The sequence below is a fragment of the Catharus ustulatus genome, chromosome Z (genome assembly GCF_009819885.2).
Source record: "Catharus ustulatus isolate bCatUst1 chromosome Z, bCatUst1.pri.v2, whole genome shotgun sequence".
In the NCBI taxonomy this organism is placed as follows: Eukaryota; Metazoa; Chordata; class Aves; order Passeriformes; family Turdidae; genus Catharus; species Catharus ustulatus.
Genome location: NC_046262.2, coordinates 7,779,794 through 7,851,060, shown reverse-complemented (window position 1 = coordinate 7,851,060; position 71,267 = coordinate 7,779,794). Strand labels below are relative to the sequence as shown.

The 71,267-nt window shown below is 44.4% G+C and overlaps 3 protein-coding genes across 4 annotated transcripts; 1 reads left to right on the top strand and 2 right to left on the bottom strand.

Moving 5' to 3' along the window:
* Positions 1-273: 273 nt before the first annotated feature.
* On the bottom strand, positions 274-1,635 carry LOC117010850 (interferon-like). The gene has a single exon (XM_033085879.1). The coding sequence runs from the start codon at positions 1,207-1,209 to the stop codon at positions 625-627; it is 585 nt and encodes a 194-aa protein (XP_032941770.1). The 5' UTR covers positions 1,210-1,635; the 3' UTR covers positions 274-624.
* Positions 1,636-4,222: 2,587 nt separating this feature from the next.
* On the top strand, positions 4,223-11,917 carry LOC117010849 (ubiquitin-associated protein 2-like). Of its 2 annotated transcripts, XM_033085877.1 has the most exons (8): positions 4,223-4,334; positions 4,815-4,877; positions 5,369-5,583; positions 7,419-7,518; positions 7,606-7,713; positions 9,025-9,092; positions 10,065-10,256; positions 11,738-11,917. In XM_033085877.1, the coding sequence occupies exons 1-8, from the start codon at positions 4,238-4,240 to the stop codon at positions 11,831-11,833; spliced, it is 939 nt and encodes a 312-aa protein (XP_032941768.1). In that variant the 5' UTR covers positions 4,223-4,237; the 3' UTR covers positions 11,834-11,917. The 2 variants fall into 2 exon arrangements, with proteins under 2 accessions (XP_032941768.1, XP_032941769.1); XM_033085878.1 differs by lacking the exon at positions 4,815-4,877.
* Positions 11,918-15,052: 3,135 nt separating this feature from the next.
* Positions 15,053-69,828, bottom strand: UBE2R2 (ubiquitin conjugating enzyme E2 R2). The gene is made up of 5 exons (XM_033086016.1): positions 69,501-69,828; positions 29,289-29,375; positions 25,783-25,880; positions 19,292-19,426; positions 15,053-18,003 (listed from the first exon to the last, which is right to left on the bottom strand). Exons 1-5 carry the CDS (start codon positions 69,675-69,677, stop codon positions 17,784-17,786), a joined length of 717 nt encoding a protein of 238 aa, XP_032941907.1. The 5' UTR covers positions 69,678-69,828; the 3' UTR covers positions 15,053-17,783.
* Positions 69,829-71,267: the final 1,439 nt, after the last annotated feature.

Genomic DNA, 71,267 nt, shown 5'->3' with positions numbered 1-71,267 from the left:
CCCAGGCAGGAGGTATTGGCAAGATGGGCTGCAGGAGGGAGACTCATTCCTGCTTGCCTGAAGGAACTGTGTCTTTGCCTGTCAGGTATAAGCGTGAAGCACAATGACCACGACTTTACTTTTTCATTCTTTTTTGTTTATACAAAAAGTCTTTATTTCTGACAAAAGAATAAATAAATAAATAAATAAATGCATGGCCGGCCACATAAATAAACAAGTAATTAATTAAGTAAACAAAAGGTCTGTGATAAATAGTGATTGGCATAGCTGTCCTACAGTAGTTCCTCAGTGTCCGTAATCCCCTTCCCATTCATCACGTGAGGCTGCAAGTCTGGATGAATGCAGTAATTCCGCGGGTAATAAGTACCATCCATATCCCCAATACCTCCCATCTGTACATGAATGTGTAGCGCAGAAATTTCCTCTTCCTTCCTCTCCAGTGACTGTGGCTGGAGTGCCACAGAATGACCCCAGTGTCACCACAGTCATACCCCTTTCCCCATCAGCTCACCATTCTGGTCAGAAGAGATCTGACTGGTACTGAGTGATCCCAGCCTGGGCTGCTCACCACTCAATCCATGGCCACTGGTGCTGGCTGGGGATGGGTGTTTGCTGTCCATGGGTTTAGTCGGAGTCCAGAGCAGCTTGGTGCTTCATTTGCCGTATGAGTCTGTCCACGTGTTGGAAGCAGGTAAGAGCTTCGAGGCGGACGTGGTCCCAGGCGCAGGCGCTGTGGTTGTGGGCATGGAGGAAGAGCTGGATGTCCCTGAAGTACTTGTTGATGGTGAGCAGCGGGTTGCGTGGTCCTTTGAAGAGTGCAGCATTTTTGGGGAGGCATTGTTCAAGGTGGTGGATGTGGTGCTGGAGTTTGTTGAGGAGGTCGTTGCGAGGCTGTGCAGGCCAGTGCTGGCTGCTGCTGCTTCTGCTGAGGGTGTGGAAGAGGTGCTGGAGGATGCGTAGGGCGGTGGCGGCAGCTTGGCGCGGGTGGAGGTTGTTGTGCGGGAGGGTGTCAGGGAAGAAGGGCCGCTCTTGGAGATCACAGGGCTGTGTCGTACTTGGAGCCATGTCCTGGAGAAGCTGCAGGGCATCCCCTAGATCGTGGGTCCGCAGGTGATGACATGGGAGGCTGGTGGCATGAGCCACGATGAGGAGCAGGAGTGCCAGGGTGCTGTGCCGCAGGCAGGGCTGTGCGCATCCAGGTAGAGCCATGGCAGAACTTCGGGCGCTGTGCAGGAGCCTTGTCTGGCTCGGTAGTGGTGGTTGATGTGCTTGAGGTGCTGCTGGGTTTGCACTTTTATATGCCCATTCCCTGGCTTTCCTTTCATCACCATCTTGTAGAGTATTTCCTTTTTCTGTTTTCACTTTTGTTTTTTTTGTTTGCTTTCTTCTGAGGGCTTTTTTGGTGCTTGTCACTGACCAGGAGTGGGCGCTGCTATGAGAATGGGAGCTGATGCTTTCTCAGGGCTGCTACCAGGGGGAAGCCTGGATACTGTGCTATGACAGAAGATGAAAGTGTGGCAGAAGTTTTCCGGTGGCTGTGCTAGGGATGTGTTTCAGGATTGTCTTTTCATCTGTTTTGTGTGTTGCCTTTTTTGGGGTCTTATTTTAAAGTTTCTTTACCTTATAGCATCTATTTTTTTTCTTATTTTATGCTCCAATATTATTTGTGTATAATGTTAATTTGTGTTTTCTTATATTTGTTGCTGAATTGTTAGTCTCTCAGTCCTTTTAAATTCTATTTATATGTGTTTGTGTATATACATATATATAAATATTTATTTTAATACTTTTTATTTTTTCTGTGGCACCTACAACTTTGCTAGTGCAAGTTTTTCTTCTCTCTGCAAAATCTTGCAGAATATTTTTGGAGCCATTTCTCATACCCCTGTATCCAGAGTTAATTACCCTTGGTATCTTGATAGTTAGAAATAAATGTGCAGATGTCACAAAGGATTTTTCATCAACTATTCATGCAGTGTTTGTCCTTTCTAGATTTTGGGTTTTATTTTCTATTGTGTTGTGAATTTTTTTGTGCAAATGTGATAGTTCTAGGTGGTCTGGGGGTGGAAGCAGGCAGGAATATTTCTATTTCATGTGCCAGTCCACTTACATGTGAAAAGTGAAAGTGGGCAAAGTTCCAGTGAGAGTCGTCACTGCTTCCTGTGTAAATTCCAGCAATAAGAGATTCCCATGTTTGCTGGTAAAGCAAGAATGGGATTTTCTCCTGAGGTTTTTTTTTTTAAATTTAACTCAAGTAATGTGCATATTGTTGCTGGTTTTTTTGTTGTTTGGGTCCTTTTGGTGCATGTTACATTCGGATATGCTGTCTTGTCTGTTTATCTGTTGCAGAGCTCTTACAAATGCGTCAGCAGATTGTGTGGTACCCAGTGAGCTGCTGGGTGGAACTTAAATCTATTATGTCTCATCACTTGCCCTTTTTTCATCCTTTGCTGCCTCACTTTTTGAGCCTATTTCTGATATTTTACTTTTGCCTTTAGTCAGCTTCTTTTTTTGTAGGTTAGGAGATATCTGTGACATTTGAAGAGCAGTGTCTTCCCTGATACTTTCCTCTTGGCAGACATGAATGGTAGACATAACTGCCTTGCACCCATATTTTCTAATGAGTTTTTAGTTTGAATGTGTGTATGCACAAGTAGGATACAGATATTCAGTACTGATGTGGTTTTCCCCTGCCTGAGATGCAGTGGGAATAATTGCAACCCTTACACCCTCTTCTCATGCAGATTTAATTATATTTTGTCCAGTTTGTATAGGGGGGAAATGTTAGTATGTCCATTCATACCTGCTGAATTGTGTTCATATCTCTTCTCCAGATCTTCTTTTTGTGGCATTTTCATCAGAAGGTTAAAAGAGTGCTGCTTTTGAATAACCTGCTAAGACTTTAAAACTTTTAATGTGAATTTAGTTGTGTTTTGCCGAGTGATTCGTGTTGGAGTTCCTAAGGGGAAATTGCCAGGGAAGGAAAGGTTAATGATATAATGGCACCATTACAAGTTACAGAAAGCACCTATAATACTAAAACTTCGGCACATTATTTCATGTTCAGTAATGGAGCATTGGGTGTAGGAGGCAGGGAAGTGCTGCATGGAAGTGGAGCAAGGTGGAGGATGCTGTCAACTCTGAGAAAACATTGAGATTGCAGTATGATAAAGGAGGAGACTTCTCCAGTGTTTGAAAATGCGTGGAAATGGATACATTACTACTTAAAGCAGTATCTCTTTCTGGATTTGAGGCAGTAGAATGTGAAAATTAGGAGGCAAAAAAACGATTACCAGACCCACAGGGGGAGTTCACACAGAGAGAGAAGTGCAAACTTCTTGCCTTTTCTCCCAAACTGAGGTTAAAATACTGCCTTGCTTTTGCTAGCATGTCCTGTCATTTCAGAGTGCAAGCTTTCTAGTATTGCTTACCTTCTTGTAGAAGACCTAGAAAAATTATCTGAGGCAGTGGTTTCCACCTTTTTTATGCGCCCTATCAGCAAAAAAATTGTGAGCACTTACCTTCAGTATATTTTTATTTCTGAATTATATTCATATATGCCTGTACTAACATATATGTTATAAAATATACACAAAAATCTTAAAAAAGGAGAGGAAGGTTAAACAAACACTTCTAAAATTCTCTTAAGTTTCATTATCAAAGTTGCATTTACCAAATCCATTTTCTTCCTGCACTCCTATGAGTTATGATACACGCTCCACTTTGGAGACTATGACCTGTAAAATAGTTTAAATAAATTTTCCAGTCATCAGATTTTTCTCTGTCTTTTAATGTTTTTGCTGTTTTCGTCACTGACATTTCCACTTTTAGAAAACAGGGCATGGTACAAGGTCAAAACCCTTAGACTTACATCCATGTTGTGATTACAGTCCTGGCCTGACCCAAGGCCTTTTTTGACCCACAATGCTCAGTTCTCTTTCAGGCAGTCTCACTGGAAGATAACAATTCAGAACTGCGAGCTGTGTGGGAAATCACTTAGTTATTGCCTTTAACTTACCATTAAGAGATGAAATATTGGTGTTTAACACAAAAAGTGTCTATCAAGTAAGTTTATTTTTAGCTTGAGGATCTAAGTAAATTTTCAGTTCTGCTGCACAATATAAGGTCAGTTTCCACCCAAACCTCCTGCAGTTCTTGCTTTTAGGATTTTCTTCTGTCTAACACGCAGTTCGTAAGATCTGTCCACCTGTGTTACGGTTTCAACTATTAATAAACAATGTTGTCTCTTTCCAAGGATTACTATGGAATTACATTCCCTGCTCCTGCAACCTTGACAGGCAGAGATGGGAGCCTTGCTAACAACCCGTACTCAGGTGAGTGCTAGTTAAAGATGAGAATAGCAAGTGAGATATGCTGGTTTCTCAGTGCAGGTCATCCTGCTGTTGCTCCAACAGGAGTTGCTTTCCCTTCTGTGGTTGGAGAAGCCCTCCCTTATTCCTGCTCTTGTTCTTTAGCTGTCATTGTGCAAAGACGATATTAACACCATCCAGGATTTCAGCCAGTGGTTTTCATCCACTGCCAGTTGATTACATCTTAGAACTGTAGCCATAGGCATTGTAGTTCCTATAATGATGGTATTAAGTCCTGTCATACTTCCAAAAGTAAAAAAAAGTAATACTTGGGAGTGAGGTAGAAGGGATTGATGTTCACCTCCTTGGTAAACATGTGAACATGCTGCTCTGTAGGCTGCCAGAAAGTACAAGTGTTTGTGAATTTTCTGCTTCATGATCACTTCTCTTGGGAGGCTGTTTTTGGGTTAATAACTGAATTTCCCTTCCTACTTCTTCAATAAGGTGGCCCACGATGCAAGCCTTGCTTTCCTGGCCTTCAGCTACTGTCTTCAGAACTTTGGTGGTGTGAGGAACTGGACATCTTAACTAGTCATGCTTGACAAATAAACAGACATTGGCAAAAATATGCCTATCACTGCCTGTAAATCCTAACCTGCTTTTAGCCCATGAAGCTTAGCTAAACAGGTTAACCTCCAGGAGAATCACACTTTAACCCAACAACCATTGGCTCTCTGGCTATTTACCATGCTTCTGCTTTTAGCATGTTTTATTCCAGTGATCTAATAGTAATGAGTCTGCTCAGACCATGTGAGATAGGTGAGTACTGGCATCTCTCTTTATCAATGGAGTAGCCATGGCATGGAGTTCTGTGCCATGAACAGGCAATATCCCTGTGGCTGTGGTGAGGGCTTCCCATGGAAAACCGCAGGCTTTCAGGTGTAGGATGTGTCCTGTTCTATAGTTGTCTGCTTGTATTCAGAGGATTTAAATCCATTGAATTCTCCACCTTTTGAGGTATCTTTGATAGCTTTTCTGATCAGTTCTTCCTTTCACAGGTGATGTAACAAAATTTGGCCGTGGGGATTCTGCCTCTCCTGCTCCTGCAACCACACTGGCCCAGCCGCAGCAGAACCAGACACAGACTCACCACACGACTCAGCAGCCCTTCCTGAACCCAGCCCTGCCCCCAGGGTACAGCTACACTGGGCTCCCTTACTATGCTGGAATGCCCGGTGTTCCCAGTGCATTCCAGTATGGGCCAACCATGTTTGTAAGTGTGACAGCCTTAACTGTAACCCTCCTTGAGCGCCTCTGCAGTTTTGTTTTCTCCAGCCCAAACACTTTACATCTTGGAATTGTAGGAAGGTTTGGGTTGGAAAGTATCATCAAAAACCATCTTGTTCCCATCCCCCTGCCATGGGCAGGGACACCTTCCACTAGATTGGGTTGCTCAGAACCCTATCCAACCTGACCTTGAGCACTTCCAGGGATGGGCCTTTCTTAGCTTCTCAGGGCAACTTGTGCCTGTGCCTCACCACCTTCATAGTGATGAGTATTTTCCTTATATCTAATCAAAATTTACCATCTTTCAGTTTAAAATTGTTGCCCTTCGTCCTTGTCACTACAGGGCCTGGTAAAATGTTTTTCCCATCTTTCCTACAAGCTTCCTTTAAGACAGTAAGGTCTCCCTAGAGCCTTTCTCCAGGATGAACGGCCCCAGCTCTCAGCCTGTCCTCATAGGAGAGAGGAGCTCATCCCCATGATCATCTTTGTGACCTCCTTTGGATCTGTCCCAGCAGGCCCACAGGTTCCTCATACTGAGGATCCCAGAGCTGGAGTCAGTATTCAGGTGGATTCTCATTAGAACAGAATAGAGTCCACTTCCCTAGCCTGCAGGAATTCTCCAAACACATGCAACGTGAGAAAATAGCTGCAATCTCACCCAGTAGAAAACAAAAATTTGAAAGGACAGAACTTATGGACCCCTTTGCAAGTTTCTGTAAATAGCTGACAGCTATATTTTGTGGGCTTGCTGTTCCTGGAAGCTCTTACTAGTCCCTGGAGAGTCAAGGGGAGACCTAAAGCTGAGTCATTGAAGTGAGAGAGCCTGAATGGATGGAGAGCAGGGCTGGAAGTCTCAGGAGGAAGAAGTTTATTGCTGCCCCAGGCAGAAGGGTAGAGGAGGCTATTTAGGGCCCTGCAGGACAGTATTTTATGAACAGCCTCAGGCAGGAATTGATGTTTACTTTGATTCTGTGGTTGTTCTTAGGTTTGTGGGTAAAAATTTGCTGTTTACATTCAGCATATGAAAGAAATACACAGCCTATTCTGAGGGAGGGCTGCGTTGCAATTACAGGGACAGCTCTAGGAGAAATCCTGGGACACAATTCCACTGAAGCAAGTTACTGCTGTAAGCAGTAACTTAAGTACAATAATTTCACAATTGTAAGTCGCACCATTTTGACTAAAATTTTGCTCCTAACCCGGAAGCGCATCTTACAGTCAGGAGCGGCCGATATATGAATACATTTCGGAAATTTCTGAACCCGGAAGTCCAAGCCTGCAGCAGCCCCGAGCCGAGCCAGAGCCCACCTGGCCCCAGGGGGCGGGGCAGCAGTGGCGCAGCAGCGGCGCTGCCCAGCACTGGGGAGCACGGTGGCGGCACTGCCTGGTCCTGGGAAGCGTGGTGGGGGCAGCGGCCGGGCACGCCGCACCCCCACTTCCCAGCAGCAGCAGCGAGCAGGGCCAGGGCTGCTCCCTGGCAGCCGCCCCAAGTAGGGCCAAGCCAGTAAACTCCGCGATTCTGTTACTAATTGGCAACTTTGTGAAAGTTACAAGCAGATCCTCGCTGTGAATGAAAGTGCGGCTTACAAGCCGGTGCAGCTTATTTATGGACAAAGACCTAAATGTTGCCGACACCTGGAGCTGCGGCTTATAATCAGGTGTGGCTTATAATCGTGAAATTACTGTAACTTACATACCATCCCAGTCCTCCCAACTCCAGACTGAATTCCCGACGTGAGGTCGAAGGTGCCTTCCCCACTAGATGGCAGAGGGAACCTGTGTTCCAGCTGATGGCACCTTTTCTTCCTGTCCTTTGTCCAGGTACCTCCAGCATCTGCTAAACAGCATGGAGTCAACCTGAACACGGCATCGACTCCCTTCCAGCAGGCGAGTGGCTACGGCCAGCATGGCTACGGTGCAGGTAAACCCCCAGCCCCTCTCCCCCTGAGCACCCGCCGCGCTGCTCACACACCCTAATATCTGTCTTGTGTCTTGTGCACGCCGGCAGGATACGATGACTTAACGCAGGGAACTGCAGGTGGGGATTACAGCAAAGGAGGCTACAGTGGGTCATCTCAAGCACAAAACAAATCTGCTGGCTCTGGACCTGGGAAAGGTAACACTTTGAGACTGCAGGTTCCTCTGAAGTGGGATTTAGTGGAGCAAACTCTCAGTGCTGTGCAGTCAACACAGCAGTCAGCTCTTAACAGGGTCATGTTCCAAGCTGTTTCTCCATCTCCCATGTACAAAATGCTTTTTTAATGGCCCAGTTGTTCCTTCTAAACCTCATGGCTGAACTTTGCATAAAGATTTGTGTGGCTGATGCACAGCTTGGGTCCAATTACACATGGGAAAAATGGTTAGCTGTTACCTAAGCCAAAGCTTTCTTTGCTGAAGAATATCCTTCAACAGTGCTGCAATTTTGAAACTTGAGCAGTTCAGTGTTGTTGCTGAAATAATCCTCTGCCAAATTATAGCTAGATTTTAAGTTTTGTAGGCATCTGAGACACCCATGTGGTAGAGAGGAGCAGGGCACTTACACATCTCTGGGCTGTCTAGCTGCTGCCTGTACACACTCATAATGTTCTTTATGCCTGGAAATGTTTCCTTTGTGACTATAAAAGCTGAAGAATTTATGCAGCTCATACAAAAGCTTTATTCGGCACATGCTGGTTAGATCTGAGAAGTGTATACTGGGCTGCTTACTACTAACTGTTTCATCCTCATGCTGGAGCAAATACCAAGCATTTGCTGTGCATTTGAAACACCATGTGATCACACTGTATTCAGTGGAGAAGCAGTCCAGGAAGGAGCAGTGTCCAGGGAAGGTTACACAAACTTAGAGCAGTATCCTTGAGCCCAGTTGTCTGATTCAAAGCAATCATTGGCTTTTTCTGATTCAAGTGGTATGATCAGAGCCACCCTTTTATAAAACTGTGAGTAAGTGTCTCTGAGCCAGTGATGCTGATTTTGTCAGGACAGAGGAGCACTGCAGACTTCACTCTACTGTAGGATGTGGAGGGACAGGGGCTCAGATGTGTAGGAGATGCCAAGTCTCATCACTCAAGGCAGTACTGGAAAGCTTTTGAATGCTGCAATGGAGCCGAATGTACCTCTGATCCTAAGGGAAAGCTGGCTTTTTGTGGGCTTCAGTGAGTGGTCAGTACAGCCACCTGCTGCCTGGTGAAGGGCATTGGAATCTGCGTGTTAATGACTCGGAGTGGACTTGGGTAATTTCTTGCAATGGGCACGTGCAGTGGGCACAAGCAGCTGAGCCCTTTTTTCTGTTCCCATGTGGGGTGCTGGGGTCTGAGGTCATGGAGACCCAGCAGGGCAGTGCATCCTGGAGATGCCAGGAGCAAAGCTTGGGATGGGTGCTGGCTGGTGGGGTGACATTCTCACTGTTGGTGGCATTTCTGTTTTCCAGGTGTTTCTGTGACCTCAAGTAACACGGGTGTGCCTGATATCAGTGGCTCAGTCTATAACAAGACTCAGGTGAGGAGTGTTGGACCCTCATCCCTCAGGGCCCAAGGCTGATGACTCCTACTCCCAGGCTGGCCAGTCTCAGGGTCAGCAGGCCACAGCATCTCTAATGCTGGCTCTGTTTGCTGCTGGAGTGAAGTCTCATCCTCTCTCCCAGTGTTTCTGTGGTGTCAGCTCCTGACAGCAGCTGCTGACAGAGGCTCAGTGCTCCCTGTACTGCACACTGCCCAGGCTACACCATGCCAGCAGTGTCCTGGGTGAAAATGAAGTTACAGGTGTTAGCATTTTTAGTCCAAATAGCCCCCGAAGCACGTGAGTTGAGAGGCTGTTTGCTTTTCGTCAGAGGGACAGGCAGTAGTTACCAATTCTAACACCCAGGGTTCCCTGTTCCAAACTCCCCTTTGGGAATTTGCTCAGTGTGCAGCTACCCAGGCAAAGCAGAAAGTGCTTTGACTGGCTGTACTGTGCATTGGGCTTATGTCCAGCTCCTGTTTGCTCTTCCCTGCACCCTTGGTGGGGGAAATCAGCGTCTGGCTGCAATCCATGCTTACAGGTAGAAAACCAGCTGTCAGCTCTGTGCTTAGGGGTCAAGCTTTGGTCAGCAGGAGGAGAATATTAGTGCAAATTCCTGTCTTTTTGTTGGGCTGCCCTGGATAGGCTGAACAATTCTAGGCTGAGCCCACTCACTGGGGGGAAGGGACTGATTAGGCAGCATCTGCAATACCACATCCCTCTGAATGGAAAGAGGTCAGGGAAAAAAACCCTGTGAAAATGAAAGTTTCAAGAGCCATTAGTGCAGAAATACAGATGAGAACAGGAGCTGAAACTCATCCTCTGGTGTGCTTGCAGGTATTCAATGTGTCTTGGCTTCCTCATGGGGTAGGTGAAAGGTTCAGGTGACATGTGTTTGGGCCACTTTTGTTCTGGTCTGGCTGAGGGTACTCACACCAATCTCTGACACTGTGCCCATTGCCCCCTGTACAGACGTTTGACAAGCAGGGATTCCACGCTGGCACTCCGCCTCCCTTCAGTCTGCCTTCTGCTCTTGGATCGACTGGGCCCCTGAACCCTGGTGCTGCCCCGGGTTATGCTCCAGCCCCATTTCTCCACATCCTCCCTGCACATCAGCAGCCTCATTCCCAGATGCTGCATCACCACCTGCAGCAGGATGGGCAGGTGAGTCAGCCCCTTCTGCCTCTACAGCATCCCCAAGAGCACATTGCTCCCCCTTCCCAGCAGTCTTGGGGTGGTTGTTCCGTTCTGTTGTTATCTTTGCTCACTGGGAGAGGGCCTTGGCAGCAGGGAAGGGAACCTCATGAAGTTCAGCAAGGGGAAATGCCACATCCTGTCCTTGGGGAGAAAACAGCCCTATGCACCAGTCTTTGTCAGGGACCACCTGCTGGAAAGCAGCTCAGCAGGAAAGGCCCTGGGGGGCCTGGTGAGCACAAGCTGACCATGAGCCGCCAATGTGCCCTTGCAGCAAAAAGGGACGATGGGATCCTGTGCTGCACCAGGCACAGCACTGCCAGCAGGTCAGGGGAACTGATCCCTGCCCTCTGCTCAGCCCTGGTGAGGCCACAGCTGCAGCTTCGTGTCCGGTGCTTGGCTCCCCACTGTGGGAGAGACACGGATGTGTTGGAGAGTGTCCAGTGAAGGACTGATGAAGGGGCTGGATCCTGTCTCCTGTGAGGGAAGGCTGGGGCAGCTGGGGCAGTTCAGCCTGGAGACCACTGAGAGGGGATCTGATCAATGCACAGAAAAGGAAGATGAAAAGGGGGTGGAGCCGGGTTCTTTCCAGCTGTGTTCAGGAACAATGACAAAGTGAACAGTGGACACAAACTGGAACACAAGAGGTTCCCTCTGAATATCAGAGAAAATATTTTTGGTGGGATGGTGACCCAGAAATGCCCAGGAAGGTGGTGGAGTGTTCATCATTGAAGTTGTCTGGAATGGTGCTGGGCAGGTGGCTCTTAAGTGATCCTGCTTGAGCAAAGGGTTTGGACAAGATACCTCCAGAGATCCCTGCCAGCCTCAGCCAGGGTGTGATTGTGTGAAGAGCCCATCCTGCTGTGGGCTGGAGAGGGATGGTTTGTGGGGTGTGAAGCTGAGGCAGGTGCTGCTGTCTCCTGTCAGGAGGGCAGGATGTGACCACTTATGCTGTGATTCTCAGGAAAAATCAAGCATCCCCTGCAGGTTGCACGTCACCTTCAATTCAGCTTCACTTGCACATGTGTTTACTTTCCTGACACTAAATACTCCCTGAAAAAAACAGTGTTCAGCCTAAGAATCCAGTAATAGGACATGATTTTGCACTCCAAATGTGTGACATCCTTGTCTGGTGCACCACCTCGGCTCACCTTGGGAAAGTTCCTCTGGTGTGCCTGGCCCTGCTCCTCAGTTACCTTGTACTTGAGCCTGTTGTTCTTGGGAGGCAGTGGGATGGTGCATCCCCGAGCTCCTGCTTGGTGTGTCCATGGTTGCTTGGCCTGAACTGTGGGGAGATAGTGCAGGGCAGAAACAGATCTGTTCAGGGGTGAGCATTGCTGTACTGCTGGGTGTCAGGGCTGTCCCTGGTGATGTTGGAGTGAGCTTGTCTTCCTGGGAACGCTGATGCTGTGGCAGTTGATGGTCCTTTCTCCTTTGTTTCCCTTTTCTAGGGTGGATCTGGCCAACGCAACCAACCCAGCACCATGCAGCAAAAGTCTCAGGCTACCAAAACCGCCTATGGCACTTCTCCATACTGGACAAACTAAATCCGAAACTGGGGAGGGGGGAGAGAGTGAAAGGAGAGGAGGAAGAAGGAAAAAAAAAGAAAACAAAAGAAAAGAGAAAAAAGAAAATAAAAGCTGAAGCCCATTCTTGGAATTATTAGGAAAAGTAACTGCTCAGCCAAACATCTGTGGGGGGAGAACTGCAGCCAGCCAGCCATCCTCTGTGTGACTCGTCTGCTTCCTCTTTGAGTTGCTGTTATATGTAATATATTTATGTATGTATTTGTAAATGTAATAGAGCCTAAATGTGGTTTTCTGCATCTTGAACCTGTTTTATTTTCTTTGTAGGAAAGCTAATTATTCATTTTCCATCTGCACCAGGGCATCCTTCTTTGTTTTGTATTTTAAGTTCTATGGGTTTTGTAACTCTGTCAAAGACAAACTGCACCTTTTTTTTTTGGAGCTGGAGCCCATTTATTTAATGCAGTTCTAAATTCAGACAAATAAGGAGACCTTCCCTTCCAAAAACCTAAATCAAGATGTGTCCTGTTTGTTTGATTTTACCCCCCGACCCCCAATATAGCTGTTATTTGAGAGGGGGAAAACAAAAGAAAGAAAAAACAAGTTTTGTGGGCCTTCCCCTTTTCTTTCATTTCCTCCCTCCCTCCTGCCCTTTTGCTGTGGAAGACAAGCTTTTGTGGGCAGTTTCATCACTGTGGCCTTGAGCTGCAGTCTCAACTTCTAATTTTTCAATTTTTTAATAATAATAATAATAAAAAAGGACAGGGTTCTATTTTTTGTTTCTGCGGGGGTTTTTTGTTGGTGATTTTCTCTATCAAGAGACTTGGGATCGCTCAGTGTGTCCCGGAACCTCCTTCTCATCATTAGAGGCAAAAACAATGTAGCGGTTTCTTAAATAAAAGTATAAGCTGTGTCTTGTACCTCTTTTTGCCCTGAGCCATCTTCCGAGGAAAGCCAGAGTTACTGAATGGAAACCACATCCGTTCCTCCCTACTTTTTTTAAAACAAAGACCTTGGAGGCGACTCCTGGTCCTTCTTGTCCTGCACCAGTGTGCTGAATGTTCTACGAATTTCATTTCTTTATAAGCCCTTCCTCCACCTAATAAAGATCTGAGCATATATACCCACTGACGTTTGTCTGTATTTTCAAAGGCTCCAACAGCAGTTTTACAGCCTTTTACCTGCTCCTGCGTCAGCAGCTAAGCTGCTAAGAGCAGCAGGTGTGTTTGACAACAGTGAGTTCACCTGTGTGCTGAGAGCTCTCAGGCATCCACAGCAGAGATGGGGCCCAGGGCTGCACCCTCCCTCCTGCAACGAGGAGGCTGTTCTGCTCTTCGTGTCTCCTGGGGTGGTGCTCTGAGTCCCTGTGAGCAGCTGGGATTGGTAAGGACAGAGCACAGCTGCAGCTCTGCCCTCTCTGGCTTTGCCCACGAGGTCCATGGGCTCCGCTGGGATGAAGGGCAGGGGTATGAGGGGCTCCTGAGGGAAGTATTCTATCCTAGACATACTCTTCAGATTATCCTGTCCCTGTGCAGCAGAGAAGGTGGGTAAATGTGAAGCACACAACAGGCAACGGGCTTTATTTTTTCAGCATCCACAAAGAAAAAAAGAGATCTTCTACCCTGAGAACCATTTTTCTTTTTCTGTTACCAGCTCTGGCCCCTGCGAGACCCAATAGTTACCCCGGCCTCCCCCAGCCTCTGAGCAGCACAAGAACTGCACTGGCATTCCTCTGCACTGGCTCAGGTTTTGACACTGGTTGAGCTCCAACAGCTGCTGCAAGCCCTTGGCAGCTGCTGCCCCACTGTCACCGCTTTGGGGATTGAATGTCAAGGAGGGCAAAAATGTTTCTGCAGGCTGGGGCCCATCAGCTTGTGCAAGACTGCACCAGCAGCTGAGCCCTCGCAGCAGCAGCACCTCATTTACCCGCTTCCCAACAGACTCCCCAGAGCTGCCTTCATTCTCTTGAGGTCTTGTTTAGAGACACCAGTGCTGCCCCACAGGTGTAACCCAGTTCTTGTGTGTCAAGTCCAGAAGCAGCTGGAGCTGGGGAAAGGCAACAGGGGAGAGATGGTGCCAGCCCCCAGCCGCCCTTGAGCCTCAGGTCCCACCCCTTCCCAGCTGCTCTGGGGTCCTGCCTGCAGGCAGAGCGTTGCCTTCAGCCACAGGCAGGCTCCTTTCTTTGTGAGAATCAACAAAATGTTTCTCCCTTCCTCTGTCACTTCCGCAGGACTTGCCTGCAGCAATTTCCTCTCAAAGCCCTGTTCCACCGATGACAGAGGCAAGGTTGCCCAGCACCACTTGGCCATCAAGGAAAGAAGGGAAAAAATCCCTTTTGCAGCTCCCCGGGCTTACCCAGTGCAGGGTGGGCTGGAGCCCTTGTCCCACCTTTGGTCTCACACTGCTGCTGGAGGAAGCAGCTGCTGGCAGTTCTGGGCAGCCCAGTGCTGTAGGGTCAAGCAGGAGACACAAGCAGGCTAGATCCCAGACAGCCCCATCCCTCCCGGGCCTTTCCATAGTATGGAGACTGCTTTGGGCGGGCAGTTCCAAAACGCCATCACCCTTCCTCCAGCTCAGCTGTGCAGCAGAAGCACTTGGGCCCCAGCCACATTTGACTCAGCAGTTGCTGTGCTGCCATCAATACCAAGTGCAGCCAGTGCAACTCCCAGACACTTGTCCCGCTAATTTTAGCTCGACTGCAGCAGCCAGGGCACCACAAACACCCTGCTCCCCTCCTGAGCCTGCAGGGAACAGCGCGGCACAGGCAGGGCTGGCACCCGGGAGGGCTGGCAGCCATGACCTCAATTTCTCTGCCAAAGCTGCTCCCCGGCCCAGCGGTCAAACTCCTCCCCCACCCTGTCCGAGCCTTCCAGGAGCACTGGGCTCCTGCCCTGCCAGGGCACCGACCACCAGCAGCTCTGGCCCGAGTCCTGCGTCCCTGCTCCAGCCACATGAATCCACGAACCACCTTCTCACTGGTCTCCCCGTTCCCGACTTAGGCAGACTAAATGTAACAGCAAATACCTGGCCTTTTGCCGAAGTCTTTCTCTAAATCAGTTTGTTCTTTAGTCCTAGATTGTGGCAGCTGTCAAACAGCAGCTTTATTTTGCAATACTTACAGATATTTGTGTATAAATATATCTATTGACACCAGAGCCGCAATGAACTCATGAACAGCTGTTATTCAAAGCTCTGAGTAACCCATGCAACCAGCTCAAACATGGAAGTAACAGCACAGAGATATTTTCATTTCACATTTTTATTAGTAGACAGATGTGCAGAAAAGACAAAATATAACTACTGAAGGAGAAGACAACACAAAAATGCATCAGTTAATTCTTTCTGGTAAATTATACTGAAGAAAAAAAGGAAAAGATCTGGGAGTTCAGCTAAGAAAACTACTAAGAAATCTACTGTACCCTGCTGGTTTCAGAATGGTTGAAAACTGCATTTGAAGGGACATGTAGTTGCAAATGTAAACGCTAATATTGACTGAAACAAGAGAAAAGGGGGTTAAGAAAAACCCAGAATACACAGAGCAGGTAAACATTTTTCTGCAATCTCTTAAATAGTTTCAAAAAAAATCCCCTCATACTTCAGTTGTATGTCAAAAAAAGGAAACCAGCAAGTCAACAAGCAATGACACTGCACAGGACAGTGGGGGAGAGAAATTAGTCTGGTTAATGTCGGAGCTCTCAAAAGAGGTTGCTTTTTTGTCATTAAAAAAGGGTAACAGAAGAGTCATAATAATGCATCTTACAACACCAAGCTTGGAAATACAAGTCACTGGAGAGTATACAGTGAAGACGGTCAAAAGTACAAGGGAAATGCTGAAAGATGCAGTATCCTCATTTCCAACCAAGTCATCAGCAAAGCCAGTGTTGCCACACTCTGCTCCCCCACCCCCGACAGCCGCCTGAAAGCTGCAGATTGGTGTCCCTGCCCTGGCATGGCCCCGAGTGCAGTCCTGCAGCCGGAGCATCGGGGCCCATTTGTCAACCCTGGCGCTGTCCTCGCAGGGCTGGTGTGAAGCTGGGGGTGCCCCCACACTGTCATCAGATGCAGGGGAGCCCCACTGCAGCCGGGGCTGAGTCAGTCCTTGCTGGAAAAAAGCTGACACCTTGGGACAGTGCAGCTGCCTTCCGAGGTAACATGCAAGCAGAAGGGCAGGCGGCCGAGGGATGCACCGCTGAGCAGGGCTGTCCCTGCAAACCCCAGCCAGGAAACATTTTGGAAACTGATCTGCCTCGCTCACTTCACGCCGAGCCCCGAGGGCCTTCCTCTCATTTCCTCTCCTCTCCTTTCCTTTCCTCTCCTCTCCTCTCCGTCCGTGCAGCGCACTCGGAGCTTTTGCTCAGTGTTGCCTGTTCCCACCGAAGCATCCCCGAGGGACCCCCAGCTGGTGTCGTACCATGGAATACTCCGGGATACACGGAGGGAAGGCGCAGGCTCTGGTGATGCCTCTGTACCTGTGGGGACCGAGGGTCTCGCCCGAGCAGAACCAGCATCTCCGATCTGCTCCCGGGGCTGCCAGGCCCAGCTGTGATCCAGGGATCATGCCAAAGGGAACTCGGGGCATGGCCCCAAGCCAAACACGAGCACGCTGCAAAGAGGGGAGGGTCGGGAGGGAGGAAGAGGGTTCTGAGACAGGAACATGCAGGATCCCCCTCCCCGCTACGGAGCACTCTAAGCTCTAACAAGGGCTCCCAAAAATACGCGGGAGGCTGAGCTCGGGGCACCAGCTGAAGCACCCTGCCGAAGAGCCTGTGAAAACCTGCTCTGCTGTGGGGCTGCACACAGCACTGTGCCCCAAGGAGCCGGGCAGCGAGAGCCCAGCACTGCCCACCCCTGCCCGCAGCACACACAGCCCGGACACCCCCGGGCACCAAAGTGAGCTCCAGGCAGGGCTGCAGCAGAGCCACACCGGCCCATAGGTGACCTACACAAGTGACAGAAGGCAGCTCCAGATGCACAGGGATGGGGCTGCAGGGAGCAAGGGCTGCCAGCCAGCACAGGGCAGGAGGCTGCTGGTCTGTCCAACTGCCAAAAATAATCCAGCACAAATGGCAGACCACTGGGCAGCAGGATGCACATCTGCTCTTCTCCCTCCAGAAAGGGGCAGCTGGCAGTAGATCTCAGCAGAACAGCTCGACTGAACTTTGCCAACCCTATTCTAGCCTGAAGAAAAAAAAAATAGCAACCCAGGGCTCAGTTGTAAAGATGTGAAGTGTTAAGTATTTATTTTAGGGTTCATATCACAAGCCTTTTCCAGAGACAAAGCTGATTATGCCCTCTGGGGCTCCAGGGGCCAGCTATTTCCTAACTTAGCAGGCTGAAAAGGAATACTGTACCTTTCAGTGACATCCCATCAAGCTCAACACACAGTAGCTTCACACTCTCCGCCCCACACCTTATAAAGGAAAAGCCACCACCACAAGGCTAAACGAATGTACACACGCTATTATTGTAAATGGAGCAGCTAAACCTTGGCAATTTGCTTTGTGGGGATTTTTTTTTTCTTCCCAGTAAATGCAGCACTTTGAGCTCCCAAAAACCCGACTTCCAATGGGTTTCTTCCAGCTTTAAATACATTAAACATCTTAATGCAAGACTGTATTTCATTCAAGAATCTAAACACGAGCAAACCTGTTTTGCTGTGAGCATTTCATAGAGAAGTGAAAAGGGGAGTTTCTTTTTTAAAAAGAAATTGTAATACAGTGATGAAAGGGTTAAAAATGCAAGAATTCAGACATTCTGTGGAGGGTCTCTAAGAGGTCCATAAAAAAGGAGCGAACAGATCCATACAACAGGAGACAGCAGGAGACAAAGTTTTGTGTTGGGTTTTTTTTTGTTTTTCTTTTTTTTTTTGACACCCCCCCACCCCCACTTTTTTGCTGGACTGCTGCTAGGTTACCGCTGCTCCCTTCTGGCCTGAGTCGGCAGGGCAGTACAGGGGCATAGAGGGAGCAGGTCACGACTCCTCGTTGCCAGAATCATCATCATCGTAACAGTCGGCATCCTCTTCCTCCTCGTCTTCATCATCAATGTCGTCATCGTACAAGTCGTCATAAAGCAAATCTGAACTGTTGTCATTGGAAGGCACTTTAGTTTTGATGCAGTACTCTGCCAGTGTAGTGGGGACCTTCACGCCATCCTTCTCTGCCTCAGCTTTGGTAGCCAAAACCTGTTTCCTGTGGGGAGAAGGACACAGCAGGAATGTGAGCAGGGCCTGTGCCAGTGGCTCAGCTCCCCCACCCTTCCCCCCAGGTCCTGCCCAGCCCTCCTGGCAGCTCAGGGGGAGAGGAGCTGAGGTTTGCAGGAAGCACCACGAGCAGCACTGGAAACAGATGTGGTTCCTGCAGCAGCAGGCTTGGAAGCACAACAAGGGTGTTTGCAGCACTCACACTCTCAGCAACACATGAAATCAGTTATTGCACAGGCTCTCCACTAGAGATCTGCCAGAGGCCAAAGCAAATTCCATTTGCTACCATAGGGATGGTCAGGGATTTCCTAGGATGATTTATTGACTCTGCTGCTAACAACTCTCCCACAGAATGCTCAAAACTGCAATTCTCACAAGCCTTTGGCAGCTTTCAACTCCCAGTGGAGGGTCAGAGCAGCTGGGACACATGGCAGCACCCCAGGACACAGCCTGGGGCACACAGAAGCCAAGTGTTTCTCATCACCCCAGGGCAGGCTGGCTGCTGCATCCCAGCAGGGAGCAGCAGATGGCAACCTGTACCCTCACCCACCCACTGTCCATCAGTCCGCCATTCCCCACGTGGAATGAGGGAGCTGGAGGATTCTCTGCACAGACTGAGCCCTGCTGGCCCCACCGAGGGCCACACCCTGCCTGTCCAGCTGGCAGAGACAATGCAGATGTGGCCTCGAGCCAGCAGTCCTGCTCCAGGCTAGGTTGTCCCTCCACAGCGGCCCTGGCCACACTCACATCATCCCCCTGCAGCTCCTGACTAGCCATGGACTTCTCCAAGGCCAGCACTGAGCAGTGCCTCCAGCTCATCCAACCCAGCTCTGCAAGCCCTTGACAAATCCTGCTGATGCTCCTTTGAATTGGAGGGACAAGATTATGATTCATGCATGCATTAAGCACAGAAATTAGTAGGATGCAGTCAGTTTGCATCACATCACAAGCAATGCAGGGCTTAAAGACAAGCAGGGACTGACTGGGATTTACTAGTAGCCAAGAGGTTTTGTAGAGCATCATGACAGATTAGTCTGAAACAAGAACAATGCAAAGACAAATCAGCCCAGTCCTCCTGCCCCAGAAGTTTGCACTGCTTCTGTGTGCTGAAAATTCTGGAGGGATCTGAAGCAAGGACTTTGAATAAGACACTGAAATTAATTTCCAAATTAAATTCTGCTGTGAGAAGCTGGTTTCAGCAAATTCTGGAAGCAGGCCGTTTGATAGGATTCAAAGCAGAAGGCTGGTTGCCCAGCATCACAAGTGGCAAAGCTTACCTTATGATTTCGGCGTACTCCTTGTCTTTTCCTTTACTGTCCCTCCATTTCCTGAACATGACTGATGCATCCACATTGGCTGGGGAGAATGTGTTGGGCTCATTAAGCAAAGAGATTACACTCAGTAAGATAGTCCTGAAAAAGGTAACCACAACAACAGAGTCAGAGCTAATGCATTTACGGATTCTGGATGTCCCCAACTTCCTTATGTGTTGCACCATAAACTTGTTTGAAGTCAAGTCTTAAGCCAAGGACAATGTTTCTTAAGTGAGAGCAGGTATTTATGAACATCAGACCCTGGACATTGATGTAGGGCAGGTGATACAACACAAACCTCATGTGACTACAGACCACTGTGTCTGTGCACATGCTTAGAACAGGGCAGCAGGCAAAGCTATGATCAGACTAGAATTCAGCTTGTCTGCACTATCCACAGATGGTGTGGGGCTGGAAATCTGCTCTGTGAGCTGTTCCTGGTGCCTTGCAGCCTCCAGAAGGAAGTCAGGCTGTTTGCCTGCCCTGCACAGGCAGAAGGACCCCTATGGCAAAGGCCAGTAGAAAAGGCTGCACTACTTCTCCTGTGCCCTGCCAGGTGATGGGGGGCTGAGGTCAGGGCAGGACTCTTCCTCAGCTCGTGCCCCACTCAGACTGCAGCAGCAGCTCTCGAGCACGGCAAGGGGAAGACAGTGTAGATGCTTTCAGTGACCAGGCAAGGTGCGAGGGCCCAGTGGGATTTAGTTGCTGGTACTCAGCAGAGCAATATGAGCCAGGCAGGCACATAACCCCTGTCAGGCAGGCAGCCTTCAGGGATTTCCAGACAGGTATCCTGCTCTGGTGGCATTTCCTAGCTACGAACACCATCCTCTTGCCCAGAGCCTTCTCCTGCAGTTCCTAGAGCGCTTTGCACTTGAGAGATGCAGGCTTTGCTGCTCATACCATGCCTTAGCCAGCACGAACACCCACACCCAGCCCCTGGCTGTAGCTGCTACCATGACAGCATCACCTATCCCAGTGGTCCTGCCAGCAAGCTTCCCTTTCAAGTGAAAGGGACAAACAAGAGATAGGTAATGCTCTGTTTCAAGAACTATTCCCTAATAGCCACTTGGCAGACCTTGATTAAAGGAGACTAGGAGCCACAGTCATGTTTGCACTGATTCAGAGGCATGTTCAGAGCACATCTACCAGAGCATATATCTGGGTACAATTCCAGGAAATGCTTGGTCATTTGGATACTGAGTATCCTGGAAGGTTTTGAAAATAAACACTTGTATCAGAACAGACTGTTCAGCACAGCTATCAAGAGACTCTTCTACAAATAATTTTCTAAATTATATAATTCTGTACGAAAAGAGAACAGCAGCTCTGGAAGAAACTGTCTCATTGGACTGGAATGATGGGCATAAGAGATTATTTTCTACTTCATCTCAAGAATTCATTTAAGAGCTTTTGATTCTCTACAAACAGGCCAGCATGTCAGCTCCAGCAACATGCAGCAGCTTTCACATAGAGCAAATGAAGTCTAGGGAAGGCAGAGGACAGGAATTAATGTCTGGATTTAGCATCTGCTCTATCACACTTCCATCAACAGTGAGAAGAAGCCAATTTTCCAGACACTACAGTCACTGCAAAGCTATTTAGACACACCAAAACAATTGTATTAGACGTGAAGTTCTCTGAGCTCCTCATTCCCATCCAGCACATTAGATCAGCTCCATCACTGCTGCTATCTTTAAGTGCTGGACAGCATCCTCCAACTCAAACCCAGCTGCCGTGAACAAGGTACAGTAACAGAAAGCCATCCCAGCATAAGGCATCTGACAGGACTAAAACCACTAAAGTAAGTTCAACCATGCGGGACTGAAAACCTCAGCACCCGGACACAAACTCCACGGGCTGGATTAAGCTGAGTCTCTGGGATATTGGCAGGGATCTGTCTCCCCTTCAGACAAGGTCACTGTAGCGTGGAAGAGCAGCCAGCAGAGGCTCAAGGAAACAGACCTGTTAAGGACCCTTTTTTCTCATGCATCAACATGAGAAAGCTCAGAGACAGACCAGTTTCATCTCAAAAAGACATGATGCAGATTGGCTCCCAACCAGTGCATCCTATTATGTTCCTTGTTGAAAAAGATTTTTTTTTTTAATTCCAGCTGCTACTCTAGCCTCTCAGTGCCACCTCTTGAGGGAGGTATAGATTGGTCCAAGTGCCTTTTTGCCCTCTGGTATGAAGTTAAAAGTTTTAGCCTAGGCTGCACTGACAGTCATGTTACTGCATCAAGCTGTTTGTGGAATCTGCCCAAATCTCAGGTAGCAAAAAAAGCCAAGAAAAAAGGGAATCCTCAAGAAACAAAGAAATAGGCAGACAGCATGTCACCTAGCTGCAGGAGACAGAGGTGTCCCAGTCCCCTGAATACTGTGCTGAGTCCTGGCCTGTGCAGTTCAAGGGTGGGGGACACACGGGAGATGTGGAGAAGGACAACTAAAACCATCAGAGAGCCTCAGCCCCGAGCCTTGTCACCACTCACTCAGCTCCACAGGACACAGGAAGCAGTATGTATTCTGTGTCAAACAGATCAGAGTTCCATTCCTTCACATCTTGCTGGGTTTTGCTGTATTTACTTATGCCTGCATCACCTACTTTGAAGTGATGGGAAAGGCCATACTGACTGTGTTTAAAAATATAAATGAGGCTGCTTGACAGCCTTAGAGGTGGAAGCACAGGTGAACTCTCACAGTTGAAGAATGAATTTTCCCCTTCAGACACATCAACCCCACTCATCTGTGGGCAACACTTGGCAGGATTTACAAAATTCAGTAGCTGAGAAGCAACTCCCTCTCATACCTTCAGCCCCTCTTCCTCCTGTCTGACACTCTGGAGTTTTCCCAAGCCAGATGGGACCCCAGCAGGATGTGCTTCTGCTGGCACTCAGCCCAACTGGTGATGGTGATAGTGGGCTAGATGTGAAGGACCAGTTTTACTTTCTTTCATTGATAAATTCATTTGCTGAGGAATGTTTTGTAACCCTTGTCACCCTTAAGTCCAAGATGTTTCAAGAGCATTAGCACAAACTGTGATTGTGGTGAGGGAGAGGAGAAATCAGAAAATAAGCACCATGAGAAGTTCCATGTCAGGCTCTAGGGTTGAATATAATGAAATACTCAAAATGTATGTATGATATATGAAATTAATGCCAAAACTGTTTCCTAACTGTGAGTTAAGGCTTGTCACTTAGTTGACTCTTTATTTGACAGTGTCTTGTAATGAGAAGGAAATTCAGCTGCTGTTTCAAAAACATGGACAGGTTAGGCCTCGAATGCCTCTGCTACTTAGTGATCCAGCTGCTGCCAACACCACTCAGCAGGACAGGAGACAGACAAACAATGGAAAGCAAACAAAAGGCAGAACTCTGCAAAGCTGCCTCTACTGGTCAGAATACTCAGAATCATCCTGTATTGGGTTTGCAGGGCCAAGCCTTGGTAGCCAGAGGACTACAAAGGTGGCTTCTGTGAGAAGCTGCCAGAAGCTTCCTCTATGTCTGGCAGAGCCTGGCAGCTCCAAGGACAGATGTGCCACTGGTCAAGGCTGGGCCAATTGAAAGGGTGGTAATGTCTCTGTGGTGACATAATAAGAAAAAAGTTTTATTAGTGTCCAGACAAGAGTGGAGTGAGAACACCTCAGAGGAACAACCCTGGAGACACTCAGGTCAGTGCAGAAAGAGGGGCAAGAGCTGCTCCAGATACTGGAGCAGAGATTCCCCTGCAGCCTATGGGGTCAAGACCGTGGTGAGGCAGCTGTGCCCCTGCAACACAGGGAAGGCACAGAATCTCTATCCACCTGCAGCTCCTGGGGAGCCCAGGCTGGAACAGGGGGATGCCTCAAAGGAGGCTGTCACCCTGTGGAAGACCCATGGAGAGAGCAGCTCTCACTGGAGCAACCTGCCCTTGAAGGACTGCACCCTGTGGAAGTGTGACCCACACTGCAGCAGCTGGGGGAAGACTACTGCCCCAGGGGTGGACTCATGTTGGCAGAGTTCATGCAGAACTGGCCTGCTGTGGGAGGGACCCCATAGTGAGCAGGGGAATATTCCTCATCCTTAGCAGCAGGAGAAACAATGCATGATGAACTGATTGTAACCCCCATTCCCCTGCCTCCATACACTGCAGGGGTAAGAGGTAGGAGAGAGAGGTGGGAGAGAAGGTGTTTTTAAGGTCTTATCCTGCTCTGATTTTGTTACCAATAAATTTAGTTAATAGCTCTAATTCTAGCCTATTTTTTCCATGGTGTTCAGGAAGTGATCTCTCCTGGTCTTATCTGCTGCAGAAGAAGATCAGAACAATGAACAGGTAGGCAAGGCTGCAAAGATGGGAACAGCTCAGGCAGACTAAGGCTGGGAGCAAAAGGGTGAGCTATTCTAGCCCCAGGCCACTTCGACATCTAGGAAGGGGTGCAATACGCAGATGGGCTCATGATTGAGGGTGGACCTCACACAGAGCCATCCCACAGGTTATCCACAAATGTGAAACATGTACTGCCAGAGCCACACAAGTGAAATATCCCTGGAATAGAGGGTGGTGGCTGGGTTTCCCATATGGTGAAGCCTGGCAAATAGATTACATTGGGCCATTGCCACGAACATGCCAAGGCAAGAGCTACATACTCACTATCACAGAGGCAATAACTAGCTGGAAACATACCCAGTGAGCCATGCCACTGCTTGGAACATGATCTCGGGACTTCAGAGACACTTTGTGGTGACATGATACCCCGGAGAAAACTGAAACAGGCAACTGGACTAATTTTCAAAATAACCTCATGAACTCTTAGGCAAAGAAATATTTAGCAAATATATCACATCCTTACCACCCACAAGCCTCTGGAGAGACTGAGAAATGCTGAACACTGTTAAAAGCTTTGGGTAATGGGACATGGAAGCACTGGGATGCACATTTCACAAAAGCCTCTCGGCTGGTCAATGATAACTGCATTGCTCCTGCCCAAACTAAGCCCACAGATCGTGGGAGGAGATAAGGTCCCTCCACTGTACACAGGAAAGTGGCTGGGAAAGTCAGTGTGGATTTCTCCTCCCATGGAAAAGGCAAACCCATTCGTGGGTTTGTCTTTACCCAAGGACCTGGTGTACTTGATGGGTAATGTGGAAGGATGGGGAGACCCAGTGTGTAGCTCAAGGAGATTTAACCTTGGGGGAAAAGCAATCTGTGTGAGTTTTTTGTTGTAGGAAGTAAAGGAGCAAGAACAACAGGACCTGACAAAGAATGAATTTTGTGAGGAGCAAGGCAAATGTTATGATGATGCAAGTCAGGTTGGTGCCCAATGATCAAGTGTGGGCGTGGTGCCTCTCCTGTCCTGACCATCCATCCTGATGGAATAGAGCACAAGTTATGGATCTGGAGGAGGGGAAGAAGCCATGAAACAGGAGAATAGTATCTATCTGTGAAAGGACAGGTTAATGAAAACGTATATTTGGTGTAGAGATGGTTTGAGGATGTAGTTTGGGTTGTATATGTGGGTAAGAAGGGATTCCAGTACTGAGGAACAAATACAGAGGAACAATTGGAAGATACATATATACTATGTGGGACCCAAACATGACAAACAAATGGTACAGAATAAAGAGCAGAGATTGCATTGAGTCTGGCTGAGCTATAGCTCATTTTCCCTTAGCAGCGCTCAGTGCTTTCCATTCATAGTTAGAAAGGTGTTGATAACACACAAGTGTTTTGGCTTCTGCTGAGCAGTGCTGGCCACAGCATCAGCACTGTTTCTAACATGCTCCACTCCCCACTCAAGGGGCTGAGAGGTGGCAAGGTCCTAGGATGGGACACAACCAGGCCAGCTGGTCCAAATAACCAAAGAGATACTCCATACCATATAACACCAACTCAGATATGAAAGCTAAGTGAGAGAAGGAATGTTTGCCTTCTGGAGCAACCACTACGCATGCTGAAGCCCTGCTTCCTGGGAAAGTGGCTGAACATTGCTCACCACTGATAAGTAGAGATTCTTTTTTTTCCCCTTTGCTTATGTACACAAAAGCTTTTGCTATTGCTTTAGTAAACTGCCTTATCTCAACCTGCAAGTTGTTTTTAGTGTTATTTTTTTCTCCCCTGTCCTGCTGGGAAGGAGAGTAATAGAGCAGTTGGTGGGCACCTAGAACCCATTACACATACTTTTCCACTAGCGGTACTTTGAAGAAGATAACAGTGACTAAGAAAGGCTTCAACATTTGAGATAATTTGCTTTCAGGGTATAAAATCCTGTGAACAGGACAGAAGACTCTGCACTGTCAGCCCAGCATTAAGACACAGCAGCCCAGTATGTTCAGATGGAACTTGTAAGTCTGGTCCCACTTGATTCAAGCCCTAAAACTCACAAAATGTTAAATTCCCTTCCAAACCTTTCCCAACATAGGACTTAGGTCTTTTAGAGATGACAGGCCTTTGAGGTCACCCCCGCACAACATATCCACAGTTACCTGACGTTTTGGGTAGGGTTCCACCTCTCTGATGGCAGCTCTCCACTTTGTGGGTCATCTACAGGTGGGTGAAGAATTGAAATACATACATCTCCATTCTGCAAGACAGAAAAAAACACTGAGAATAGCTTGACCGGAGACTGAGGGCTGATGACTCAAATCCACCACTCTGGCTGTCTTCTGAGCAGTTTAACCTTGTTGATATGAACACCCAAGTGCCAGAAAAAACCAACAAGGGCTGGAAATGGTTTTGAATTCTTCCTGGATCTATTTTAGCCCCAAAGGTTAGCCTGCAAACTGGCAAAAATACCCAATATCAAATCAAGAGGTTTAAAGAATGTACTGAGGTAAGCAAAAATAGTAACAATGTAGCATAAAATTAAATTGGTCTCCAGAGAGCAAGTACTACTGCCACAGTAACATAAAGCTTTAAGACCCAAAGTAGGGTTAAAGAAAACTTGGTTTCCCACTGGTAGCTTAAGCCAGCTACAGGAAAAATTTTAGAATTGGAGGGTTTAATCGCCATCTACTAGCTCAGGTATGAAAACATTACATCTCCAGGATACAAGGATGTTGAACAGATGGTGTAGGGCAGGCTTACACAGCTCCCCTAGGACACAGCTGTTCAATATACCAGATGAAAAAGTAGGAGATGCTCTCTGCAGGCTTATGCTCTCTGCAGGTTTCACCAAAAATCCTTTCCAGCAGGCAAGAGGAAGAATATTCTGGCAGCATATGGAAGCCACACAGCCACATAATCCTCAATATGTTTCTACTCACCAATGTTATGGCCTGAATATAGATTTAAAGCTTCATAATACCTATTTAAGAAAGCTGTCAACCCAATTCTCCATCAGCAACAGACCTCTGACACAATTGCTTTGTAGGAGTGCTGGAGCAATATCCACTCCAGCTGATATCCTCCACCGAGGCAGACTCCAGGGACTTATGTGGTACCAGTGCCTTACTGCAGGATGGGGTGAAGGTGCAGGGGAGGCCTGAGGCCAGCCAGCAGATATTGGTTTCTCCAGGCCCCATGGGCTTTGCTCTCCCTTGCAGCCAGCTGTGGGGTGAATCATCAGTTCCTAGAGGCAGCACCACACCTTCAGCAGGCACAGCCCCAGCTGAGGGGCAGCGCTCATGCTGTCCCTTGTTACCCCAGTCCCGGGCACAGGCTGATGACAGGATCAGCTCTGTTCAGGACTCCAGGCTGGCAGCTTCCCACGCACCTGGTCTCACGTCCTTCCAACACTGCTTGAGTACAAAGCAGGGCTGCTCACAGCAACAGCATCTGTGCCTTTGAGCCCAAGCCAGTGATCACAGCTACAGATAGCAGCAGCTCACCTGGGGGTATATCCAGATTATCACCTGGGCATATCCAGATTTCAGTGGTGCACTGAAATTTCCCGCCAGGTGTGCTAATCTAGCAGGCCCTTGTCACTTTGAAGCAGGTTTTAGTCAAGAACACAGCAAGGCAGCACCTGGAGCTGCTGAATTCCAAAGCACATACTTATGTTGCTGAACAGTTTGCTTTAATAAAGGCAGTTTCCCTTTCAGGACCCCAACAGGCTTGTGAAATCTTGGATTTTTTTTAGTATCATTCCAAGGTGAAGTTAACTATACTAATATTAGATTATGCTCAGTCTACTCTGCTTTTACTAATAATTTCCATTAGGTTTTCCTTTAACCTTTTCCTGGGAGAATGTAATGCTAGTGGCCCTGTGGAAGTATCTTAGCACTTGGGAAAAGTTCCTGAAGCAATCAGGCCAGCAGCATGTGGACAAGCTGATATTTGGCAAAATGAAGACAGATGGAAGCAATGATGCAAGAAGTCTTTGTCTTGCCATGACAGTGCTACATGTTTGGAAACTGCACTGCATTAAGAGTCTGAAAGGACAAAGGTATAACAGGACCTGATGAGGCCAGCACAATGTTCTATGAATCAGGACAGTCAGGGGCCAAGCCTTTCCCTACACACCTTTTTGAAAGGCAAACAAGGAGAATGGGGTATTCATCTGCCATTGAGAAATATCCTACACTTCTATCAGGACTGAGAACTGTTATGTCATAAAAACACAGAGCTAGTGAATGCATTTTTACCAAAGTTCAATTAGATCACCCAAGTAAAATGGAGATAGGAAAAACACACATTGCTCAAGTCTCATTGCTCAAAACTGGAATGTCAGTCCCTCCAGCTGGTCCTACCAGCAGACTCTGTAAACTGCTACTTTCTTTCATCTTCCTTACACTAAGAAGGTTTTTTGGTCCCTCAAACCTCAAACACTTTGCTGAGATAGTTTCAGTTTCATTTGGAGTTATCCCAGTGCCTCATCTTCATTGCTTAAATGTTGTTTCCAAAACAGCCTGCAAGCTGCTTCAGATTCCCTCAGCTACAACAAGTACTGCTCTGAACACAAAGTACAAAGGTGAGAGTTCGAGTATTTGAAGAGCAAACCCAAAATATACCCATCAAGTTTTGGGTTGGCTCTTCCTGCTGCCTTCAGTTGTTTCTAGTAAATTTTTCATCTTTCTCACCAGGACTGGGAGAGGTCCTTTCCACGGCTTGTTTTTGTGCATTTTGTTTTGGTAACCACTTGCCACTCACCTCCTGCATGAGGATTTCCAGATTCAGAATCAATACCCACAGTGTGGGTCTGCGATTATCTGAAGATTTCAAAGTTGTCTTTATTTATAGATCAAAATTCCATGTAACTGAAATAGAACCTTAAAGAGAAACATCATCCTTGGCTACAGGAAAGCTCTTGTGCCAAGTATCAAACTCATATCAGAAAACTGTCAGATAATCGATTTGAGGATGTCCTCAGGCTTAGGGCAATCCCCTGGATCAGTCAATAATTAGAGCTGGTTATTAATCTGTTCTGCACTGAAGAGTGGCAAGGTTTCTAGCCATGTATTACTAAGCCTTCAGTGCAGTTCTCACCATGACATTTGAGGCACACCCATTCCAAGCTGGGCATTCAGCAGCAAGAACTTATCAGAAAGGGCTTTCCAAGCCCAAGCCATCAACCAAAGCCTTCATTTATTCACAGGATGGAAAAGAATTGACATTGCTGCTTTCAGGTGGGTTCAAAGGAAGCCTGCCAAACCTCTCATAAGAAAAACTGTGATAAAGTGAGAGACCTGCACCAACAGAATATTCTGAAATCCTTCAGCTCCCAAAACTATAGAACCAGTGCCCCTTAGGTGGCTGACATTCTTCAAGGATACCCAAAAGTTCAGCTAGGATTTGGCTGACCTCCACTAAAAGCTAAGTTTTGAATTGAAACAGGTCTTCAGACTTCTATGGAACTGGATGATATTGAACCAATTGCCTTCTACATAGAATCACTCCTCTTCTGGACCTGCTGTGTAGTTTTATTGTGATCCAACTGCAGACAGACCAGAGCCTTGACTTCCCTCTGAAAGTAATCCATACATGTACTGGGTTTAAAGAAGCAGAAAGTTTTCTCACACACTCCAGAAAAATTTATTAAAAAGCATCTTACCTCATAAATGTTGGGGTGCCACATTTTGGTCAGGAATCTGAAGGTAGGTGGTGAATATGGATAGTCAATAGGAAATTTAATGTGAGCCTGAAAAAAAGCAGAATATTTTAGCTACAAAACAGAACAAACAAGACCAACAAACAACAACTACAGTGAAAAGATTGGGACAAAATTCATTAAAGCTACTAAATTGCTCATTTTATAAATCAGTGCCCAAGTTGCCCCACAGTATAACTCTGTGCAATTTCTTAGGAACAAAACGGTAACTGAACAAGAAAAAACAAAACACCTGGGCTAGTAATGCTCAGTAAACAAGCCAAAATGTATTTACCACGTCCTAACTCAAGAAGCACTATTAAACAGCTGTTAAACAGGGAAAAATATACTGGAAAAGTTTGAACTCGAGAGAGCACTGCTGTCTTTTTGAGTTCAAAAGAAAACTAAAAAATTGTTTACTAAGCTGAATAGACCTGTTTTATATTTGCCTGTACAAATATTTTAAAACACTCTTCCCATGATGAAAAAAAAAAGTTACATAACTTGCTCTAGCTATTTTGCCGTTCTTTGAAAGTTAAGCTGGTCCATCAACCTGCATTTCTAATGCCCCATGACTTGCTACCACAGACATTTTTGAAGTCTTAGTATCATCTGTGTCTGGTTAATAAATCAGTGGATCTTGAGAAATATTGATGGGCAATGACAGCAAACATCTTGCAGTGGTCAACAACAATCTGTGGGGCACAACTCTGAGTCAACTCAGCCATGGGAAGGCTACAGAGATCCTAGCACTGGAAATTAACTTCTCTGCACTGTCCTGCTGTTCACAGCAGTCTGAATATGGACCAATCAAGTGCCCAAAATACTTCTCTCTGGAAGGTGGACTTGCATGGTGCTTGCTACACTGTGGAGCACAAAACCTTTCCTTGGAACTGCTCAACTCACCAAAAAGTTCTACTGCCAGCCCAGCAAGGGATCTCCAGAGAAGCATCTTCTGGTCCCTCAAACACAGCCAGGCTCATTTGCAACTGAGAACGCAAGAAGAGATCCCAAAAGCAAGATTCATATTTATCCTGGTTTGAGACAAATTTATGAGGAAACCTAGCCACCCTAGGACAACATAGTAAGCGCAGAATTTCAGGTCACTTTCTTTCACTTAAGTACCTAACCATGCCACTTGTTGAACAAAAGAAACTCTGCTAAGTTTTATTCCACAGCACACAGAAGCAGACAGCCAAACAAATGGATTACAGAACTGTTAGGTACCTGGCTACAGTTTTATTTATCAGCACACACCTTTGCCTTATAACCCAAATTTTACGGGGTCAGAGTGCCAGGTAGTGAAGAAAAGGTTTTCTATTCACCTTTATGAAAGAAATTCAGCAGCTCACACGGCCTTACGGTCTGCAGATGCCTACTAATGACTGTAAGTGGGCATGTTACAGCAGCACTGAGTCCTCACCCCGCAATGATTTGTTACAGCACACTCAAAGCCAAGAGATTTATGATGCACTTAAACAATCCCACAGTTTAACACCAGTTGCACAAATGGCATTGCTCCAAGAGCAGTGAGTGAATGGCTTTTGTCACCACACACTGCTGAAGTAAGGACATGTCTGTGTCCACAGCATGCCGCCCTGCACTGAGAGCAGAGCAGAGATCCACCCAGGGCAGGGCACGTTCACTACAACTCAAGTGCTTGCATCATATAGCTGTAGACTCTTCCAGACACTGGGGTTTTCCCAAGAAAACCCATTCCTGTGCTTACATGCAGTTTTGTGAGATCTAAGACATAAAACAGCAAAAGGACCAAGATTAAAAATGCAAGAGACAACAAATCTCAGGGTTGAGCTACCTTACATCTTAGCAAAATCTGTTTTCTATGCATCTACAGCTCCCAAGTGACCAAAACAAAAAGCACTGCACCAGCAGACTACCAGCACTGCTATGCTTATAACCCATACAGATACTCAAGGAGTGCAGGTCTCATTCCTCCCAGTAAAACCCCTCTGCTTTCAAATTGTCTGCTCCTGATGGGTTTGTATCAAGACCACTCCAGAAGCTGAGCCTGAGGCACCAGTATGTCCCTGCATGCAATGCAGACTCATGCAGAAGCTGTAGATCCTGAAAGACGGCTCCAAATTTCTAAATCCTCTTTGACACAGTTCTTTATTAGAAAAGGACTACCTGCCTGCAATAACTATCGCTATAGAATGCAGTGTTGTGGCACATGAAGGATTCTCTTGAGCTCTAGGAACAGAAAATGCAAGTCAAGAAGTAAGAGAAATCTTTCCTTCTCACATGCAGGCCGCTAAGAACCTAGCTTACTTGTAATCTGTCACATATTTAGAGAAAGCAGTCACATTACATGGTGATCAGCTATTTCTAACTAGTATGTAGCTCTTTAGCACATTCAGATTCTGTACTGGAACATAAAGCAAGTGAGGCTTCTCTAAAAACCTGATTTTCAGAGTCAAAAGCCCCTAAAACAGAAAACCAAATTACAGGCAGGGATTTTTCCCAAACAAAAAGTGCACCACTGTCAGGTCCCCATGGTGAGATCATCCAGAATTTGAAAGTGAAACCAAATACTTTTTCAGGCCATTACAAACAGGTCTGAAAAAATTACCTCATCTCTTCTGCAAGAGAAACCATGGAAAGTTATGCAAGCCTACTCTGCTCTCACTGAATGCTATTTGAGTTTCTGTGTGGGTTAAGCAAGCCAAGAATTTCCAAGACAAGCTGCAAGACTTCTTGCAAAGATGCAGCAGCAGCAGCCACAATTACAGGTCACCTTTTTCCCTGCTGAAAGCCTGATTCTAAACATGTTAAAAAAACAAAAAAAAAAACCAACAACAAAATATCCCAAACCAAATTAAGCAATAAACCTAATTTAAAAGAGTTCACAGAACACTTTTTCCCTACAGTTACACCGATACAAGGCCAAAAAAAAAAATCTGTTAAACTCATCCAGGCTGCTAGGTACTAGAGAGTAGCAGAGATTCAGGGAGCTTGTTGTTAGCTCAATTACAGCCACACAAACTAATTTAGGAGGACATGCAGCTCAGTTTTCCCCTGCAAGTTCCAAACAGTTACTGCATTCACCATGTGCCTGACTCCTCAAACTGAGCTTAAAACAGAACAGAAATAATCCTATTTTGGTGCTGATTTTAGCCAGTTGCATGCCATGGCTCCTTGACATGACTGAACATACTCAACAGCCAGGAAAGTGAAGACCAGTCACCAATCAATCCATTTCACCCTTCCCCAGTTTGTAAACAGTCATGCTTATAGTCCCTAGAAAAAGAAACTTTTCTAAATAGTCCAGCCTGGCAGAAGATACAGCCCTTTACAGATATTTACAACTGCCACAAGAACTTCCAGATTACACCATAGCATATATTTTAAGAATATTGCAACCAGCATAGTCACTTTGTTTCTTATTTTACTGCTCCCCTGCATTTTCAACAGAGACTGTACTTCAGGTTTGTTAATTTTTTTTAAGTTGGATAAGACAGAGGCACAGGTTCTGCTATGTATGCCAGAAAAATACAGTCTCACTAGATCTTGTGTGACTGAAAATGTAAGCTTAATATTTCCCCTAGCCACAGAATTATTCATTGATTCAGTCACTTGGAATAACTATTACAGCAACTTTGTTTCTTGAGATCTTGCCACACACTTGACTCAACACTTACTGTTACTCGGGTCACAACTACTCAAGCACTGCAGGCTTTGGGCAGAGAGGCTGGAAAGCTGCCTGTCAGGAAAGGACCATGGGGAGGTGGCTCACAGTGGCTGAACATGAGCCAGTATGTGCCCAGGTGGCCAAGAGGATCCTGGTCTGGATCAGCAATAGCATGGCCAGTGGGACTAACACAGGTAGGACTCCCTCCTAGCTTCAGTCCTTGCTCCAGCCTAGTTGTCAGTGACACTTCAGGAGTCTGACACAGATTTTTTACATCTATCTCAAGCTGGCAGAACTGAGATCTCTGATTTTTAGGCAGAAAGGGAAGGAAAGTTGAATTCATTCTACCCGACTGGTGCAGACAGGCCTTGGGGGAAGTGTACACATTTCCTGGAAAGCCACCAGGATCATAACTGATCTGATTTGAGGATAATGAGGAATACCAGCAGCTTTTTTATAGTGGCTAGCATAAATTGCAGCTGCCTGGTGTTCCTGGAAGTGCCATTTAGAGATTATTTTTATTTCAAAACATCGCAAGCTTAATGCCAGCCCTTCTAAAACTCTGCATTAGTGAGAGCAAGGACCTTTAGCAAATTGTATTTAAGATCAGATACAAAGGAAGTGGTTTGAGATTTTAAACTGTTTTGCTGTTATTTGTCATTATCTGCTACAGCCAGCCCACAGATAAGCTCCTATTGACTCTGTGTTGGTACCACCAAGGTCTCTTACAATCACCCACCTGTCCTGGCAGACTTGCAGACAGCACAAGGACTCCTCACTTTCCTTCTTAAGGGGCAGAACCAGACTCCCCACTGTGCTCCTGTTGACTGCTCCACATACTGAACATGCAAGAAAGGTGAGAACAGGAACTACAGGCCACTACCAGGCTAAGTGTTTGTATCTAATCCCACAAAATGTCCTTTCCTGCTTCTGGTGCATCACACATTTATACTAGTTATTTAATGGAATCTCCTCTTCCACACTAAACCTGGATTAGTGCATGCACTATGTGCTGGAAAGCACGTTCAATAGAGGTCAGCTGTCAGTACTAGCAGCCAGCTTCTCACAGCAGTGAGGTTTAAAGCACCTGAGTATCATCCAGCTCATAACATGTGAAACAGCATTATAGCCAGTCCCTCTACAGTGTCAGCTATCTGGTGAGGCAAAAATGAATATAGAGCCACCACAGCTCCATTTATGACTTATGGCCTAAGTAATTTCTTGTGGCAGACTGGGTGCTAGCCTGGTACTTTAAACCCAGACACTGCTTCATTTCCCAGCAGCGTTGTATCAGTGTTTATAGACATCTGCTGCACTTTCAGAGAGCACATCTCTGATCCAAGATGAGTGACCAGGTCACTGAAGTCTAGTGAGTTCTGAAAACTCCCTTGGTGCTGCAGTGGCCATATGAACAGTAACAGCAGAAAATCCCTTATATCCCATATTACCTGCACTGTTTCATAAGGAATTTAAATCACAAAGATCTGAATGTGAAGAATGAATTAGATCTCACGAGAAGGACATGAAGCATCTAAACAAAAAAGAAAATAGAGCCAAAATTCAGCAGAGCAATGATGAGTCAAGAAGTAAGGCTAGCTTACAAAATCAGAGACTGGTTTGACAGGCACCAGCCCATTCTTTTTTCACACTAAATCATATCTTGAATACATTTCCTAATTTAGTTATCTGGGGCACTACTAAATCTGTTGTTTTCAATGGAAGACTTCCTCTGGTACAAACTAGATTTTCTTTTACCAGAACTCCTTTTAAAAGTAAGATGTTATTAAATATTTATCTGTAATATATTATCCGCAATGTTCATAAAGCTGAGACTGTTGGCAAGTCATCCAACCCAGACCAAAGCAGGTAAAGAGGCAGATTACAAGAGCACCCACACTTACACTCAGCTAACAACTGCCAGGTCCATTTCCATTTCTTTGATTGCCAGTTTGACTTTTCATGATGCTACAGAAAATGCTATGATTTCAACATATGCAGAAGATGCAGCATTCAGCAAGAGATACAGAGTTGGAAACAGTGGCATTCTGAAACAACAAAGTATTTATTCTACAACCCACCCATTTTCACACAGCTTTTGCTCGTGTCTGCTATCTCATCACAGAAAAGTCATTACCAAGAGCTATGTAAGACACACCACCAAACAGAATTACTTGATCATCTTTCACAGGGCAAGCTGCTGGTTCAACAGCTTCACTGAGATTTGACACAGGGGCCAAACAATAAACCAATTTCGGATTCCCATAAGAGAAAGTTGATATCATATTGAGGTTTGTGTATTTTCCCAGGAATTCCCATGCCGAAATATTGAGAGATTCCATCCTCAATTTAACCCTCACTCCAGGATGAGGCCTTATTTTAGGAAACAAAAAGATTAAGATGGAATATATTAGGGACTGTGACAGGCCAGATATTAGGAGATTTCTGTCATGGTTGAAGGCTTCATGTAGAGATTGTGCTCTTCGATCTGATGCCTTCATGTTGCCCACAGACTGTACACAGGCGTGAGATAAGGGTCACTGTGTGTGTACTGTGCAGAGAAGCTACTCCGTGTGACTATTTTCCAGGCAGAAACAGATGACTCAATTCTTACTTATATAACAAACACACCAACTTGCCCATTTAGATAAAATAGGAAGAATAATTCCAAATGTGTGAAACTTAAGCTTCCCTGTGCACCCTGATATTTGCTGAAGGAGCCAGAGATGCTTGGGGAAGCCATATCTAAAGTTTATACCAAATCATGTATCTCCTCTTAGGTCTTTGCATCAGACTAGAAGCTGGGACTTGAAATACCCTACTGCATGTATAACTAAGCAGGCTGGTACTTGAACTGGTAAAGCACTTACATGAGCATAGCTATTCTAGAAACAGCTTCTGTCCACAGATAATGCAATTTTCCATCTCTTTCCATTTTAAAAAAACATAGTTTTGCTGGAGCAGCGGTAGGAATATTTGAGACTGCTTATTCAAACTATCATGGTAGATTACTGGCATCTCTGGCATCATGTCTGGAAGCCTTCCAATTACATTTGTAGAGGGTTGTCATTCTGAGCACCTCTCTCTACTTGCCAGGCTTCAGAGTCCAAAAGACTGTCTGTTTTAGTAAAAGCGGAATTAGCCCATGGCATCTTCAATATTTTGTTCAATCTCACATTTTGGAATTTAACTTTACTGGGTGAGTAATTAATATTTTCTTGAAGCACATTTACACAAGTACAGACTGTGAGACAGCATGATATACTTTAGACTTATCCTGGTAATTTATCAGTGGGATTGATTGACAGTGGGATTAAGGGCATGCTCAGTAAATTCAGTGATGACACTGAGCTCTGTATCACAGTCAGATGCTGGAGGGAAGGGATGCCATCCAAAGTGACCTGGACAGGCTGGAGAGGTGGCACTCATGAGGTGCAAACCTCATCAGGCTCAATAGTGCAAAGTGTGAGGTCCTTCATCTGGATTACAGCCCACAGAAGTGGGTGACTGAAAGCAGCCTGGCAGAGGACTGGGGGTGATGGTTGATGAGTAACTCGATGTGAGGCAACAGTGAGCACTCACAGCTCAGAAAGCCAAATGTATCCCAGGATAAATCCAAAGAAGTGTGGCCAACAGGTCATTCTCCCCTCTGTTCTTTGTGACATCCCACCTGGATTACTATGAGAGCTTTATACCTTTTCCATTTCTCACAACATGCCACTTGGATTACTGCATACAGTTCTGGTGACCGCAGCATAGAGAAGGAGATGGAAGCACCTCTCCTACAAGGACAGACTGAGAAAGCTGGGGCTGCTCAAAACATGGCTAAGAGAAGGCTGTGTGGAAATCCCATGGGAACCCTCCAGTATCTGAAGGGGCCTATACAGAAGCTGGAGACGGACTCATTATCAGGAACTGTAGATGGGGAAAAGAGTAATGGGCACAAATTGGACGAGGGGAAATTGAGATTGGATTATTTACTGTGAGGGTTGTGAGACACTGGAACAAGGTTGCCCAGAGGTGCTGTAGATGCCCCATCCCTGCAAGTGTTCAAGACCAGGCTAGATAAGGTTTTGAGCAGCCTGGTCTAGTGAGAGGTGTCCCTGTCCATAGCAGGGGGTTTGGGACTGGATGATCTTTAAGGTCCCTCCCAAACTCTTAAAGTTCCGTGATTAATCGGCACCAAAACACATTCCAATTTTCAATAACACTGGATAGAGTGTCTGTGAACTAGCCTGTTCATTCTGACATTTGCATCTTTACCGAAACACAGCAGATTGTTCTGTTTCTCTGTGAAGCCATACCATTTGTATCTGCTGAGCAAAGAGATGACCAAAGTAGCTCAATGTGAGAACGCTCAATGTGAGAACATCCTTTCCTTCAGCCTGTTTTTACTATTTTTAGCCAATTCTTTAAACAAGTACCATTCATGAGTCAGTGAATGACTAATTGCCTTGATTCTCTTCCTATGCAAGCCAGGTTGGATGCAAGAGGAAAGCTCTCCTCAAGGGACAGCCCACCACATGTTCTGCTAAAAACACAGGGCAGGTCTTGATGCAGTCACCTCTTTCATAAGAAGCAAGGGGAAAGGCATATTTATAGCATTTCAAGTGTAAACCCTAGCACTGCGCTGCAGTGTTACACAACTTTGCCTCTCCCAGCATGGCAGGCAGCAGCTCTCTTCTTGAGCTGGCATACCAGCAACCTTTCTTTAAATAAGGGACACAGGCTCCTGGAAGTTGAGTGGCAGCACTCAGGAACTGCAGTTGAAATCTTATCTATGCTGGCTGCCATACAGAAGCCAACTAAGCACTTGTGCAGCCTTGTCACTTGTTTTTCAGCCACTGCATTAGTGATCATAAACCCTCCTGCTTTGGAGCTGGACACAAGCAGCAAATCTAGGCAGACTGTGCAATAGCAAGCAAGTCTGCTGGACTGTACCACTTCCAAGCAAACAGCTAAATCGGCAGCACCATTGCCTAGTGTGGAGACCCAACCAGCAATGTGTTAGTCTAGATGTATATCCCTACAGTGATACACCTGTACTGTGCATAGCCATACCCAGTGTACAACCCACCTGAAAAGTGTCTCTGATCTTGCACAAGAGAAGTCTGATACATATCCACCAGCTGGCCCCTGCCCAGCATCCTCCAGTTTGCTGCAGGAGCCAGCATTGTGTCAGAAGTTATTTGCTAGCGAGAAGCTTATATCTGAGACATAAAAGTAAATTTTCACATTATTGCATGATGCATCTGTCAGCTTCATTATCATGGGCCGCTCTGACCAGACCAAGTATAAAGTTTTAGCTTGGATTAGCCTATACACAGACATCTTGCTCCACAGGCTATTCTTTCTGCAGCAACAGGTTTTGGGTGGGCTTTTTTTGCTAGAGAGGAGCCAAATTAAAGAGGCATTCAGCATTCTGTCATTCTTCACCTCTTTTCACCCCTGCCTTGTGCATCAGACGATTTGGAGGTCACAGCAATACAACCAGCATAACTTTACTATGGACACATAATAGAAAAGTACAACACTGAAGTGCAGGCTAGCATTAATATTTCTACCCATGTTCCAACTAGTTGCCATGTCAATTACTAATAAAACATCCAGATAAAGCCAGAAACCTCAATTTGCTGAAAAATCTCCTGAAAAAGCCAGCAAAAGGGAATAAAGTGGGTTGAGTCATCTGCAGTGCAGCATAATTTAAGGTATCATTTATACTTCTTATAAAAGCAGAACTACTGCAGTCAAACAAGGTTGGTACAAGAATACACAGCCTTGAAATTCAAGCTTGTATTTAATTAATTGGAACCATTAAGTTTGAAGGTATATCAGCTGAGAGTAGCAGTCAGGAAGAACCACTTAAGCCTACCACAGGTTAAGAGGATTAAAGTCAAGGCAAAAAATTAATGAGACAGGTGTAAGATGAGTATATAGGAAAGGGATCTTATCATTTGGACGAAGAAAGATGGAACTTGCAGGAAAGTCAAAGGACAGTTGTACAGTTGTGTGACTAAATGCAACCCTTAAAGCAGCTTTCATATTATGCACTATTTCCTGCCCATACAAAAAAGGGATCTGAAGGGAAATTAGAACTCATTTAACTCTTCCTGTATTTAAGCATGTCATAGATATTGCTCTTGATTCAAAGTGCCATATCTGACTTAACTTTAGAAGAAATTTGTGTGGCAGATCACGCATGAGTGGCTTAACAGTGAAGAGGAGACAAGATCTATGGTAGATCTACAGTCTGCTCTCAGTAAAAGCTGGAGTGCTGATGAAAAAAAGCCTCAAGACCCAACAATGGGGAAAAAAGCAGACCACTCTAAGGTGAGCAACAAGATGAACTGCAATATCAGGTTGACAGCATGAGCTCTTGTAAGAGATGCTGCATTTATAAAGATTTGTAGGAACAGGTGGTATCTCAAGGTGGTGGGGGGGGAGGAAGTACTTCCAGACCAAACAAACTTTCTGCTGTGAGACATTTTCTACTTAGACTTTTCTGGTAGCTACCTTCTTACGATTCTTGGATAACTTATTTTTCAGCTCTGCTTTTTAAGGTTTTAAATGCTTAGCTGAATGCTGAAGAAACAGACAAAATATGACCTTCCAAAGCATTCTCATGTGTACGCCAGTACCCACATAGCAACTTCAGATGTTGAAGCCTCCACAGAAACAAGTCATGTTGCCTTCTTGCAAAGACTCACTTAAAAGCTCCTCCACTTTCTCAATAACAATATCAACATATGCAATTACCTGCGACTACAGAGACCACTTATAAGAAGGCACGCTGTGTCTGATAGCTCAAGTACAGTGCTCCAGCATGCTCCCACACTCAGAAAATGCAGCATCCATACAGACAATTTGGAAACTGGGTTCTCTTATTCGATCCAGAGAAAAATGATACCCACACATCTGCAAAAGACTAATACTGAGAGCTAGACTTGATTGTGCATGGAATAAGCCAAGCCTACCAAACCCTAAGACTGGTAGGAACAGGCAATTCATCCATATTTGTATGCTGGACAATGCTATGTTGATACTCTCTCCTGTCAGGTAAGATTAATTCTTGAAAACTTAAGTCTTCAGGTTGCTAGGCCGTGAGACAAGATGCACTGCACTTGATATACTCTATCAAATTACAACACAGTAACAAGTATTTTGCAGCAAAAGTCAACAGCATTTTGTAAGTATAGCCCAGTCATGGGAAACCTATCCTGGTTATACAATGAAGCCTGTGAACCATAAAATAACTTGTGCTGGTAATTAAAGCCTTATCTATGCTAGGGTAAAATACGTTCATGTTAAAAAAATTATTTGCCCTCACCATTAAATATTTTTGTGACTGTTTTTTCTACCTACTAGCAAGTAACAAACTTCTTGGTGATGATGCTTTAAGATTCATCAGTAATTAATAACCAGTAACTATTTCAAACAGATGTTTTGGATTCAGCAAAAATAGTACCACGAGAACAGCTGTATTTTGATGTAAAAAAAAAATTAATGCACTGCTTGTAAGGAGGTGTTACAGTGACAGATTCAGACATCTGCATGCTACTTAAGAGTATAAGCTGCTACCTGCCACAGAAATGAATCCAAAGCATGACTTGGAGGAGCCTCTAGTGGTGATAAAGTAGATGTGATTATGAATTAGCAGATGCTCAAGGATAAGCAAAGAGCCTTGATGGCATTCACGAAGCCTACAGACACAACTCCTAGTGAAGTTACTAACAATGTGACATGTAAGCCACACATACACACTTGGGACCAAGTAGGATGCTTTCAATAGTGCTCTACCCACAAGTTTTACCTTGCCTTGATTCAACAAGGGAACCAAACAGTTTGCTTCTTGACCCCTTCAGCTTGTAGGCAACATTTACTGCAAAAACAGAATGGAAGTATATCCTGACAACTTGTTTAATCTCTTTCAGGCTAATACTTTTTCCAGGGAGGTAGATGCACAAGATCCTGTGGCAATGAGTTCTACGGTTTTAACTGCATACTGTGTAAAAAATCCACTTCAGTTTTGACTCACTTCATAGTTATATTTAATGCAACTTCATTCTTGAATTAGGAAAGACAGTAAACCGTCATTCTCTATTGACCTTTTTGGTTTAATGCACAGCTTTATAATTGTACTCCTAATTCCTCAGTCATTACCTCAAGAATTCTGAAAGTTTCCTAGAACGGGAAGCAGTGTTGGTACCAGTTTTCTCCAATAAGTTATACTGAAACAGGCAGACCATTATTTTTAAATAAACTGTGTCTGTACACACAGAACACAAGCATTGCACTGCAGAAATACATCATTTGAGCATTTTTAAAATGACATTAGGGCAGTATTTTCCACAGGTAACAACACTGGAGAATGTTTTGTTGCCTCCAGAGTGTGAACTTTGATAACATCAACTAGAAGCAGTTCTGTTTGAACTGCATTTGGAAAGACCAGTAGGTGTCATTAACTGTGGAGTTTCTCCTATCTTGTGGCCTCTTGCAGCCACACTGATGTGGCACATAACTGGAAAGATGCTTTCACTCTTTCAGGAGGCCCTTTTCAGTAAGCATTAATACTGATGCAACACTTCCTTCAGCCTAGCACAAAAGAAGATAAAAAAACTGCATTTGGTGATTTGGCTGCATCAGCTCGTGTACCATTTAGGTTCCAGTGCGAGCCCTTAGAGAACTGGAGCATCTGGCATCAAGCACTGAACAAAACAGCCAGCTTTTGTTTGTAGTTACAAGGTTCAGATGCTGAAAAAGTTAATGCTGTTTCAGCACTTTGCAACAACAATTGCAGGCTAGACGCTGTCAAACTACTTCAGAGGCTTGCTTCTTAGCAGCCAAAAGATTTGTCTGACAACCACAGTCTCCATCTAACATGTGAAGTAGACTTTCCCCCAAATCAAATAATTAATAGAACTGGTGCCGATTTTTATTTTCCTAAATACTACCAAAAGTTATAAAACTGTTTGCAGAGTAACTTAAAAGCCTTCTGTGATCTGTATGTTTACAGTAATTGCCAGCTGTCAGGGCTTGTTTTAGAAGGCCCGCATATACGAAATAAAAAGAATACAGGTATTGAGGTATCCTGTGACTAGAAAATAATATATAAAATAGTAAGTATTATTTAAATTATAAATACAGGAAACTATGTTGCTACATTAGACCTCTGGACGAAAACCATACTGCAAAATGACTGGAAGACAAAAAGAATTTCTTTACCCTTATGTTGCTTACAAAGCTATACTTTCACATAGTCAGAGTCTTACTCCTGCATGGAATTAATTTCCTCGGGGAAAAAAACAGTTCTGCAGATACTACTGTGGAACACGCATACAATGATGCACATTTAAGAGCTCTGGATGTCTTGGCAGATGTGGGGGAAGATCACAGTGTTGGCTGGGATGGGAGAACACCACAAAGTGACCAAGAGGAGTCAAGTGTTTTCCTGTAGCTGCTTTACTCTGCACTGCTCTCAGCTGCTTTTCTGTATAGGAACAGCTACAGGATGGAAATTTTAACTTAAGAAAAGCTTTATGCTATGAGTTTTCAGTTTTAAAAGTATCTAGCCATACAAGGGGCAATAATGGCACACAATAGCTCACCAAAAAATCCCAGGTTATGCACCCATGTGAAGAGTTTTGAGAAACACATGGGAGGAGTACCTGCACTATAAGGGTGGTGAAGTGTGGGACAACTGCATGAACTCATCTCAAGCGGCCTGCCAGAAAAATCACCCACAAAGATCCTTTTGTTCCTATTCTTGGACATCCCATATTACTTATTAGAGCCGCTGCTCAGCCCCTCCTACCCCACCTTGGCCCAATTTTTATTGCCTCTAAGGAAAAGCATTTTCAGATGAGAAAAACTGTCTCCATCAGACACTGCAACAGCAGTGACCTTCAGTGGCACTGATGACAGTCTGAAGATAAAGTATCAGATCCAAGGGTCTTCTTTGTACTAAAAGGGCGGTTCATTTTCAGAGCCAGACAATTTGCCTTCATATCCCTCCAGTCCTGAACTGGCCCTGTGAACAAAATTATGCACCTTAGCAGCAGTCCCACTGATTCCTATAATGTACACTAAAAGGGTTTTGGGCTACCTGTGTAACACACACTCACAAAACCATTCTCAAGACAGACCTCAGCCATACGATCACACGTTTTATGCATCAGACACACAAACAGCTAAACCAAGCAACTCAATTGTCTCTAAAGATCTCTGCACATCTGACCTTTAACATTACACTTGCCTGCTCAGCTTTATACCGTTCTATAGCCAATATTGATGGATTTGGTGCAACGCAGATGCAGATGTCCAAAACAACTTGGATTTTAACTGTTCCACCAGAAGCAGAGGATTATCCCATGCTATTCAAGTTCAACAAGCTACATTTTATAATGGCAAATACCTGAAACAAAGTACAGTAATTTCATGACCATAAGGCGCACCCCCCGAGAGGCAGCAAATTTTGCAACTTTGTAGATCATATAAGGTGCACCGGACTATAAGGCACACCTTTTTTTTTTGCCATGAAGATCTGCGCCGCGTGCAACAAAGTAACAAAGTAGTAACAGAATCCCCATGGTGGAGTTTACTGGCAGGTGCTCAAATTGGAAACATTTTAACAAATTGGTGTAGCCCTTAAACACAGCCCGAAGTGCCCCCCCACCCTGTGTGTGGGGCCCGGCACTCCCGCCTGCCCCCGGCTGGCGAGGCGGGGCTCACGGCTGCTGTGGTTCAGGGTGGCCACAGCTCACACCTCAGGGTTGCTGCGGTTCAGGGTGGCTTGGGACTGTCTGCGGCTCGGGGCGGCGTGACGCTGCCTGCTCCCTCTCTCCCTGTGTGGCTGCTGCTGGCCAGGGGCTGCCCGCCCCCTCTCTCCCTGTGTGGCTGCTGCTGGCCAGGGGCTGGGCGGTGCCTCTCCGCCCATGCGGCCGGTGGGGGCTGGGACAGGGGGCTGGGCGGTGCCTCTCAGCCCGCGTGGCTCAGCTGCTGGCCAGGCGCTGGCCACTCCTGTCCCCCCTCGCGGCTGGGCTCATGGCTCGCACTTTTTTTTTTGCGGTGAGGAGTTGAGCCACGTGCAACAAAGTAACGAATTACTGGCAGTTTGCAAACATTTTTCACAGACTGGCGTAGCCTTTAAACACAGCCCCAGGTGCCCTCCCCGTGCCGGAGCCGAGGCCAGGGGCAGCTCCCTCCCTCCCCGCGCGGCTCCTGCCAGCCGTTGCCACCTGCTCCTGCCCCACCCCTCGCGACTTGGTGCTCCCACGGCACCACCCCCTCATTGCGCCTCACACTTTCAGGTTTGCGAATTTCGCAACTTTGTCCATTATATAAGGTGCATTGGACTATAAGGCGCACTTCCAGGTTCGGGGGAAAATTTTAGTCAAAAGGGTGCGCCTTGTAGTCGTGAAATTACTGTAACTGTCAGACTTTATAGTACAAAGTGGTTGCAGGCCATGGTAGCATTTTTTCTTAGGTGCCAAACCCATGGACAAGGAAAATCACTAGTGCTCATTTTAATGTTCACACAAGTACTATCATATTGAACTTGTTAATTTCAATTAAAATAATCACACTGCTCTAATGAGCAGACATATGTCTTAGAGAACAATTACAAAGCCAAACCCCTCAGGTATTTTTTTTTCTTACAAAACACTTCAGCATACCTGAATGCATCCAGAAGCAATGCTTACATATCAATACAAACATCTTACTACAAGGATGCTTTACAGTAGCAGCAGAGCTCCTCTCCCCTGCACAGCAATACAAACCAATCACACGATGAGAGAATCTCTTAACTCCCACTTATCAGAATACTCATGAATACCTACTCTAATAGGACTCTCTTCAGAGTTTTTAAGAAACTTATTATCACCTTTGGCATCAATTAGCTCAGCAGAAGTTGGTGCTTTCTGAAACCTGCTGGAGAAGGAGACAACACGTTTACCATTGTCATGTGAATTTAGGAGGGACAATCAAAGCCATTACTATCCCATGAAGTAACAGAACTCCCATATAGTGTTTATGACATCAATTATTTAGGTTTTTGTTTCAATTCCAATTTAGAAACAGAGGAAGTGAAAAAAATTTCCCATTGAGGATCCAAAGCAGAGTACCTTTAGCTACATGTTTCTTTATGCTCAGAGTAGTCTTCCTTTCTCAGCTACAATGCTGCTGAAGGACTTTAAAGTGCATTAGCTTCAGTCCATTATCAACATCACCAAAATTAAATATATGCGTTCAAACCAAACCAGGTTTATCAGTGGTGTAAGGATCTGTCTCTTTAACAGGGCACAATTTAAGACATCCAACAGGGTTTCAAATTAGCATGCTATGCTTTGAAGTTCAGAGAAGTTATCCTCTCCCCGCTAAGGAATTACCACCACGAATGGGAAGAGATTTCCTAAAAATTCCTGTTAGAGAAACTATGCAAGTTTTGTTTTGAAGGTTACCATTCAGTATTCATTCACTATGTCAAAAGAAAAGTTCTAAAAGAGATTGCTTTTCGAGGACTACTTGATATTTGAAGTGCTCAGGTCAGAGCTTGCCAACTTCCAGCACCAGTATAAAAAGTAAGAGATCATTTAACTCATATAGCTATTAAAAAAAAATCAGAAGGCTTGACAAGTTATCCCCTATCTCATTTTAAGACAGGTATTGACATTAATATGCAGCATTGCCAAGAATCTTTAACCTTCCTAACAAGGTACTTGAGAGCTACACAAGCAGATGCCCTGTACCTAGCACAGAAATCACAGGGAGCAAAAAAGATTCTTGCCTTTGACTGTATCACCAGCCTCCAGCTTCATGTGCTACAAAATAAATTACATCATATTGATTTGCTAATCCATTCCAAATAAGCTACTCTTCAAACAAACCTGCAACGTAAGTTGATTAGACAACAATGACAAGCCAGTCAATGAGTCCAAGAGCAAAAGGGGAACAACATCTAATCTGTTCATGGCTTCTGTTCTGGTATCCCAGGAAACCAGCTGCAGCTGCTTGCTTTGAGTTGTGTACTATGGCAAAAATGTCTGCAATCCCACTCTAATAACCAGCATTTTCACAACTGCTAAGCAATGTCTGCATGGTAGAGCAGCAGTTCCTCTATAGAATCTGGAGCATGAACTGCACACACTGAAGCATGGTATGTCTGGGGATCCAGGGCACTCCCATCTCAGTAATGTTTTTACATTTACTAGGTCATCAGACCCTACTTACCACACGAGATTTGCAGAGACATCAGTATAAAACCCACCTCACTTGCACAAAAAATACCATAAGAAAGTTGAGGAGCAAGCAGTATCATGGTATTACAAGCTAAATGATAATTCAAGTAACTTCCTTGAAACCACTTTGCCACCCCTTGGTGATCTAACTCAAGAAAACTTCCTTAATTTCATTAACACATTTACCCTCTCCCCAAAATGTACACAAAAAGCATCTGATTGAGCGTTTCCTACATGGTAATTTAATTATTTTCTACGTGATAGTATTTTGCAAGTTTGATGTCTTGATAGCTATTAGTCTTCAGCAACTGACCTATCTGATCATTAACTTGGTCTAAATCATCTAGAATAATCTAAAATCCTAATTTATTTTAGGTACTATGTGTGCCGTTTTAGTCTGTCACTTCACATCCTTGAAGCACTCAGCTGTCTGTACAGGAAAAACTCACAAGACACCAAACTGACTACCCACACTCCAGAAGTCAGCATTTAAGACTCCTTGACTCCTCTCAGAAGATGCTTTTAGAGACACATATTTATCCCAGTATTACTTCTCTATCTGCTACACAGTTCAACTGGTACTTCTCTAACTGTCATAATGCTCAATAAAAAAAGGCTCAGGGAAAATATATAAGGTTAACAGAGAACTATTTTCCTGCTAACATGAAAGATCAGGAGTACTAAGCTATACTCTGATACTCTTAGTCAGAACACTCTGTAGGGGCCCCAGGTGAGTCTCTGGTGTCTCTCCCAGGCAGACAGGTTGCCACTCAGCATCTCACCTGCATTGGCTACTAACTCTTTGCACAAATGCCTATATTAATTCACAGTGGATAACCAAAACATATGTAAAGCCTTTCTTTTGCTGTTCTTTTCCTCCCAATCAAAATACACATACACAAGTTCAGCTGCCTTAAGTATTTTTTAAAAACCTACCAGGTAGCATCAAGGACAAAAGAGTTGACTGAACAGACAGAAGTAATTGTGATCCAGTACATAAATCAGTATTGGAAAGGACAATAAATTAAAATATGACAGTTTGATTCAAATATCAACTGTTTGGAAGTAAATTCATATTAGTGGCAAAGTCAGATCTCGGGATTCTTTCAAACTAATTTTCCATGCAGTCAGCTTCACTGTGCTGTAGTGTTGTTGTCCCAAAATGGTTTCTTTCACCCACTGTACAAGAGGCTGATCCCCACACAGAGTTGAGGTTTTTGATTTATTTACAGTTCTGCACAGAAACGGGGGCTGGTAGTGAATCCACAAAGCCAGCACAAAAACTATCAAAACCTTTCATTATTTATACATTTTAGCAAACAAAGGTATTAATGTTCACTGGCTACAAGTTAGAGAGTTCCCTCATTAGTTAGTATTCTATCTTCTATTAGCTAAATTATTCCCTTACTTCTCAGAGCACACACAGGCTAATAAGCAATTCTCTTTTTTTGAGTCCGTGGGATTCTCTTGCCAGCCATCTCTGAGTTGGTGGTCCTAATCTTCCCTTGCCAGAATTACTTTTTATCCAGTTGGAGCTGATTTCTCAGTTGTTGATTTTATTAGTTTCTTCCTTATCTTGGGAGTTCTGCCAAATGTCCTTGTGGCTGGTAAACTTTGTATTCTTTGTGCCCACTATCAATGGTACATCCTGCTTCCCAAGCTTTATAAACCTCTCCCTGCGTCTGAGAAAATTGAAGCATGTCAAGCCCTAAACCTTAATAAGACCCTTCTGAGAAAATTGAAGCATATCAAGCTGTAAATCTTAATAAGGCCATTCTACCTACAAATAATGTACCTTTCTAACACAAGGAGATCAGCATGAAGAACCTGTCAAAAGTGAGAAGGCACTTTGGCATAATACAAAATGTTACAGTGAGCTCATTAAAGCACTGAGCAAGCTCAAAGGGTACTAGATGTTGAGCACAGGTGAAAATTAGCTGTAAAAGGACATTAAAGATGCAACTTGGACTTCTCAGTTGAGCAGAGAGACTTCAATTCCAAGAATGTATTGTAAAGAGGATGCAGCACCCTTGTAAACTTTATTGTTACAGCTGTCCAGCATGGTAGAAAGTGCCCACTCTACTACCTCATAAACTTCTATGGACTAACTTCAGATTATCTCTAAAAACCTGATCTTGTGTTTGGCTTTTTCTCACTAGTGAAGATGCCCTCCTTCCCCATCCACGTTTGAACATCAGGTATCTTCTTAGTATCAAGCCTGCTTACTACTTCTAGGCTTTCTCTGCACCACTACAGACCTTCAGGGCAGCAGCTCTGAGGATGCTCATGAGCACAGTTGTGCACCAGCAGCTGCAGCACAGCAGCTGCTGAGAGAAACAGCAATGCACTGGCAGCTCAACGCCAAAACACTCCCAGAGTTCATTTAGATTTACAGCATTTTAAACAAGTAAGGTCTAACAGGTACTGCAAGAGCAGGCTACACTGTAAGAGCACACCGAGCAGGACAGCTCAGAACCCCAAACAAACACCACAATGTGCTGTCAAGTCGGGACAAAAGCAGCAATTGGCATTACTACATCAAACAGACTATTGAAAAACAGATGAATGATGACAGGGTGAGCAAGCATTGTCACTGGCATTTGAACACCACGAAGTCTGAAGTATATAAAACTGTTCTCTTATACTTAACTATGGATTGGATAAAACCTCAGCAGTACTGCTTAAAAGCACCTTAGCGTTCAAATTAGCTCAAAGCAAGAAGAGAACAAACCTGCACAAGTCACAACAGAAGTTCCCCCTCCCACCTTTCCTGGCACTAGCGTGCAGCCAGGTAACAAACTAGCCAGAACATCCCTCAGTTTAATTTAAATGGTTTATTTTGGAAGAAGACACCCTTTAGACCTTTATTTATAGAGTTAAGTGTCAACAATTCAGTCAGTACAACATCAGACCAACCACAAAGTTGAATCTTTCAGCTAGTGTGAGACTGCATGCACAGAAAAAAGTCTCAACCAGGAGCTTTTGGCTACTACTGAAATCTTCCCCAAATACTTGTCTTGCCTTTCCTAGTAGAAGACTCACAAGTCAGTTCTGTATACTGTCAGCTGTGGCTTTAGGTGCTAAATACTCTGCCAATAATCTGAATATTGCATACATGCATGCATACATATACACCATCAGTACTTTTCTAATCTGGGAAGACAAAACAGTCAGGTTTTCCTTCCCATTCTAGCACTCAATAATATCTTGGCAGTGTAGGGGAGGGGAATGGCAGCAGGCAAAAAATAATCTAAACAGGTTAAATTAGCAACCTGCTTGCCTGTTTAGTGATAAAGACAGGCTAGTCAATTTTTGGCCAGACTTCACAATCACGTGATTTATAATACACACTTCAGAATTACACATGTACCTCCATGAAGCATGCCATTAACATATCATGTTTGACTTTTTCGGAAGAGTGGAAGAAGCAAGCACTCACCAGAAGCCAACCCTTGCAGGGCCCAATTTCAGCAAAAATCAGAGTATGCTGGGCTTTCAAGAGGGTTCTAATTCACTCATATTTGCACACAATGAACTGCATGGTAACCATCACTTCTGCAGCTCATTAGTAGTCAAAAACCCCTTATTGTATATGTGAGTTGGATTAACTTGGCAGATTTGAGAGCCCTCAGCAAGTCACAGCTTCACCACAGTGGATGTGACACAAGCAGTAACACATCTTATCCTTAAAATATGCCAACAGCACTGACTGCCTCCTGTAAAAAGAGATGAGCTTCAAAACATCCTCCTGCACTCTCATTATACAGAAGTTAGCCTCATTTGAGTAACACTGTTTGCTGCTCAAGTTACTCTGCAATATTTTCAGTTAGTCTCTTCCTAACCAGGCTTCATTCAAAGCACGTATCAAGGTACGAAAGCAGAAAAAGATTCAGATGCTGAAACTAACACCAGACCACTACTTACAAAGATGATATTTAAAAACAAACAAACAAACAACAAACAAAAAAAACCCAAAAAACCAGAACTAAACCTCTACATCACACCAAAGATAACCAATCAAAAAAACCTTTGAGTCTATTTAGACTCTGTAGGACAAAGTACTTTCTCCTGCTGGCAAAATGGTCCTTGTGCTAAGCGCAGACATACTGGCAGCTTTGCAGATCCAGTATATTTTATGGCTTCAAAGTGTCTTCCAGGTACTTGTTTTGAAACATCTACATAATTAACTATTGTTTAGTGTTGCTCAGTGAAGTCATGTCATCTTTTCAGGATAGAAAGCCTGCAGAGACACAAGGGTGAACACTGTGGCTGTCTATAGCCTGTGTTAACAGCAAGTGGGACAGCAATTCAGGTTCAAGAACCTGATCTTTCTCAGAGGAAAAACTGAGGAGTTGGATACTGGGGAAGTGACCTCAGGAATATCCTAGTAACGACACACGCACAAATCCCCTCATGCTTGCTGCAGTGCTGTCCCCCCTTCCAGGGTACTAAGTCTATGGACATGAGACCTCATACCTCACATATAGACATAACTACTGCAGCCACCAGGATTAAAATGCTGTGATTCCCTTAGCAGCATGCAAAAAAAAATCTCAGCAAATCCAGTACAGAGTAACCGTCACTGTGTACTAAGCTGTGTGTGCTGCAGAGCTCGCATTCCCTGTGCAATCACTTCTGCACTGGGCATTGCAGCCTGTATTGTAGGGGGGTTTATGCTTCTGCTCCAATCTCCAAAATAAACATAACAGGCAGCATATCTAATTATATCTAAGGTAACACATAGCTCATTCACTTTTTTACTGTGAGCAGTTAGCTTTAAAAACAGTTATTACAATAGCAGATTAATAACCATGGAAGTCTGCATCACTAGTTCATTATCCTTACAGTCCAGTAGCTTAACACAAAGAGCCACAACAGCAAGATTTTTAATTCGCAAATTAAACACTGACTGATCTGACATTCTTGTACATGTTATCATAGAACACTGACATTGCTTCCAGTGTGAAATGCTGTCTTTAAAAATCACAACTTGATCCACAGGACAACTGACTACAGCACACTAGTGAGAAAATTTTACCAGAAAAAGAACTAAAAAGTTTGTGAATGACAAAGTGTTTACAAGTTTGGACTTAAGTCACTTCCCTATTACACTGAAAGACTTTCTGCCACAAATATATTACCAGGCACAGAGCATGGGACAGGAACTGTCTGAGAATACCTTCTCAACCTCTATTACAGGTAGAGGTCAATCTCTATTACAGATGTGTCCTCCAAAAATACAAGAACAGAAGTTTAAAGAGGAAAAGAAGATCCAGCACTCTCCAGAACAGAGTAATTAAGAGATAGTTAAAAGTAGTTTATCCTTTGATTTTCTGGACCCTGCTAGAACAGGACTAACACCATAAGCATTGCATGGGTGAGCATGACAAGCCTGGTGCTTGTGAAGTGTATCTCAGGAGTCGGTGCAACCTAGGGATGCACCCTTGAAAACTTCAGGTTCTAGACCCAGGATTCTCCTTATGCTCCTTCTGAGGCTTGCTGACCTGACCAACAAAAAGCAACAAGAAACAAAATGCCCTGAATATGCCCTGAACACTGAGCTCTGGCAATTTAACACTGAACTCAAGGTTACAAGTAAATACGTGTACAAGGCTGACTCAGAGCCTGAAATTCTGTACGTGACCACTTGTACCACACATTTCATTCAGATGATTGTCCTATTTTCCTTTAAAAAAAATCAGCTAAACTGGGACGTCTTATTCAATCAGCTGGCACTGGGGCATTTGGCCCAAAGGCACCTTGCATCCTCCACCTTCTGGGTGGATGCCCTATCCTAAAGGGCATTAAGTACAGCTCTCTTCAGCCTTCCCCTTGGCATCAGACCACTTACAGACAGGAATGCAAAAGCCCATGACAGAAAACAAAAGGAGACTGACAGCTCATAGCACAGAGCTTGGAAAAAACTGTCAGGATCAGTAACATTTCACACTGGCATGTGAGCTGATAAAAACGGAGCAACCACACCTTCCAGCCAAGCACCTTAAGCTACAGAGGTAAGTTTCTTCACTGCTGGCTGTATTTTGGCTCTACCCCAGCACACAGCTAAGAGCCCAAAATGCAAAAGTTTCAACAAGAGAAAGGAAGGATTCCTCAGCATAAACTCATAGCCTGCTAACTACATTACCTCAAAAAAACCCCAGAAGATATGTGTTCAGTCCCTTTAAGTTGAAGTGGGAACTAAATACATCTCCAGTACTTTTGGCTGAGTGCCACATATTAAATTTCCCGCAGGAGCCAAAGCCCTGAAGAGGACACAGTTATCCCCAGACAAGAGATGGCTGAACCTCTCCAAATCTCACTCCAAAGCTGCGCACGTAAAATAAATGGGCTGGCCCTTAATGCCACCCTTCAGTACTGAAGCTGTTGGCACTTCAGGCACCTCTCTGCACAATTTTAGTTCTTCACCCTACTTACCACAGATTGGTCTAAAATGGTCATAGGTGCAAGGCAAGAACGTATGGGATAAAAATATTGCTACAAAAGCATAGCAAGGATTATTTAAGAATCCTCTATTATTCGTTAACTTTGAGTAAAACTTTCACCTTGAACAACCAAACTTGCCTAGAATAAACATCTGACAAAGGAAGAATATGGAATCAAAATCACCAAATGAAAGGTTCTCCAGTATCCTAGCAAAGTTATACAAACTAGAAATCAGACATCTAAAACATCTGAATACCAACTACCATTACTCATGTATCCTTTATGCTCCTGTAAGAGCACCATGGTTAAACTGCAAACAGTAGAATGACATCCAGCAATTCATCTCAAGTTCCCATAAAAAGGGACACAGATGCTTTTTTAACTTTGTGAAGGTGAAGCTTCCTATAGCATACTCCACAGTTTGGGAAGGAAGCTATCCAGCATTCTTAAAAGCCTGCCATGTCAAGTGGAAATACAACACAAGAGCTTTAAAGAAAAAATTAAGAAAAGATCCAAGCTAAGGGCTGGCAGTGAGGCTGATTCAAGCACCCATCTGGATGAGTTCCCATCCACCATTCAGCAGTGGAAATCTTGCCAACATAAAAGCATAACAGGTCAGCACAAACAAAATTTTGAAGGTTTGATGTAGAGTTAATACACAAACCACCTGTGCTTTGCTAATTATTGCTAAGCAACATTAAGGCCAACAGTTTAGCAGAGTTCAAAAGGAATTAGGTGTTGTATGGGTAATAAGGACATCCACAAGTACATTAGCTAGGATAAAATAGTTTATAAAAGGATTAAAGGAATACCACTCCTTGTGGTATAAGTCAGCCACTATATATTTTATAGATATATTTTTTCTTTCTGATTGTTTTGCTTAGCACAGAGCAGCAATGCTCTGCAGATACCATGCCCACTGGTCTAGCAACTGACAGGTAAGTAGCACTAAGGATCAGCTTACAAAAAACAAAATCAAACTAGTTTTCACTAGCTCAGGTTCAGACTCCTCTAATTAGCTTATACAACTTATATATTACATTTATCTTGGAATAAAAGCAACGCAAGCCAAACCTTAGCTGATTCATATTCACAAGTGCTTACAACACATTAAACTAGAATTGACACACTTAAGGCACAGAAGTTGATGTGAGACCTTCAGAGTCAGATCATCACAGCAAAATACGAAGACTATCACCATGATCACCTACATAAACAATTCTCTCTGCTGATTTCAGTAAACCACCTAAAGTTTAAAAAAAAATCCCGAAGTGTCTTAACAGTCTTGTCTTGTCCTGTTATAAAAGGGTTCAGAGAATCATGATCTCTGTTCACAAGAAGCTTTGCTCCAGTGGCAGGGCTATCCATTTCAGGAAGAGTTTAACTAACACTTTGATCTCATACCTTGGACTCCAAGTCAAATAAAATAATTAAAGATGTACAAAACAGAAATATTTTTAGCATGCTTTCCTTACATCTACAAAAAGCTTTATTTGCCATTAGCCCCATGGCAGAGGGATGCCAAAGAGGGATAATTACCAAGTCATCTCCACTAAAGTGTCAGCTACAGTATGCTCTCTTCAGAAACTCAGACTACTCCATATAATAAACTATGCCTAGTTTATTAAACTTTCTATATCAAGTTTCATTTTGACGAAAGGGTGGGTTTGATTATACCAGGCGTATTTGGAACTTTCAGCTGTTAAACTAGAGAAACTAGAGTGATAGAAATAGTGGATCTTAACAACAGAGCAGACCACTAGAAGCACACAATTCAAAGTGATTACATAAGGTGATTCAGGTTTCATCTCGTACTCCTCACTTCTTAATTAAATATTCTTTGCAATGATAGGAAATATCTGAAAAACATATCACGCTACTTTCAGAAGTGATTTGTGAATGTTAATCTGTTGATTGGTGTCAGATGAAGTTACAGATAACTTAAGAAGTCCTGCATCAGATTAGCACTTTCAGTGTAAAAAAACCTTGAAGGGTCAGAGAGGAGATGTTTTACAAGTTAAAAACTTATAAACCAGGAAGCGGGGAAAGCCTAAACAGGTATTTTTACCATTGCTTCTTCAACAAAAGCTACCCACAAATACAACACCTACCATCAGTATCTGCATCACACCATGGACCGCGATTTCTAATATTTCAGTACTGCAGAAACTTATTACTTGCCAAGGAAAACCTCCCTCTAATTAGGCAAAGCTTCAGAAGAAAATCAACTATTAACTGTAGCATAGGCCTACACTGCTATTAGAGAAAGTTAGCAGAGATTTTGCCTGTGTCAAAAAATGTGGCTAAGCAGAAATAGATGGTCAAATGACTGAATGAAATAACCAGAGTACCAAGCTGGATCTGTATCACAGAAACATCAAGTCCACCTCGTACCCTGATCACTACTAGCAGAGCCATGTAGCTTTTAAATATGGAGGTAAAAGGAAAAAAAAAAATAGACTGACTGTTCCTGAATCTGCAGGATAGGATTTTTCCTAGAAAAAACCAAGAGAATAAATTTTATAGGAAATTAATCCTACCAGCAGTTTTCACTATTTGCTAGCCTTTGTGGCAAGAAGCAGCTTACGAGTTTTTCACTTCCATTTGAATCAAGTTTTCAACTGCGACTTTTCATAAGTTACTACACATAGAGAAGCTCAGAAACCAAGTATTAGATGAAAGGCAGAAAGAGTACACCTAGTCTTCTTTAACTTCTCTGAGCACCTGGTGTTCTGTTTAAGATTCAGTGCCTGTAGAAATACCTGTCATAGTTGGCAGTTGTAAATATGCTTGTGGCAGCAGGAAAAAACTAGCTCAAATTCTGCTTGTTTTACTCAGTTGGGCTTTCTCAGGGCTGTGCTTTTTGTGCTGAAGTGAAAGAGAATTAAGTACCTTATGAGGGAAGCAGAAGATTAAAACTTACCAGCTATTACCTACAGAACCACAAATCAGCACATGTAATCACAATTAGCAAAACACACATAGCAAGGTGGTTCAATTTCTCACTATGGAAAACACCATAGGGACCTAGAGCAATACCTGACACAGTTGCAGCTCCAGCAGTTTATCTCTGACATGGAATGCAATTCTCACACTAGTACCTGCTTGCATGCAGGGTTTATTTTGCACTGGGATTTCACTACAATACTTGTGTGGCTACACTGAACAGCGGGCCGGCAAAGTGAAGCACACCAGCAGAACCTGAATTCACACCACATGCTTCAGTCACCTTTTGGGAGAAAACAAATCCTGGAAGGTGGCTCCCCAGAGATCTGGCCTCATGCAGCAAGCAGGGAGCCAGGCACACTACTATTACAAGAGAATAACGATCAGGCTTACAACACTCAAGAATCCCACTACTGAAAACAGCAACTTGCTACTGTAGTCATATCAACTCCCTGTGTAAGCCCCAAGCTGCACATTGCTCCTGGTTCTTCTGTCAATCCATTGCCATTTCTCAATCTTAACATCTGCTTGCTATTTTCCTCAGGATATTTAAGTGACTGCAGTTGCCAAGACAACCACTTCATCAACACCAGCACCTCAGCTCATCTATCTTGGGCTTCCCTTCCGTTCACCATAACTTCCAGGAAATCAGTTGCCAGAAACGGTGATTTTTGAAATTTGGCTTTTGTGTTTCTTTAATTTTTAGTAGCCTTTGGGATCTTCTGTACTAAGAATCTCAAGTTCCTGACAAAGGAACAGCTGTGTTTTAATTATGCCCTCAACACTGTAAAGCTGTAAGAATTCTGATAGCTTAAATTCCAAGGCACTGAGGCAATCACAGAAGTAAATATCCAAACCAGGTTTACACACCTATACTAAAACTTCCAATAACTCAGTAACCGAAGTCACCACCAATACTGTTACCAAGAGAAACAAAGTGACACAAGATTTCTTAAACTCATCTAGGCATTTAAATGCACACCAAAACAAGTATCTTTTCTAAAAAAGGTCACAGAACCTCCATAAAGTAATTAGTAGGTAGATAATCCCCATAACTATGTGGATGTTTTAACTAAGCAAGGTTTAAGCTGTTAAGCTTTCCAGTCATGATAGCCATGAAACCAAGTGGCAAATTCAGCTGAGCTCTGCAGGCAGCCAAGTCTTAGGATGATATAATACAATTTCCAGGAATTTCTCAATAGTTAAAATATGGTAGTAAGATCCTGCATGGCACTCCTCTTCCCCCAATCCATCTATCTCAAAAACAAACAAGAAGGTTTCACAATTTCAATCACAACAAGAGCTTTGATTAGAATTTACATTTCAAAAAATAAAGAATAAACCAACAGAAGCAACCAAGTTAAGTCTGGTTAAGTTTCAACACCAACAAAGCTACCAGCATCTTTGTATCACCACCACCTGAAGCCACATCAGAGCAGCTTCCCAAGTTTCTGTCTACATGCTCTAAGTCACTGCTGTGACTTAGAGATTTACAGCTGCAACTGTATCGGCTTTGCATCCATTATCACGGATACAGGTGGTGGCTGAACCATGGCAACGTGGGATTAAGCATGGGCTGCAAAATCAACTCTAAGCTGGGTCAGTTCACAACTGGTGTTAAATATCATCCTGTCGCTAACAGACCCTACTGCTATGCTTGAGACAGGTCAAATGCGCCACTGCTGCATTGCAGACATATTTAAACACTACGAAATGATCTCAATGGCTTATTAGTGTGGACCTTGGTGATTTGCCATGGTTGTCACAGTATCATTGTAAATGCCCCAAGTATTCCTTTTGCTGTACCTATTTGCACAAGGTTAACAAAATTAGAGAAAGTAAAGGTTTTATATTCTGCCTAAAACTCAAAGTGTACATAGCAATCACATTAAGCTGTGACTAAACATTATTTTAGTGAATCAATATTCTACAACAGTATTTATCAAAGCATTTATAATTAAAGCAGTTAGAAACGTCAGCTTTTCTAAAGGAAAAGGTACCTTCCCTTTTCTAAAAGGAAAGGTACCTGCAGGTCAGTTGTGCTGTAGTTTTCTATTTAAAGTGCTTGCTAAGTGCAGAATTTGGCTTTCTGCCCATGTGTTTTAAGCTCAGTGTTGTGGCATAGCCTGGGTAATTGCACTTGGGGTGACAAGCACAACAGAACTCACAGGCATGTCAGTAATAGATTTCAAACCTTGTCTTAACTGACTGGAACCAAAACTTGCCCTGAGAATGTGCCAGCTCCACGACGTGCCACACCAGGCTGTTTCCCTGGCTGTGCTGCAGAGCTGCAAGCCCTTTCACACTTCCACACTTCACACAAATCCCACATGCTGGTTTCTCTATGCCAAGAGGCTTTATTTTGAACCTACTCTTCAAACCACAGGATAGAAGACCTGGGGTGGCTGTAATGGAAGTGCACAAGAGGCTGGAGCAATTAATACAGTATAAGAAAGAAATTTCAGAGGTGGGAAGTGAAAAAGTAGGGTGGCTTCAAACTCAGTGCAGGGCCCTCTGACATTTCAAACGATGAGGCAAGGCAAAGGATTACTTTGCCTCCTCCAATGAGAAGTTCACCCAGATTCTCCACAATACATTCTGAGACTTTACTGTTAAGCCTGCATAGCATTTGTCTCACAAGCCTACATACCTAGGCCCTGACTTGATGGCTTTCTCCTCAGCACCAGGAATGTCCCCCTCCTCCCCCAGGTTAAGTTACACAACCCCGGCTTTATTTTTTGCTCTTAGAGAATTGCCGCAGCTGCCTCACGGACAAAGTCTGTGCAGAGGAGTGTGACTTGTCAGTACATCAGGTTCTGTGCTGGGCGCTTCAAGAAACTGCTCAGGCTTTTATTTTTAAAAATCAGGAATAAGCAGAAGTTCTCATTGAAAAAAAATCTCTTTGCTTTTGTGGTTAAGCAGCTTGAAACCTATTCACTTAATTTCTTCAGCTATTCCAAAATTAAATACGGTACTTGTAAACATACATGTCCAATTTGTTTTGGAAGAAAGCTCTCCCATGTGTTATCTATAAAAAGCAAAACACTTTCTACCTACAGATTTAGTCAGTTATGCTATTATAAGATATACATATTTTACATAAAAGTGTTAATTTATCCAGAATAATGAATATGAACCAGATAGAAGGCTTAGTCTCTATTCACTAAATTACTCTTACTCTTGTCAAAGAACATTTTGACAAGACAAGAAAAAGAACATTTTGTAAAATGCTCGGTGTGTCTACAGGGCTCCTTCAATACCAGCCCAGTGTCCTTCACGTGTGAGCATCTCTTACAGTCACTATAGATGATGAACAAAGCATTGCAGTGACTCTCCTGTTTGTGTAGTATCCATAGACTATTCTGGATAAGTGCCGTGCTTCACCCACACAAAGGGCCTAACAGAAAACGGATTCTGGACTGTGTGTCCCTTTCACCCAGCCTAACATCAGATTGTAGCAATTTGCGTTCAGAGCAAATGTGACACAGCAATATTTAAAAGTTTTACCACATAAAGCTCATCTAAACATGTACCAAAGAAGGCTTGTTGGCTGCTGCCTAGCAGAAGATGATGTTTGGTTGGCCACAAAAGCATCTAGTAATAGATACAAGCTTTTCTTGGAAGACATTCTCATCACCCTCTTATTTCAAGTTGACATCATATAGAAACTAATCTGCAAATTAAGAATCAAATTCAATGCACCAATCTAGCATTAAAAGTGGACTTTAGGCTCAGCCCAAATTTCATTGTCCTTAGTTTTTCTGCATTACCACAGTTGTACAAATTATACATCACACAAACTTAGCCTAACAAAGATGAAGCATTTCCCGAGAACAGGGAAACTCCTTCCCAGTACCATCATTGTGTTCCTCTTCCATAGAACACCTCCTTCTTAGTACATTTTTGTTTTACTAGAAAGAGATCCAGCATCAAATTTAGATGGCAACCATATTAAAAAAACCATTAGTTAGAGTTTGCTCCAGTTTGTTCCCCTGTACTTGGCACAGGTAAGGCCACACCTTAAGCGCTGGGTCCAGTTCTGGGCCCCTCAATTCAGGAAGGACACACTGAAGTGCTGGAGCAGGTTCACGGGTCAGTGAAGCTGGTGAAGGGTCTAGAAGGGAAGCCCCATGAGGAGCAGTTGAGGGAGCTGGGCATGTTCAGCCTGGAGAAAAGGAGACTCAGTGTGACCTTATGGCTCTCTACAACTGCCTGACAGGAGGGTAGCCAGGTGTGGGTCATGCTCTTCTCCCAGACAACCAGCAACAGGAGAAGAGGACACAGTCTTAAGCTGCACCAGAGGAGGTTAAGTTGGACATTGGGAAGAATTATGTCACAGAAATGGTGATCAGACATTGAAAAGGACTGCCCAGGGAGGTGATGGAGTTACTCTTCCTGAAGCTGTTTAAGGAAAGACTGGATGTGATGCTCAGAGTCACGGTCTGGTTGACACAGCAGTGTCTGGTCACAGGCTGGACTTAATCTCAGATGTCTCTTCTAACCTAATTGATTCTGTGAAACATTCTTTCACGAGCACCAAAGTTACTGCTCAGTACTTTGCAGGAAAAGGAAAGAAAAAAACTCCAAGACTTAATTATAACCCCAGTTATGAACTAATATAGTCTGAACAAAAAGCTATACAATCAAAAATAGACTGAAGCACGAAAGACTTAAAGATACAACCGAACTGACCTCCAGCCAAAGCTTTCCTAGATTTGCTATAGTGTAACTTAAACGCTCTTCCTCACATCATTTTTGTTTTAGAAGCAGACACTAGACGTCTTAGAAGTACAGATTAGAGGTAAGCAGGTCAAAAATACTTCACTGTTCTCTTGGAAAAAAGCATGGATGTGGTACTTGTGGACATGATTTAGTGGTGGTAGGTGCTGCGTTAGTGGTTGGACTTTATCTTAGAGGTCTTTTTCAACCTTAACACCTCTGTGTTTCTAAGGAGGTGAAAGTCATCCACATGCCCAGCAAAGGTGGCACCTGCAGGGGAGAAGATTAAATGGAATGAGGCTGAGACACCAGCAGTACCAATCAAGTCACATGTGGCGACCTCATGCGAGCCTGTAGTCATGACTCAAGCACAGTTATTCCAGTTTAGGAAGAGTTGAAGGAAGAGGGAGATGCCTGAGGTGGGCTTGGATTCCAAGACACATGAAGAAGCCTGGTGGCATGATGCTGACAAGTGTTGTGGCCAAGTATACCAGAGCCTTCCTCCATGCTTCTGCCATTGCACACACAGAGGTGATCCCACAGGATGTGGCATTAGCAGCAGTTGAGATCCCAGGTGTGCTGCACATGCTGAAGACAAACCCACGTGATATTTCACTGCAATCCCGTGAGGCACAGGAATGGGCAATGCTGTTCTTTGGGATGGTTACTCACGATCCTTACTGCAACCTGACATGGTCCATCTTTCAGGAATATATCCACAACTGCCAACAGGAAGCTCCCTGGCTGAGGAAGGCACCACATACCTATAGCAGCCATCCCACCATGGCTTCCCATGGCTTTTATTGACCGCCAGATTATTTGCCTGTTTTTTGCAGGCAAAATACAGTCCCTGGTTGAAGAATCCAAGCATATCACTTACATTAGAGATGTGAAAAAAAAGTGAACAACTACTTAGGTGTGGGATAAGCCCGCAAGTTGGGCAAAAATTTACAGCCATTTATCCAAGCTGAACATTAAGCAGGCTACCCTGAATATGTGAAATTGCAGCATCATCTCTAACAGTAACAGAACCCAGTCTTATTTCATAAAACTGAGAAGAAATTGGTCAAGACCAGCAGACTTCTTATTCCATTCCTCCTTAGTAGCAGCCAGTACAAGTCTGATCTCTTTCCAAATGGAGTATAGTTACAGATGATATGGGTACAAGACCATTCACTTAGCTATTACTGTAATTTAAAATAGATCTCCAGACCTGCTTTTTAGCCCTTGAGGAGTCTGCCCATAAACCTCTGAGGGTCAAAACCACCTTCACTATCAAAAACTAGTCAATAATACAGCCAGTTTCAAAATTCAAAAGCCCAAACAAATGTCCACAGCCTCAATCAAGTCTACCCTACCTACCTAGTTTTCCCATTAGTGCCACTACTGTTGTACTTCAGGCCAGAGCCAGTCAAGCTTCATCCACACAAATTATAGACTGCAATCAGCATGAAAAAAAAAGAAAATCAGTTATATTTCACAGAAAGTATATTAGTCAAATTTTGAAGGACATAAGCTCTCAGGTTTCTAGCAGAGACTGAGAAATGGAAATCATTCTATATGTTGGTCTCAAAATTTTCATTTTTATACACCCCAGTGAAGATAATACAGCAATACAAATTGTCTAGGTTTATTAGAAGTACTTAAAAAAAACAAAGTAACAGGTCCTCTACAGAGAATTGTTTAAATGTGGCTGTGGTTGACTCAAGAAATAGCCACCTGACACTCGGAAAACTAACCATACAAGAAAAGAAACACTACCATCATCCACTGAAATTGAACAATAAGTTTTCAGTAAGAGTTGTCTCTCAACATCTTTCTTACTTAGCATTTTGAATAACATGGACACAGCAATTAAAAAATAGGTTAGGCAGAGATCCCACTGAAGTGGCAATGTCATTAAGAACAGACTAGGCTCTTTCTTTCCATCTTAAACAAAAAGTGCCATACACCTTCATCTGAAGCATCTGGGTAGGGGCATTTTGTTACCACATGAATGACAAATTAGAAGGGATTTAGATAATAGCTACAAGATAGTTAAAAAGTACAGAAGATATGTCAGCCTCTCAAGTTATACTGCTTAATGCACTGCTGAAAGGTAGTCAGCTACCAAGTGTGGGTCTAGTTACTCTTCTGCAGAGTAGAGCACAGAGATGAAATTCAGTTTTCTTCAATACATTATAAGAAGCCCATTCTTTTAATAAAGGTGAGTGCTTTTACAGATAGTTATTCTAGCCAAGATAAGCAAACACTTGCACACCAGTGTGGTTTACATCTATGAATAAGGGGCTTATACGAGCAGACTTCATGCAAGAACAAATGTGTATTCAGAGAATGTATTGTAAGTCAAAGCTACTCCACTGCATGGCTTTTGTTTTGACAAGGCCAGTGAGGGTACTGCAAAAAAAAGAATATTATTTCAGCTTTTACCTAGGTCTGACAGCAAAAGGTTTCTAGCTGCAGAGATGTGTGAAGATTAACTTAAAACCAAATAATTTTTGCATAATGGTCAAGTGCCTATCACTAAAAAATTGACCCAAGTGACACAACTGATTAAACACTGGTCCTTGCACTGTTTCAATACTGAAGCAGAGGATTTTGCATCTTAACCTCTTCAAATATTTTGCTACAATGAACATTAAAACATATTTTTAAAATACTTAACTAGGATATATAACTCGGGAAAAGTCACAAACCTACTGGAAACATGTCATTACTGTTATCAACTTGGATTTCTCAAGCAAAACCTATTTACCTGAATATCTAAATTACAATTTTAAGACAGCAAAGCAGTCCAAAAGGAACATACATATTGCTTTTAGTGCTGAAACCTTAAGTAGTAAGGTACACCTTGCCTACCAGGCAGCCTTCTCTTTCTAAACTATAAATACTATGATGCCTCAAAGTGTCACCCAGTTAATATTCAGCCTCTTTCTGTTCTTGCTTTTCTTCAGGTAGAAGCTTCAGTTTTAAATGAACACCCAGGAAGTTGTGAGGTCACATTTCTTCAAGTCGAGCAAGATTCCAAAATATTGTAAACACACCATAATTTAGTAGCTCATTTTTCTTCTCTTTGTAAGCCACTTTGGGCAAATGCATTTTAAATATTTCAGCAACTGTGACAATAAGCAATCAATCTACCAATTTAGTTACTCCTGGCTACTAGTGCTTCAAGGGTGGGTGCACAATGCCAAAGTTATTGCTATCAAACTGGCCTGGTGAGATGGGATCTTCTCAGCAAGTCACTACCACAAAGGCTTAGCAAGATGCAATTCCTCTAACTCATAATGATGGATAAAAACACTAAGCAGCATTCTGGAAATAGCTGACTAGTTTTGTGTACATGCATGTGTGTATGTACACATCTGATCACGTGCAGCCCAAATCATAACAGCAGCTGTATTTATGAGTCACATCACCTCTAGTCCGTCCACACTGCAGACAATTTATAACTGTGACATTTCTGACTTGAACTCAGCTACATTTAAGCTCTGCAAAAAACCTCCTTCATTTAGCTCATACTATTCATTTATGAAGAACATACCACAAACCACACAACAAAATTGCACATCAAAGATCAGAGTTAAGGTTCTGCGAGTGGGTTTTTCTCCTTGCATTCCCTACCCTCCAGATGCAAACCAAGCATTGTGTAGTAGACCTAAAGTGCTACTAAAGAGAAAGTACCCTGTGTGAATATATTACCACAGCAAAGATAAACAGGTAAAAAGGTAAAATAGCAAGGTAGCATAAGAGTGACTACTGAAACAGCAAGGTCAAAACATGTTTGAGTTTTTGAAAAGTTACTGATGTGTAAAACCCTCAGACACTGGCACAACATCACTGCAATACTGGATCTAAAGGATGTACACAAAAAAGTAGTTTTAAAACCTCTAACTCTTCTAACACTATATAGTCAAAACCTTTGATTAATTCCTATAATATGAACCACCTATAAGTCTACACGCTTTTACTTACTATCTCTTGAACAGACAAGAAGTTTCAAGAGACACAGTTCCTTGCATTGCTACCTGAGGAAAAAAATTAAAACTCAAGCTGTATTTTACCTTATCCAAGGATCACTATACAAAAATTAGGCAGATGAACAGTGCTCAACTTCATATGGAAAGTTTTCTGTTTTGTTCTAATGGGATAGAAGAGTTGGGCTGTGCTACAGCTCTCCTCTTGCCATACAACAGGACCTAACTGCATACAATCTTCTGTGTTAAGGCAGTATCAGAACTGGAAATCATGCTCTGTACTTCTCAGCACACACCACAGTCCTACTTGGATCAGAGGAGCTCCAGGGAAAAGACTGGCGGCTAGCTACCACTGTGACTTAGCCCATCTCCTCCTGGGGATGCACTGATGTCCAAAACAGGCTACAGTACGGGTGAATAGTCTGTGCAGCCCAGAGGCACCTTCATCCAAAAACTGCATTCTTAGAAAACTTCTATTTACTTAATTTTAAGCTTTATGAAAAGTAGACTACAGTACCAAATTTTTAAACACGGTGTTCATCCTTGCCACCAGTTACTGGTAACTAATTGGTTCAGTATTTCCTGCTCTGAAATCTTAACACATTTTGCAAGTTACTTTGAAACCAAATCACCAGGAAGAAGCTGAGATACAATGCAGAACTCCATACAGCATAAGGCTAATGAATTACAAAAAGCACAGATAACAATGCCTTGACAAGTATTTAGCCCCCAAATTACCTGACAAAACTATTCAGAATGCTTGGTGTTTTCCCCACTTCCAACTATGTGTCAAGGCTTGTTCCTTCAAGTAGGAAAAGTACCTTATGAAATAAACTGCCTTAAGAACTACAAAATAGTAACTCTAATAATGTAGTTAATTTTTCTTGTTTCCTTTCATGCTAGGTACATTAATTTTAATTTACCCAGCTTGAATCACCTCTGAAAAAGTTCTTTAATATTGACTTTTGGTCTTCATTAAACATACTTCTTGACACAGTGCATTTGGTCAAATCATGTTTCTGAACAGTGCTAATGAAGTTTCTATTTGTGTAATTTCTCACTTGCACCTTCCCTGAAATCCTGGCTCTCAGCACAAGAACACCATGCAACTAAAAAATCAGAAGACCTGTCTTTTTCAAAAACAATTAAAAGCTTTGTTGCTAAGGTACAATTGCACCAAACATTCAGGATCTCAAGCAAGCCATCAGGAAACACTTTCTAATAGTCCTGCAAGTATCCACTGGTTCATCAACCCTCAGGCTCTGAAGGCTCAAGCATTAAGGAAAGACACTGGATTTCAAGATAGAGAAGAATGGTAAGCTGAGATGATAAAGATTGCACTATGCACAGCCCTCAACCATTGAGATCTATCCCAACCAGCACTTATCAACCCCAGATTACAGCACAATAATCTTTATTGTGGTGGTACCTATTTATGTATCAGCTTCAAAATAAAGGTGAAGAAGTTCTGACATGTAGCAAAGGACCCTCTCATATGAACAAAAGATGCCTACGGCATAAAGGTGGCATTGATGAACTGCTCACACTTAGTTCCGTAGATTACGGCACATTATGGTTCTCTGCTGCTCAGGCACTGCCTGCAAAACCAGAAAAACACATTTCCATCACTTCCAGAGCAATTCAGAACTACCACATAGCCCTGTGGAATCTGATCTAAAGACCCATCTTATCACACCATGCCCTTTGCAGTTGAGCTAAGAAAGAAGCAATTGTCACTATCTGTGACCTGTATACGAAGCATTTCATTCTGAGAAAAAGCTTCCCTTAGTCACTCAAAAAACTGAGCAAGTGAATTAGATGTAAGTAATATCTTAGACATACAAGGTCTACCCACATTTCACCTTTACACGCTGTGAAGTGAGTCTGGTTCCATGACCAAGTTCACCTAGTGCAGTCCATACCTGTGGCCCAACAAAACTGATTCTGCTAGAACTTTAGTCACACTGGCAATTTCTTACTGCCAGCAGCTGAGGGACAGACATTTGCTCTTAACACAACCTCTTTGAAGGACTTAATGTTACCACTGCCCCTGAACTACTCTTCCCTCGCCAGCCAAAGAGAGAGGTAACCAGTGTATGGAATAGCTCAACTCCTTCCTTGAGGATGGTAGTCAGGAACTTAAATGGTTGCTCAAAACATTACAAAGTTGTTCAGCATGACTGGGAATATCATCATTAGGTAAGACAAAGGTTGATGTAACTTGCACTTCAGATGCCCACCTTCAGCTGATCACATGAATGGGGTGGGAGGGCTGCTGCATGATCCCTTGTTGATACAAGCTGCTCTTCATACAGTTAGTTGTTGCTCCTGGAGGCTGCTCCCCCAAGCCCTGGAGCACTGCAGCAGATCTGAGCATGCTATATTAGCTGATAAAATATGCTTAGATGCTGTGCTTGAATTTTTAAGAAGTCCCTGACTTTATTATAGCCAGCATGTAGACAACTTAGCATTTAAACAAACGTTCAAGGGGACTTGTTCTCTGCTTCAATTTATCAGATGTTAGACTTACAGGACTTGCAACTGAAACCAGAATCTGCTGAACCAGCTTCTGACAGCAGCTTCTGTCAAGGAGGTGCAGAGAGAGCACTTCCCTCATTTCAGTTTATTCCACTGTTTAACAACCCAGAGAGAAAGGTCTTATTTCTCCAAGAGTAAACACAGTGCCAAAAGTTGATGTGACCACCTCTAAGAGCCCCCAAAACACAAATCAAGCAATTGTATTCCCTAATCAACCAGCCCTAACATTTTCTTTGATAAAGTCACCTTAACCAAAAGTTTTCCTTGAAATATTTATGCTCTAGCTTACCTAGAAGCCTGTGTACTGTACCTGAAGTTCCTGCCCTTAGACTGCACTTTAAGTGGAACACAATTCCCAAACTCTCACTGCCACAAAGTTGAAAAAAGTTACATATTGTAATTGCATCTTTCTAATCCTACTTTCCTAACCTTACTAAACTGAAAATACAAAACATGATTAAGCTAAATATTTCATCAAGTAAAGAAATCTGGGAAATGGAACACATGCAAGACAAGCACTAGTTCAGACCAGCATGTGCAATTAATATATTGCCAAAATCACCCACCAAATAAAGTTAGGGTATTACTTTTATCTCCGAATGATTCCATAAGCAGAGTCTAACACATGTGAAGACCTAAGACAAAGAGAGCCAAGAATATCACTTCTCACAGGACGCTCTCTTATTTTCAGTACCTCAGAAGTCAAGATGCATAACCAAAGATCAGACACTACAAAAATCCACCATGAAGGGCTCCTCATGGAGGAAAGATGAGACAGAAACAACACACAAGAGATTTCAGCCACAGCACTCAAAGGGAATCCCACTGCTGGGGAGGAATGGAAGCATCATGAGACCTCATCTTCCCACTCTCAAAACAACTATCAAAGGATTGGTCAAACGCATTTAGACGAAAGGCACGGCAGTTCAAGGACATCAAATACCCAAAAAAACAAATCATGGTGCTGAGGTAAGGCAACTGGGAGCCTTGCCTAAATCCACTCTTCTTAACAGATACCCCCAAATTACTTCACAGGCAGCTTCAGCTTCTTTCCAGGAAAAACTGCAAATATGCAGTCCAGATAGTTCCCCAACCAAACAAAACTATTTTGATCAGACTTCGAAAAAAAAATGGATGAGTAACGTAAGTGCAGGAAGAGGTCACCAGACCATTCGGATGTAAAGATGACACTGTTACCAACCAAAGACTTGAGCGACTTCCTGAATAAGTAATAATGGAGGTGAGTCTAAGAATACACCTATCACACCTACATGAGTAAGCCAGCCAACTCACTACAAAAGGCTAGTCTTATGCCAAAGCCTTCCTTTCCTTCCAAACAATGAGGCCAAACTGAACATGACTCAAATCCATTATTCCCCAAGCTACAGGTTATTTTGGTTTTGTGGAACAAAGCTCTTAAACCTTGACCTGTAAAGGCCAAGAGGCACTGAAGGTGCATGTTAGTCAAGCAAAGACATCATCCAAATTTTTTTTTCAGTTTGAGAGAAGCCAAAGGGCATGAAATGGGAGATGCGGGAGCCACAACTAAAACAGTTAACTGCTGGGAGAAGCAAGCTCATGGGGACAATATTTTGCCAGAGATCAAGCAGATATCAAGCGCAGAGGAGTGTGCCTAATGCAACACATCTTCTGAAGGCATGAAGGTTTTCTAATCGCTTGCTTTAAGAAAAAAGCGCAACTACTCCTCCGTCTCCAGTTGTTTTGATAGTTTAAGTACACTCCCTTCAGTTCTTTTCTGGGATGGTTGTGCCAGATTTCTTATTTGCTGTACTCACAAGAGTGGAAATAGCAGCCACAAAAGTTTTTTTGTATTAACAGGAAGGCTGAGAAAGGAGTTGAATCTACCTTCACCCATTATGCGCTGCTGCAGCCCTTTGAAGGCTGCCTTCTTAAAGTGTGGAGAGGAAGAACAGGAGTAGAAAAACAATTGTGCCAAACAGCCCTGAAGCTCATGGAGTCCTAAGAAAAACACTGCCTTTACCCCAAATTAGCCATCTATGAGCGAAGCTATCAAGGGATGGCTCGGAAGCACCTTACTTCAAAATAAACACCACAGAATCATAAAATGTTTGTGTTGGAAGAGATCTTGCCCTGTCATGGGCAGGGACACCCTCCACTAGACCAGGTTGCTCAGAGCCCCATAATCTGGCATTGAACACCTCCAGGCATGGGGCATCCACAACTTCTCTGGACAACCTGTGCCAGTGCCTCAACACCCTCACAATGAACAATTGCCTCCTAGTAGCTAAGCTACCCCTACTCTCTTTCAGTCTGAATCCATTTCCCCTTGCTCTGTTCCTAAATGCTCTTGTAAATAGTCTTGCCCCATCTTTCCTGTAAGTTTCCTTCAGGTACTGAAAGAATATGGAAATACGGGACCAGATGATCTCCAGAGGTCCCTTCCAAGCGTAGCAATCCTGTGAAATACAGAGCAGAGCCCAGGGGGCAGCTTGGGGCGGAAGGGGCGAACTCTCGCCCTGCGCCGAGGTTCCTGCGGGAGGCTCTTTGGGGCCAGAGGAGCAGATTAAGAGCGCACGGCGGCTGTGGCGCGGCTCCCCCTCTGCCCAGGCCGTGCCCGTGCCCCCTCCCGCAGGCCCGGCCCCGGCCCAGCCCCACACCGCGGCCCGCGGCGCGGGGGAAAGGCCCGTACCTTGAAGTACCCGCCCTCGTAGAGCGTATTGGGGGGCCCGAAGATCGCCACCTCCCAGTTGTAGAGGTCGGACTCGTCGACCAGGGTGATGCGGAAGCCCTCGACCGGCTCCTCCTGCAGCGACTTCAGCTCCAGCATCAGCGCCTTCTGCGAGCTGCTCATCTGCTGCTGGGCCATGGCGCGGCGCGGCCCCCGCCGCGGCCGCCTCCTCTCTCCCGGTGCCGCTCCCGGTGGTCCCGGTGCCGGTGGTGCCGGTGCCGCCCCCGCCCCTCCCCGCGCTGACGGCCCCGCCGCCGCCACTTCCTTTTGTGACGGCGCCGCCCGCGCTGACCTCAGCGCGCCGCGCCGGCCCCGCCCCCGCCGCTTCGTTAGCCACGCCCCCACGCCCTGGGCCACGCCCCCGCCGCACGCGCTGCCGTGCCCCGGCGCGCAGCCAGGCCACACCCCGCCTCGCCCCGGGCCACGCCCCGCCGCACGCGCTGCCGCGCGCCACGCCCCCCGCCGCGTGCCTTTAAAGGGGCCGCACTCGCCGGCGGCGCGGCCGACCGGGGGGAGGAGTCACAGGATGGAGTGGGGGTGGAAGTGCGACACAGGGTTGTAATGTAGCGTGAGGGTCACAAAATCAAGGCAGCAAGCGGTTTGGGAAAACAATCTCTGACAATATCGAGTTCATCCTATGGCCCAACACCAGCACTGAGTGCAACGTCCAGTCTTCCCTTAAACACCTCCGGAGACAGTGACTCCATCGCCCCCCGGGCAGCTCATTCCGATGTATAATGACCCTTTCTGTGAAAAAATTCTTCCTAATGTCCAACATAAGCCTTCCCTGCCAGAGCTTGAGACATTAAGTCGTTAGCGAGTGTGAAAGGAGGGCCTCAAGGATGGTGAGGGGCCTTGAGGGGAAGCCGAGTGAGGAGCTCTGAGGGCACTGGCTCTGTTCGGCCTGCAGAAGGCGAGACTGAGGGGAGACCTCGCTGCAGGTGCAGCTTCCTCATGGGGGCAGAGGACAGCCAGGCACTGATCTCTTCTCTCTGTGACCACTGATAGGACCTGAGGGGATGGCATCAAGGGAGGTTGATGGGAGGTTGAGTTTGGGTATCAGGAAAAAGTTTTTCACCAGATGGTAGCTGGGCATTGGAACAGGCTGCCCAAGGAAAGGGACAGAACACCAAGCCTGACTCAATTCAAAAAGCATTTGTCAGGCACAGAGTGACTCTTGGGGTGCCCTGTGCAGGCCAGGAGTTGGACTCAATGATCCTGGTGGTTCCCTGCCGGCTCAGCTTATTCTGTGATTCTACATCCCCTCGTCCTGTCACTGGTTGCCTGGGAGAAGAGACTGACAGCTACACTGTCCTGTCAAGGAGTTGCAGACAGTGACAAAGAGCCCCTGGGTTTCCTCTTCTCCAGGCAAAACACCCTCAGCTGCTCCTCACAGGAGGTGGATTCCATACCCTTCACCAGTTCCTTGCCCTTCTCTGAAGTTGCTCCAGCACCTCAATCTCCTTCCTGGAGTGGGGGGCCCAGAACTGAACACAGCACTTGAGGTACCTCACCAGTGCCAAGTACAGGGCAAGGATCATTTCTCTAAACCTGCTGCTTTTAGTATTATTGATCCAAGCCAGGATACCATTGGCTTTCTTCTCCACCTGGGCAAATTGCTGTTGCCTCATTTTCAGCTCCTATCTAGCAGTCCCCAGGTCCTTTCCCACTGGGCAATTTTCCATCCATTCTGTCCCCAACCTGGAGCTGCAGGAGTTGTTGTGACCG

Bases quoted from the DNA above. Each gene is read 5' to 3' on its own strand.
- UBE2R2 (XM_033086016.1), bottom strand. From the start codon at position 69,677: ATGGCCCAGCAGCAGATGAGCAGCTCGCAGAAGGCGCTGATGCTGGAG. The intron at 29,376-69,500 runs GTACGGGCCTTT...GCTTTTTTTCAG, and splicing joins ACGAGGGCGGGTACTTCAAG to GCTCACATTAAATTTCCTAT. The intron at 19,427-25,782 runs GTAACTGTGGAT...TACCTTTTTCAG, and splicing joins AACCCTACCCAAAACGTCAG to GACTATCTTACTGAGTGTAA.
- LOC117010850 (XM_033085879.1), bottom strand. From the start codon at position 1,209: ATGGCTCTACCTGGATGCGCACAGCCCTGCCTGCGGCACAGCACCCTG.
- LOC117010849 (XM_033085877.1), top strand. From the start codon at position 4,238: ATGTTGTCTCTTTCCAAGGATTACTATGGAATTACATTCCCTGCTCCT. The intron at 7,519-7,605 runs GTAAACCCCCAG...GCACGCCGGCAG, and splicing joins CCAGCATGGCTACGGTGCAG to GATACGATGACTTAACGCAG. The intron at 7,714-9,024 runs GTAACACTTTGA...TCTGTTTTCCAG, and splicing joins TGGCTCTGGACCTGGGAAAG to GTGTTTCTGTGACCTCAAGT.